The following is a 72089-nucleotide window of genomic DNA, read 5'->3' as shown; positions in this document are numbered from 1 at the left end:
CTCTAACCTGGCTCTGATACCAGTTGTTGGGGTTGATTAGGACCTGCACAACACAGCCAATACAGTGCACAAGAATAGCAACAAAGAAGAACAAGTAATAGACAATTAAACAAACCCAAAAGTAATCAAAAGTAAAACACAAAAGAAAGAACACCAAGAATACTTGGTTCAGATACAACCAGTTTGGTTGATCCTACATCCAAGGCTAGGCAGCAATGCCTAAGTCAAATTCACTATATCTGAAACTAGATTACACCCTCCAAGCTCTCAAGATTACAACAACACTCATCCAACTTCTCTTGAAACACTCTCTCACTAGAGTATTACAACTCAGTTCTTGCTCTCAGCCAAAACTCTCAGAAATTGAATACACTTAGGTTGATCAGGCCTAAAACTATATATAGGGTCGAGATACAAGGACTAAAGAGACAAACAGAAACTAACTCTAACTAACAACAATTAGTTAGTCTGTTACAACTTACTGGTGTCCGCGCAGATGCAACTAGAGAAAACGTAGATACAACTGGAAACACCAGAAAACTATGAGCTTTCATTTTGCTAATCATTTGATTGGTTGAGGAAAGAAGTCACAATCTTCACACTTTCGTTATGTGGGATTTTCTTAAAAGAGTATAATAAACATGACTTTCTTGTTTTTGGATAGGTTTTAATCCTAACGGGGACCGGAAGCACATCTTTGACACTAACATGGATGATCTCTCTACTGTTGAACCACCCAAGTGTGCTGAAGACTGCCCAAGAAGAGTTAGACAACCATGTAGGAAAAGAGAGATGGGTGCAAGAATCAGATATTCACAACCTCAAGTTCCTCAAAGCCATTGTTAAGGAAACTCTTCGTTTGTACTCGTCAGGCTCAATTATCCCACGCGAGGCCACACAAGATTGTTACCTCGGCGGCCACCATGTTCGGGCTGGCACTCGTTTGATCATCAACATATGGAAGTTGCATAGGGACCCGCGCATGTGGAAGGACCCTTTGGAGTTTCGACCCGAAAGGATCATGACCATGAATGCTTGTATGAGCTTCCGAGATCAATATTTCGAGTACATTCCTTTCAGCTCGGGTCGAAGATCGTGCCCTGGCATGGAACTGGGTTTGCTGGTGGTGCAGCTGGTGCTGGCTCGGTTGGTTCAAGGGTTTGACATGAAAACCAAAGATGATTTGCCAGTGGATATGGAGGAAGAATTGGGCATTGCCTTATCTAAGCTTAATCCACTCAATCTCATCCTAACTCCTAGGCTTTCATCGCAGCTTTATGAGTGTCTTTGAAGCAGTGCTTTTAGTGAATAAAGCTCTAAGTTGATGCTATAAAATTATGATTAATTTAATGTTGTTGAACTCACTATATTAAAGTGGTATTCAACACCATATATCCCTATAATGATTCTCTTTAATTATGAATAATTTAATGTTGTTCCATAGCTGCTTTTTAAAATGCTCAATCATGTATGCATTTTGCTTCTAAAGAGGAAGGAGTACTACCCTACTGCTTTTGTCGTTGTTCTTGAGCACCATCGATTGGGGCATAATGGGCCTTTTATCTTCTTAGGGTCAAGCCCAAAACATTAAATATGTGGTCCCATCATTGTAAGTGCCAGATACACTCCCAAGAAACAACACATTTTTTATTTTAGCATAAATTTCCCCTTGGATGAAACTTTGTTTTATAATGTGTCTAACCAATATAATACTGAGACATCATTTAATTTTGACATCTCAACATACTAGAGGAGTTAATAGTTTTTTAATTAAAGGAAAATTAAGTGATGTGTTAGTATTATAATGGTTAGAACATTATGAAATATGGTAATTTGACAGGTGATCTTGATTCATAACTCATACTTAGAATTAGGCCCACTGAATGATTGAGATTACTCATTAATGAGTTAGAGTATTCATAACTCATATTCAGTATTAGGACGACCAATTTTCTATCTCCGATTATTCCAAACATTAAAAGGTGAAGGGGATTGGATAACACTATGCTTTTAATTAATTATTTTATTTTTTGACATGTGGTCTGGTAAAGTGTTGCTACTTGTATCTTAATTGACACTTAATTTGTTTACATGACATTTAACAACTAAAATGAGTAATTTGCAACAAACATGGAAGGGGTTTTGCTACCAATTTTTTTTATTGAGAGTTTATCGCAACTTTTGTAAAAGAATATGGGGTTTTGTCACCAAAATTTTTGATTTGGGGTTTGTCGCAACTTTTATAAAAGAATAGGGAGTTTTGCCGCAAATATCCATTTTTTTATTTATTTTACATATTTCTTTATATAATTTTGTAGCATATTAATAACTTTTTTTAAAAAAATTAATTTTATTTTGGACAATATTTATTACTTTGGGCTATTAACATAGTGTAATATATATTAATTTTTGTAATTTGCCTTTTTTTTAGTTTACTTTTTAATAAATAGGTACCTATAGGAATTCTCCACCCAGCTCCCAACAGAGAATATGCGGGGATGAGACCGGGATGGGATTAAAATAGTTAATGAGTATCAGAGCGGGGGGAGCACCCCCGCCAACTACCCACCCCGTTTCCATCCTTAAGTATTGTTATAATTGACACTTATGACGTGGCATCTAACATGTTAATAAATTTATGCATTTTAGTATGTTGTGGAATCCACACTATTAAATTGAATTATTTCCCTAAACAATACACGCACTCACTATTATTTCTGCTTTTTATGTCTCACGCTATTGTCTCTCTGGTCATACCAGTGAAGGTGATATCTTCATTATACCCATTTCTTTCATTTTTGATATCTAGATTTTGTACATATATTTTATTGGGAGATTTTAACGAGGGTGTGTCACTTTTGCCCCTTAGGACATTCATGTTTTTGGCATGTGGCGAAATTATAGCTTAAATTTTTTATATGACGATGTATATTGTAGCTATAGTAGTCATCCTACAAATTTTCAAAAAATTCTAAATAATTTGTGGTGCCGAAATTAGGGTTCAAAAAGTCTGTTTTACACACGTATAAAAAAAAAAAACATGCGTGCAATTGATTGTTTGAACCTTGATTTCGATAACGTAAATTATTTATTTATATATTTTTTAAATTTGTGGGATGACTGTGATAAATACAATGTACTCTCCACGTGCCGAAAAATAAACGTCCCTATCAGTAAGGGCAAAAGTGATGCCCTTATATAAGAATTTCTCATATTTTATATATTGCACATTCTTTCTTCACATGTCTGGGCTTGTTGCAAAAGGAAACAATCCTATATATTATGTTGTTGTTTCTTTTGAGTTGGATACTTTTAGTAGCTTCACTTTTAGTTTTCCATTTCTTATCGTTGTTCTTAGAGGCACTGACCCAGTGAGCATTTCAGTCTTATCTTACTTCAACCTTTCCTCCTCTTGCACACAATGAGAAATTAGCCTATTTAGAGTGAATTTCCTTTAGACAGTTGTGACTAACCTTGAATTAGTTAAACTGTGTAGGAAGAGATACCAAAACCATAAGCCACTACTACAAAAATGGTCATTTGTGATAATTCCTAACTGTCACAATTAATGTTTTGCATCATTTTTGAAACTGGCGCGGAATCCCATGACACAAACCAGCCTGACATTTGCGTTAGTACTCAATTGTCACAAACATGGCATTTGTGGCCGTTTTCCACCACATTTGAGACAGTTGGACACTGACGTAAATGCTATATTAAAAAAAAAAAGCTATGAACCTCGACCCCGTCTACCCAGGCCCCAGCCACCGTATGTGATCCTAGCCCCTGTGTACCTAGTCCCAGCCACCCCCACGACCCCAAAAACCACCACCAAGAGGCTCCTAGAAAATGAAACCCAATTAGTTTTTTTAAAAAAAAGAAACGAACCCCCGACCCTACAACTCACAACCCAAGAGGGGAGGGTTTTGGGTTTTCAAACAATAATCTTCAAAATAAAAAATCTATACAAAAAAAAAAAAAAAAAACTATGTATGAGGTTCATAAACACATTGTATTCATCAATTTAACCCTGAAACTGAAAAAAAATGAAAAAAAAAACTCACCAAAATTGGTCAAGAAAGTTGGAGGCACAACTAGCGTGGAGGGTTTTCGCACAAAGAAAGTTTTTAAGGCAAATGGAAATCGGGGGCGAAGCTGTATATGTAATGTGGTCTAACGGCGTTAACGTCAGTGCCTAACTGACGCTAACAGAAGGTTTGCGTCAGTGGGGCACTGACGCTAACGTCCCCATTAACATCGTCATATTACCACTGATGCATATTTTCCTTATTAACGCCGTCAGTGTTGAAACTGACGCAAATACCCTTGCATTTGTGACAATACTCAACTTCCACAAATGTTAATTCTCGGTCAACGATGTCAGTCAACGCAGACTGACACAAAAGGAATATTTTGATGTAGTGAGCACTAGCAATTCCTTAAAAAGCTCAAGTGTCTTAAGTCCTGAAGTAATATGAAAAATCTCCATAATGAGTATTCCCTTACATTTTCTCGACGCTTATACTTCATAGACATAAAAAAAATCAGAAATGTAGTCATCTCTACCCTATTATTTTAGCTAAATGTATCTCATTTATATGGAAGAAATCATTGGCCTTAGTAATCCCATCGGATTCTACACCCCTAAAGGCTTCCAGAATGTCGTGTTTCATAACCATTAGATTTATGCAATTTCAACAATCCCACCTTTCAAAATCTAATTATGTTTCCAGGGTGCTATCCATATATAGTGAGAGGTGGAGGTTGTTCTTCATGTCTTACAAGATTTGACTCCATGTAGCCGAGAACAATAAGTAAGTTATCTTTCCAATTCTTGAAATTTGTCCCACTAAGCATAGTCATAGAGTTAATATTAGCAAATATTATGGCTACAAAAGATGAGTTAGCTAAATATATAGAGCACACTCACAGAGTTGATATTAGCAAATATTATAGCAGTAAAAATTGAGTTAGTTGAATATATAGCAAAACAAAAACAAAAACAACACTACTACAAAAAATGTTTTTTAGGGTTCGCGGGGTGTGAGCCCTCTATTTGAGAGCCTTAAATTTGCGAGTCCTAAATGAATGTTTTTAGGGCTCCCAATGCGTGCCTTTAAAAGTTATATTTTCAATTTTAAAAAAATTATTTATTTATATTTTAAATTAAAAATTATGATTTAAATGAAACATTTATATAAAAATCTGAAAACTTATAGATTAAAATAGCATAACTTAAACATTGAATTTACAAATCTAATAAAACAAATTTTGGAACAAATATAACACTACTACTTAACCTTAAAAAAATATAACTACATTTACAAAGTAAATAATTAACCATGCAAAACACTAAAACACTAAATTTCTTGTGAAACAATATATATTTATTCTTCTTGTCCTTGTACTCACCCTCGTCACCAATAGTCTTTCCAAAGTAAGGATTGACTGCTATGAATTTCTTTCTAAAATCATCTCTCAAACATGAAAAATTATAACTAAATTTTTATTGTAGTATAAATAAATAAGTTTACTGTAATTACTTTGAAAAAATTGACAGAATTTGATTGATTAAAGATCCATCAATTTTCTCTAAATTCCGACAGCATAACAGCTGTAAATCGAACATCCCCAAAATTTAAAGACCTACATACACAACATATCAAACAATCCTAGGTAGCCAAATAAATATTAGAACAATTCTAATCATTAAAACAGTCCATTACGCATAATTAGATACAAATCGCACAATAATTTTTCATAACTCAAATTAATTAAATTAGGGGTTAAAAATTTATACCCAAGCGCTCGAGATTGTTATATGAGTTGAATGGCGATCGTTGGAGCTCGAAATGAGTCTCCGCTCATTCTTAATGGGGGTGGCCGAGACTCCACGACAGAACTCCAGCGACGGCCCACCACTCAATGATGGTGGTTGAGGAAACAAACTACTGGGCTTCAAAGCCCAAGTCACAAGGAACGTCGTGGTGGTAGTATTTTAGCTCGGAATGGTCAGAAAATGCCCGGAAAGCTTCAAAATCTCCATGGATTCCGGCAAGCACCCACGGTTGTTTTTGGTCCCGATCCTCAAGTGGGTTTTGCTCCCCATGGTGTGCTGAGTACGATGGTGGTGGTGGCTCGGCTTGGAGAGGCTTGAGGTGACCAGATTTAAAAATAACATTTAAATATAAATAATTATTAATAAAAAAAATATCTTTCATAAAAAAAACTTGCAATACTTTTTATTTATTTATTTATTTTTCAAAATAAATAAATATTATATTATCAAATAAATTCCTTTAAATTTGAATTTTAAACACATGTCCCAATACTTTTTAGGGCCCACTTTGAGAGCCTTTAATACTCTTTCAGGACACCCAAAGTGTGACCTTAAAAGTCTTCACTAACTCAAATTTTTGCATAGTCTTTTACAACACGCATCCGTTTTAAGGGCTCGTTCCACGAGTCCTAAAAGAAATTCTTTAAGGACTCGCAACGCGAGCCCTAAAAAGTCCAGGAGCTGTTTTTAAGACTTGCATCTAGGTGATTGCCCTAAAAAAGTATCCTAAAAGAATATTTTTGTAGTAGTGCAAGATCATAATTAATTAATAAAATTAAAATAATGATAATCCCATATCAAAGTTCCTAAGACAACATTAATACCAAGACTTTGAACGATAATGTTAACTGTAAATTATACTCTTGTTGCGTGCAAAAAATCAAACACATCAATACTCACATAAATACTGTAGGAATTTGACAGTTATATCCCTACACCAATAAAGTATTCAATCAGTTATATCAAGGTCATTAGAGACCTTTTTCTTTCCTGCTTTTGTCTTTAAGTCAAACCAACAAAACGACACAGTTTTGTTCCTTTTCAGATATAAAACAAAAACCACAACTCTGATATCAAATTGATTTCTCACAACTCTCAAGCCCTAGAAGACAAAAAACCCCAAAAGAAACCCAAACGATCCCCAAATCACAATCTCATCCCCAAACCCAGAAATGAGATCAAATAGATCACCTAACCCAGAAAAACAAACTGCAAAATTAGGTTTAGCAAAACAGTAAACAGACAAACAAAACCAAGAGAAGGAAACACCCAGAGTTTTATCGAGGTTCGCCCAAATTTTTTTGGGTTACATCCTCGTTGAGCTGCTCCTCAGATGGTGAGCTCCGATCTTCATTAAAAATGGTGGAGTTTCAAAGTTTCAACAAGAGGTTCCAAGTCACAGAAGACCGACAAGGTAACCTTCTTCTTAAACTCTCTCTCAGTTTAGAATTTTTCTCACTTTTTCTTTACAAGGAACTCTCTCTAACTATCTTTTTTTTTTCTCTGTTTCTCTCTCTCTCTCAACTTTCTTTGAGCTCTCGGATCTGCTTCAAGATTATGGGGGTTCGACTAGAGCTAGCTACATGTATATATATAGGGTAGCTTCTTCTCTTCTTGTTTTTATTTGAAGCTGATTGAGTCTGTTAGAAATTCGGTTAGGAAGAGCTGGTTTGTAACTGAATGCTGTTGTGTTCTGAGTTGTTGTTGAGTTTAGTCTTGTAACTGATTTGTAAGAAAAGCATTTGAGATTTCCTGTAACCGATTTGTAAAGCCTTTGGGCAGAAGAGTCTATTTTGTAACTGTATTTAATGGTAACAACTTAAGTGGGGATTTACACAACAAAAACATACACACAAACACATTTATCATTCTTCATGAAAATTCTACGAAGAGTATCTTGTTTCAATCAACCGGCCATTTAAAATGAAAGTCAAATTTTAGTATCTTAATGTGCCATTATTTGAACAAAGTTATGTTCCAAATCTTAAATATGAAATGTTGAAAAAATTGCAATATAAAAGAATGCTGCCAAAGCAACAGAGAAACAAGGCCCAATACATATAATATATTTTGAAAATTACAAAACAATTTTATATGATCCATTATATATATACATGTATATTAAGTACTAGAATAAGGATATTTATAACTTTAGATTATAAAGATTAATCCTTGATACTTGAAGTATAATAAAACAAACACCCAATTCACACGAATTAATGAGAATTCATCAGTTTTCCAAATTGTTTTCACCCAATACATGGGATCAATAGATGAATAAAGTCTCACTCTTAGAAAATACGAATGAACTCTCTCAAGTCTCAATCAGACTTCGATTTTATACTTTTATAATAATAAAAATAATTAAATATGAGTTGTAGCAAAATTACAAAATTGCCATTATATAGTTTCGGCTCCAAACACAATCACTAACGTGTGCAACTAATTGTATGAAATTTGATTTTGATAACGTAAATTATTTTATTTTATTTTTTGAAAATTTATAGGATGGCTACGATAAATACAATGTACTCTATCATATAAAAAAATTTGGGTATAATTTCTCCTCGTGTCGAAAACACAAACGTCTCTATCAGTAAGGGCAAAAGTGATGCCCCTCTATAAGAATTTCTTATATTTTATATATTGTGCATTCTTTCTTTACATGTTCGGATTTGTTGCAAAAGAAACAATCCTCTATATTCTGTTGTTGTTCCTTTTGAACTAGATACTTTTAGCAGTTTCACTTTTAGTTTTCCATTTCTTACCGTTATTCTTAGAGGCACTGACCTAGTTAGCATTTTCAGTATTATTTTGCTTCAACATTTCCTCATCTTGCACACAATGAGAAATTAGCCTACTTAGAGTGAATTTCCTTTAGACAATTGTGACTAACCTTGAATTGGTTAAACTATGTAGGAAGAGATACCAAAATCATAAGCCACTACTACAAAAATGGTCATTTGTGACAATTCCTAACTGCCACAATTAATTTTTTGCATTAGTTTTGAAACTGACGCTGAATCCCATGATACAAACTAGCCTGACATTTGCGTCAGTGCCCAACTGTCACAAACGTGGCATTTGTGGCAGTTTTCCACTAACGCAAAGCGTTCGTCGGTGGAAAACTGCCACAAATGCCACGTTTGTGACAATTGGGCACTCATGCAAATGCAATATTAAAAAACTTTTAAAAAGCTATGAACCCCGACCTCGTGTACCCAGCCCCCAGCTACCGTATGCGATCCCAGCCCTCGTGTACCCAGTCCCCAGCCACCCTCTCAACCCCCGCGACCCCAGCCACCCCCACGACCCCTACGACCCCAGCCACCCCCGCGACCCCAGCCACCTCCACGACCCCTATGACCCCAGCCACCCCCACGACCCCAGCGACCACCACCAAGAGGCTCCTGCAAAACGAAACCCAATCAGATTAAAAAATAAAATGAAATGAAGCCTCGACCCTACGGCTCACAACCCAAGAGAGGAGGGTTTTTGAGTTTTGGTTTTTCAAACAATAATCTTCAAAATAAAAAATCTATACAAAAAAAAAACTATGTATAAGGTTCATAAACATATTATATTCATCAATTTAACCTTAAAAATGAAAAAAAAAACTCATCAAAATGGGTCAAGAAAGTCGGAGGCGCAACTGGCGTGGAGGGTTTTTAGAGAATTTTTTTTGGGGAAAATGACAATCGAGTACGAAGCTGTATATGTAATGTGGTCCAACGACGTTAGCGTCAGTGCCTAACTGACGCTAACAGAAGGTTTGCGTCAGTGGGGCACTGGCGCTAACGTCTACATTAACAGCGTCATATTACCACTAACGCAAATTTTCCTTATTAACGCCGTCAGTATTGAAATTGATGCAAATACCCTTGCATTTGTGGCAATACTCAACTGCCACAAATGTTAATTCCTGGTCAACGACGTCAGTTAACTGTGTTGAGTGACGCGTTTGACTAATACAAAAAGGGTATTTTGGTGAATTGAGCACTAGCACTTCCTTAAAAAGCTCACGTGTCGTAAGTCTTGAAGTAATATGAAAAATCTCTATAATGTGTATTCCCTTATATTTCCTTGATGCTTATACTTCATAGACATAAAAAAAAGTCATAAGTGTAGTCATCTTTACCTTATTATTTTAGCTAAATGTATCTCATTTATATCGAAGAAATCTTTGGCCTAAGTACATATCACGTTTTGCGCCGGCAAAAGCCTTATGGTCTTTATTGACGCGCTTTGCATCGGCAAAAAGTGACGACGAACACCCGTCGATAATGTGACTTTTGTCGACGCAAAACGCACTGTGCTAGCAATTGTATATTTTGGCAACGAAAAAATGCGTTGGGAAAAATAAGGATGTGCCAACGAAATTTTTTGTTGCAGGATTGTGGAAAACACTTTTAGTGGCGCAAAATTGCGCCAGCAAAAGATGATTCTTTTAGCGGCGCAAAATTGCGCCAGCAAAAGATGATTCTTTTAGCGGCGCAAAATTGCGCCGGCAAAAGATGTGTCTTTTAGTGGCGCGTTTTAGCGCCGGCAAAGGTGGATATCTGTAGAGGCGCATTTTTGCGCCAGTAAATGTTGAGACTTTTGTCGATGTAATTTTGCGTCGGTAAAAGTATTTTTTAAATAAATTTTTTGATAATATTACTAATTTTATTTTCAATATATTAATATTAATTAATAAATTTTAATTTTAATATATTAATAATTATTTAAATTTTTAGTAATATTATTTAATTAGAAATAAAATTAAAATTTTATAAATAAATAAAAAAAGTTAGAACTATTAATGTTTATTGTCTTCACCAAACATGAAAATATAAAAGTAGTTTAGTAAATTAAATCTCTAATCAATTAAACTTTAAATAAATAAATAAAGTTATACAAATGTGTACTGCCCTCCTCATCATCCCCGCCCCCGTGAGCATCATCGTCCTCATCCGGATCCTGTTATGGTAAATCGACAGTAAAACTAGGAGCCAATACACCAACCTGCTTCAACAAAGCACTGAGTAGTACATCTTGACGTCGTTGATGACTCTCAAGTTTAGTCGTATACTTTTTTAGGTTATGTCCTGAGTTTGCTGCAAAATGGTGTCCACTTCAGGTGGCAATTGCCCGGACATTTGAGAAGTTGACGAAGATGTTTCCCTCTTTGTGCCAATTTCCTTCAACCTAGTCAACCCCCAAACCCTTTCTTATAACGCGAGCGGGGTCCAAGGACATCCGTGACAATATCCATATCAGGTGGGAACTGACCGTCGACATTATCGCCGACACAAGAAGCACTAGATGATACATGGGCCGTATTCTACGATGCTCGACGCTCGGTCATCTCAGTCTGCAAAATAAAAAACACGTATCTCGGATTCCAATATAACATTATTTGAAAACCAAACTTATAAATTTTTAATATAACTACATATAAAATATAGCTTTATTATCTATCTGCCAACATCCTATCATTAATGACTGCAGACTAGTGATTGAAAAAGAATGTAATTAGTTTTGTTCCTGTATCAGGGAGCAAGTGGGCTAGGCTAAAGTTAATTTGGTCATGAAAATCCATATCTAAATCACAATCATGAAGATATTGTTGATATATACAGTAAGAGCAATTAATTTCATTAATGAGGAATTTACGTCTCTAAACATATACATCAACTATATTTGCATGTTTGTGATTTAGATATGAATTTTCATGAACAAACTAACTTAGCCCACAAGCTCCCTGATATGGGGACAACATTAGTTACATTTTTTTTTAATCTTAGTCCACAATCATTAATCATAAAAATATTGGCACATAGATTATAAAGATTTAATTGTTAAAAATTTAATTAATAATTGTACGCCCTAGATTCCCCACGGGCTGTTAGCAGGCTTAAGTATGGCATAATTGTGTGTCAGTCACGAGGATGATGTGTGCCCCGGAGCTGCTGCCCCCAGGTCCCACCTATTTAGCTCGAGGTAGCCACAGGTTCACTGGAGTTGCTAAGGAGTCGGGTCAGGAGTATGGACACCGCGGACTAAGAAGACGTCCAGCTCGAGGTACGGGCTTGAGTTGGAGTCTATGACCCCTTGTAAAGTCAACCACGCAATGTAAATGTGTATATACTAGGCATCACGTGTCTGATATGTCCCTGAATTCTCTGATACGCAGCCTAAACGTGCGTGTTCAGGCACCCACGGCTGGGTTAGGCCGTGCGGCCCATTATCCCCCTTACCTATTGATTAGACCTCACTTCATTTGTCAGGTTTTAGGAATTAATCATGAATGTCACATAGATGACATGATGGGCAAGAAGGTCACGGGATGACCCCCTTTGCCAACCCCCAGGTGCCCTCTCCTATAAATATGGAGTGGCTGGGAGTTGTAAAGGGTTGGATTCTATTATGTAAAAGAAATACTCTGTAAAGAATACCAAAAACTACCAATAATATTGGCTGGTGGAGTAGAAAGATTTTAACCTTTGAACCACCTAAAAAAAGTGTTTGCATTACCATTTTATATTAAGATCACTCATCCATTTCGGTTCATTACTTAACACTAATCCCACTCTCTTATTTTCTTAATTACCTGTTGGCGAAGAACCGCGTCAACAGTTTGGCACTTTCATTGAGAGCCTGTCAGATTGGTGCTATCCCATATTCCCAACCATGGTGGTCACTCGCTCGTGACATGGTAACGAGGCGGACCAAGGTGATGGGCAGAAGGCTCATCATACTGCCATTTCGGATGACCAAAACCCTGAGGTTTAACAGTGGCCGGGCAAGCAGCCAATAGGCCAAGATGATACTGGAAGTTCGGCTCCCCTGCCGCCTAATCCGAACCCAGATTTTTACACGGCGGTGGAAATGGAGAATGCTCAGCTGAGGAGTCAGCTGGCAAAAGCTAACCAGCAGATTAAGGAGGTGTTGGCCCGGCTACCCCCTCTAACAACCGACGTTAACTTCGAAAAGAGGCAAGGCGAGACTCATAAGTCCCGACGGGGTAATTGGCCCAGGCCTTGCCGGTCAGCCAGACCCCCGACATCCAACTCTACTCCCTAATTGCACTGCCGAGAGGCAACCTTTGAAGAACTACCTAGGGTCGAGCAGCAGTATAGTCAATCGGTTCGAACTTCAACTCCCAGCTCACTACCACCCTCGAGTGCACCAAGGAGGGCTCGAGAGAATTCTAGAAGGAGATCTGGGGGGGGGGGGGGGGGGGGGCTCACAGTGACAGCCCGTCCCGACCAGCCATCCTGCGGCCCGCTCAGACCGCCAAGCGCAAAACCGGCAGGTTGGTAGAGCCGAGAGGCCCCTACCTAACCTCATCCGCCTTGACGAGACTCGGATTGCATCCCCGGTCAGGCATCCTCCTTCACCGATAAGGTATCCGTCTCCTCCTCGACCCGTCCGAGATGTTCCAGCTTATGGGAGTAGCAAGAGAAACCCACCTTCCGCAGGACCTTCCCATCGTGGCCGAACGCCCAGGGAAATCTCGGATCCTCATCCCCAGAGGTGGGCTCCAAGCTTCTCAGACGGGAGCTATTGGACCGGAAGCCGCCGTAGTGACCTTTCGCGCGGAGACCTACGCCAATGCTTAAGCTCGGTGCAAATTCCTCAAGCCACCCTGAGGGGCGATCTCCGAGATCATCTTACCTCTTAAAGGGGAGGCCTATCAGGAAATGGCGGCCGTGCTCGCCCAAGGGAAGACCTGTCCGAGGTCCGCGACAGCGGGAATGTCCCATAAAACCTATCATAAGATAGGACGGACGATAACCCGCCAAACGCGTACAACAGATCCGGAGCTGTTGAACAGCCCCGGAATAACCAAGGAAGTCAGGACAAAACCCTTGAGCGCCTGGCTCAGATGGAGGAGCTAATGAGGAAGCTCTTGTCAGAGAAAGAAATAGACGAATATGATTCAGGGGACGAACTTGAGCTTTTCGCCCCCAGCATAGCAGCTACGGCATATCCACCCGATTTCCGTATGCCGCACTTGTCCAAGTTCAACAGAGACGGAGATCCATCAGACCATCTGGGCATGTTCAACACCTTGATGATGACCCACAACATTGGTCCCGAGCTAAGATGTTTGATATTTCCATCCACATTGACTAGGCCGGCTAGGCAGTGGTTCAAGCAGAGTAAAAAACAGTCAATAAGCTCGTGGAAAACTTTCTCTACTAACTTCAAAAGAGCATTCCAAGCTTCCCAAGCTGCCCGCGTCAAAGCCGACTCCCTGGCGAACGTAAGGCAATAACCCGACGAGCCTCTGAAGGCTTACCTGAGTAGATTTACGAACGTCGCTGCTCGGGCCAGAGACGCGGATGACAGCTCTAATCTCATGGCTTTGAGGACTGGAATCCTCGTCGGAGGGGGGCTCTGGAATGAGATACAAAGAAAGGGAGTCAGCTCCGTAAACGAATTCCTGAATAGGGCCCAGGGGTGGATCAACTTGGAGGAAGCCCAAGCCTCAGCTGCGGGAACCAGCCAGGTCCCCAAGCAGCCCGTTGGAGTGGGAACGGAGGTCGTGACAGCGACCTAGAACGTTACACAGAATAACCAGTTTGGAGGCAAGAGAAAGGGGAACGGTCTACGCGACTTATACGGAGCTCACCCACTCTAGGGAGAGCATCTTCCTAGCAAACTCTGCTCGCCTCCCCTGGAAGAAGCCGGAGTCGTTAAAGCACCAAAAGGGAAAGCGAGACCCTTCCAAATTTTGTCGTTTCCACAACGACGTTGGCCACAATACCGATGACTGTAGACTCCTAAAGGATGAGATCGAGACCCTCATCCGAGCCGGCCCCTTGGCTCAGTACGCGCGGAACAGCGTTCCCGCAGTCCCTCCAGCTCCGGAAGTCCCGGTCAATCAGACCGGGTCTCGGATAGATCAGGACGTCCCTCATCCCGTGACAGGAGGAGAGATCTCCACAATCTCTGGAGGTCCTCATTTGGCTGGCATTAACCGAGGTGCCCAAAAGAGGTACGTCAACGAACTTAAGGCTCATAATGGAGTGGAGTTCGTCCTCGAATGGCATCTGCCAAAGCAACAGCGATTGGAAAGGCAACCAATCATTTTTACCGAAGAAGATGCCGGCCACGTTCAGTTCCCCTATAACGACCCTCTGGTCGTAGCAGTGCAGCTCTCCAATCGGAGGGTTAGGAGAGTGCTGGTCGATAATGGGAGCTCGGTAAACCTTCTATTCTGATCCACGCTGGAGAAGATGGGACTGTCTGTCGCTGAGCTGAAAGCAACCTCCATGATGCTTTATGGTTTTTCTGGAGAAGGATCGGCGGCAATAGGGATGATCGAGCTGGTGATCACCTTAGGAGAGGGACCTCGGACAGTCTCAAAACTCCTTGAATTTGTGGTCATCAACTGTCCCGCCGCATACAATGCCATTTTGGCTCGACCTACACTTGTGGCTTTTGAAGCCATCACCTCAATCCGCCACCTCGCGCTGAAATTCCCTTATTCCACAGGGATATGCATGGTCCATGGTGATCAACTTGCTGCCAGGGAATGCTATAGCATTTCCATGAAGGGAAAATTAAAACCCGGGCAGTTAACAATGGCCATCCAAGGTGGAGAAGAGGAATCTCATGAACCTTTGCCTAATCCTAAGATTGAAAAACCTTAGAGCGCTGAAGGGGAAAGTATCGTCCTAGGCGAGGATATTGACCCCCGAATAGGCGAGGATAAGTCCGAACTCCAAGCTATTGAAGAGCTTGAGGAAGTAAATATCGATCGACAAAATCCCTCACGGATGGTTAAGCTCGGGAAAAACCTCTGTGGCATGAGGAAGGCGGAGCTGATCAAATTTCTGCAGGAGAACTTGGATGTGTTCGCATGGTCACACGAGGACATGGTGGGAATCAGTCCAAATGTCATCATGCACACCCTTCATTTGGATAAGAGCGTTCCTGCAAAGTCCCAGAAACAGAGGCGCCTGGGAACAACTCTGGCTGAAGCCCTAGAAGAAGAAGTAGCCTGGCTTAAGAAATGCGACTTTATCCGTGAAGCCAAGTTCTCGGTCTGGGTCGCCAATCCCGTGTTGGTCCCGAAGCCCAATGGGAAATGGCCGACCTGCATCGAATTTTCTGATCTGAACAAAGCCTGCCCCAAGGACTGTTTTCCCTTGCCGAGGATCGACCAAATGGTAGACGCCACGGCGGGGCACGAGCTCATGTCCTTTATGGACGCGTACTCGGGCTATAATCAGATCGCCATGAATCCAGCTGACCAGAAGCACACTAGCTTCATGACCCCAACTAACATCTATTGCTACAAGGTCATGCCGTTTGGACTGAAGAACGCCGGTGCTACATACCAGAGATTGGTGAACAGGATGTTTGCCAACCAGATCGGGAAAAACATGGAAGTGTACGTTGACGACATGCTGGTCAAGTCGAAGACTGCCAGTAACCATGTTTCCGACCTGGATGAATGCTTCAGGATCCTAAGAGAATACGGCATGAGGCTTAACCTGCAGAAACGCACTTTCGGGGTCGCATCTAGAAAATTCCTGGGTTTCATTGTCAACACTAGAGGAATCGAGGCAAACCCCGATAAGATCAGGTCATTGCTCGAGCTCCCCTCACCTAGGTCGTGAAAGGACGTCCAAGGCCTAACAGGAAGGGTGGCAGCCCTAAATCGGTTTATTTCCAAATCCACCGACAAGTGCCAGCCATTCTACAACCTGCTCTGGGGGAATAAGAAGTTCGAATGGACAGAAGAGTGCAAGCGTGCGTTCCTCGACCTGAAAGCACATTTGGCCGAACCGCCCGTATTGTCCAAGCCAACGGAAGGGGAGCCTCTCTTCCTTTACTTGACTGTCACAGAAGATGCGGCTAGTGCCGTATTGGTTTGAGAAGAAGACCGGGTTCAAAAACCAGTCTATTACATCAGTAAGAGACTTCTTGGAGCTGAGTCCCGATACCCGTTGATGGAGAAGATGGCATTCAGTCTTATCACGGCCTCCCGAAAGCTTAGGCCGTATTTCCAATCCCACTCAGTACACGTCATGACCGATCAACCCTTAAGGCAGGTTTTGCAGAAACCTGAAGCATCAGGACGTCTGTTAAAGTGGGCTATCGAGCTCACCTAGTTCGAGATTTTGTACACTCCGCGAACTGCAATAAAAAGCCAGGCCCTGGCTGATTTTGTGGCAGAATGAACGGGATTCCAAAGGGACCTTGTGGAAGATTCACCCCAGGTCACCTCGACCCAGCCGCCATGGAAGATCTTCGTGGATGGCTCATCCAATGAGAACGGCTCCGGGGCTGCAATCATTCTGATATCCCCAGAAGGGCATAGATTCCACTCGGCGCTAAGGTTAGGATTCAAGGAATCCAACAACGAGGACGAATACGAAGCTTTGCTGGCCGGGCTAAGGGTGGCCCAGGAGTTGAAGGCCAGCTCCGTTCAGTGCTACAGCGATTCCCAGCTCGTAGTAAACCAGGTGCTAGGTAAATATCAAGCACGGGGAACCAAGATGGCTGCTTACCTGGCCAAGGTAAAAGTTGAGCTGTCCACATTCGAACGGGGCTCAATCGAGCAGATACCTCAAGAACAGAATGCTAACGCAGACGTCCTCGCCAAGCTCGCTACCTCTGGGGAGACAGAGGCTTTGGTGTTAGTGCCAGTAGAGTTCTTGGAGAAACCAAGTATAGAGAAGGTCAGGGCTGAGGTCGAGATGATCGACGCCAGGCCGACCTGGATGACCCCTATCCTCGAATATCTCACCGAGGGAAAGTAACCTGAAGGGCGTAATGACGCACGACAGATACTGTACCAGGCTCCAAGATATACGATGGTAGGCGAGGTGCTGTACCGGTGTGGGCACTCCCTACCCCTCCTACGATGTGTTCTACCAGTCGAGGCAATGACCATTTTGCAAGAAGTGCACGAGGGTTTTTGAGGGGACCACACTAGGGGGCAGAGCTTGGCCCTGAAGATTTTAAGGCAAGGATATTACTGGCCCACTCTGTCGAAGGATTCAGTCTCGTACGTCAAGAAATGTGACAAAAGTCAGCGATTCGCCACAATTGCCCGAGCTCCCCTGGTCAAGCTGAAGATAATCTCGTCCCCATGGCCATTCGCGGTCTGGGGAATCGACTTAGTTGGTGCCCTCCCCACTGGAAAGGGAGAGGTCCGTTACGCGGTGGTGGCTATCGCTACTTCACCAAGTGGGCTGAGGCCGAGCCTTTGGCAACAATCACTTCCAAGAGAGTCCTCGACTTCGTGGTCAAAAGCATTATTTGCCGGTTCGGATTGCCAAAGAAAATCGTATCCGATAATGGGACTCAGTTCGACAGTGACCTCTTCACCGAATTTTGTGAAAGGTACAGCATCATGAAAAACTTCTCCTCCGTGGCCTATCCCCAGGCAAACGGCCAGGTCGAGACTGTCAATAAGACACTAAAGGCGAGCCTTAAGAAGAGGCTGGACGAAGCCAAAGGGGTCTGGCCAGAACAGCTCCCTCAGGTACTGTGGGCGTACCGGACCTCGCATCGGACCCCTACGGGGCATACTCCTTTCTCCCTGGATTTTGGGAGTGAGGCAGTCCTTCTTGTCGAGATAAAGGTATATTCGCATAGAGTCCAGGCATATGACCAGGACCGCAATCATGAACCATTTTGCGCATCCCTCGACCTGATTGATGAAAGACGAGAAGAGTCACAACTCCAGCTCGCACATTACCAACAAAAAATTACTCGTTATTTCAACTCAAAGGTCCGAAAACGCGCCTTTAGCATTGGCGACCTGGTCCTCAAGAGAGTCTTCTTAGCCGGCAAGGATCCCAAAGATGGAGTATTGGGACCGAACTGGGAAGGGCCTTATCAAATAGCCGAGTTCATAAAGGAAGGAACCTACAAGTTAGCTTGGCTTAATGGATAAGCGTTCCACGAGCTTGGAACGCCATCCATTTAAAGAAATATTATCAGTAACACTCTTGTAAGGCTTACTCAAAAAGGCCATTTTTTGTGTATTAAGCAAATGAGAATTAAATCTTCTTTTATTATTATGTATGTTTGCGAATATAATCTCAAGTAACCACGAAAGTCCCTTTCCTAATTACTTGGAGGGGCATATGGTACCTGGAGGATATAACTAGGTTGCCTTAAAGGCTTAGAAGTTGATTCAACTTGATTGATCGGTGTTTTTCTTAAAAAGCACAAGATATTAGTCAAGGATTAACGCGAACTAAGTCCTATCCTGGATATAACCAGGTCATCCTAAAACTTAGAAGTCGATTCAAATTGATTGATCAGTGTTTTTCTTAAAAAGCACAAGATATTAGTCAAGGATTAACGCGAACTAAGTCCTATCCTGGATATAACCAGGTCGGCTTAAAACTTAGAAGTTGATTCAAATTGATTGATCGGTGTTTTTCTTAAAAAGCACAAGATATTAGTCAAGAATTAACACAAACTAAGTTTTCAAATTAACGCCCTAGATGAAACCAGGTCCTAAAACTTAGAAGTTGATTCAAATTGATTGATCGGTGTTTTTCTTAAAAAGCACAAGATATTAGTCAAGAATCAACACGAACTAAGTTTTCAAATTAACGCCCTAGATGAAACCAGGTCCTAAAACTTAGAAGTTGGTTCAAATTGATTGATCGTTGTTTTTTCTTAAAAAACACGAGATATTTTTAAAAAATTAACGCGAACTAAGTTTTTAAAGAAATGTCAGGGATTCAACCAGGACTTGTCTTAGAAGTTGGATCAAGATTGGTTAACATGTTTTTCCTAGAAAGCATAAAAGTATCAATCATAGCACCAACAAAAAGAAAAACAAACTAAGACTATTACCAACGTGCATAGAAACAAAAATTGATAAAGCCAATTGTCTCGAGGTGAAAAAACCTCATACAAAGTTACAAAAAAAAAAATATATATAAATAAAAAGAAGGCCCTAGGCTCCACCGGGCTGCTCTGATGAGGTCACCACCTCGCCCTCCTGTTCGGTAGCTGTGGAGGTCTCCCTAGTCTCAAAGGGTGCCTCTTGCTGAAGGTGAGCTTTGAACCCCTCCCGGAAGGCCTCCCAAACGTCCGCTCCTAAAAAGGAGAAGTCGCCATCCGGGTTGAAGACCCAGCAGTGGTAGAGCATATCCTCCATGGCAGAGCTGGAAGCTGCCTTCTCCGTTGCTAGGGCGGCCTTAGCCTCCTCGGCTTCGATTTTCGCAGAGTCCAGCGCGGCCCGGGCAGCCCTAGCCTCCTCGAGTTTGGCCGTTGCGGCAGCTAAGGCGGCCTTGGTAGCCTCGGCCTCTTGCAGCTTAGGGCTGGACATATCCAGCTCAGCCCGCGCGGCCGCCAAGGCATCCTTGGCCTCCTGTTCCTGTTTTTGGGCAGTCTTCAGGGCGGCCAAGGTAGTCTGCTGGGTGGACAAAACAGCCTGATGCTCGCCCCTCATGTCCTCGAGCTGAGCCTTGGACCTGGATATGCTCCGGTGAAGAGCCAAGGCGCCTTACAAAACAAAGAGGCAACTGCCTTAGAAAAAAAAAGAGAGAGAAGAGAGAAAGTGCGATGCATGGTAACGAAAGAGTATAAAAGGGCAAAGCCATCTTACCGTTAGAGCCATTCCCAGTGAAGACTCCATCACGCTCTCCGGGCTCCTCGTTTTGATCGCCCGCAGGTCCTTCTCGGTGGCGTTCTAGTAGTGGTCGACGGTGAAGGTCGCCGTCTCGTACACCGTCCCCCGAAAGACATCAGGAATCTTCTCCAAGGCCTGGGGGTCCACTGGAACGCGCACCTCGGGGGCTGTGGTTACCAAAGTCCCGGGATCCACCTCCATATCCCGAACAGAGGTTGGGGCACGTGGAGGGGGCGGGGGCATCTTCTCCACTGCCGGAGGAGGCGGAGGTACCTTGGCCTAGGCAGCCGGGTTCTGGTCTTTCCCCATTGCAGGGGACTTGGATGTTGTCCCGGCGGCCTTCTTCGCCACCCGGAGCTTCTTCACCATGGGCCCGGAAGCCCCAGCAGAAGAGTTCCCTCCGGTGAACATAGCTTGCAAATCTTTGTTCTCGGGCTGAGACATCTCCTCTGGCAAAACAAAAACAACATTAGTAAACAAGTTAGCATTTATGCAAGAAAAAAAAAATAAGGAGAAAATGAAACTCAAGAAAATATATCAAAAGGGATCCTACCCCACGAGCTAGAAGAGGAATCTATGGTCACAACCATTGGCCCCGGAGCTTCTGCGGGGGAATCTAAGACAATGACTTCGCGAGCTGGCACAGGTTCTGGGTCCAAATCTGGCTCGGGACTAGACTCTTCTACGTACTGCCTAAGACCCGGAGCTACGGTACCCTCCTGAAGAGAGGGCCATGACCGAAGGTTGGTCCCATACTCCTCAAAAAAGGCCGACCTAAAGGCTAGGGTGTTGTCTACGACTACAATACCCCTAGGGCGGCTACTTTCGTAATCTAGCATAAGTCGGTCGACACAATGGAGCAGGGTTATGTCAAGGTCTGGGTCACTTTGATGGCGTTGGACGAGCTGGTTGGGATTAAACCTAGCTAGCCGGGGGTCTGCGGTGGCCCTATCTAAGCCCCTAAATAGATAAGGGTTACCTTGGCCGGAGGGGCCGGCTGCTGCCCCGGACTGGGCCCTCTCCACGTTAACTGCTTGGGCGACCTCCAGCGCCCGCTTCCGCCTCACGAGGGGCACCTTGTCCTCCTCATCCTCTTCTCCTCCCTCGGCCTCCTCCTCGGGAATGGGCCTCATCTCGCGAGCTGGGGGAAGTCCCCGCGGTCTCCTCAGGACCAAAGTCTGGCCTGGAGAGATCAGTTTGCATGCCAACATCGTCTCGTCTGATACGAGCTGGCGATAGTCCTTTTCGCTGGCGGGTAGCCCCGCCAATGTCTCGTATTGACTCCCAAGGATCACAGACTTGTCTGTCCTCGCGAAAATGGCTGCAGGAGTGTTCTAAGTCAGAAACCGATAAAGGGGAGCTAATCAATACTTAACTTACGAGCTAAGGGTGAAGAGTACTTACGAGGGAGGTTGAAGTAATGAAGTTCGTAGTTGCGAAACCCCGTGGACATTAAGAAATGATCTTTGAAATCATTGGGGTGGCTGAGCAGCTCGATGACCGCAACCGTGTTTGGAAAACGGGTCAAGTAGTAGAACACGTCGCCTCGCCCCCGCTGCTCCGGGCTGGCCTTGAGGCAGAAAAAATATAAGATGTCCGCCGGGGTGGGGACCTCCCATTCCTGCTTCAGGAATAGATATCTCAACCCCGCTAACAAATGGTACGAGTTAGGGGGGAGATGGAAAGGGGCCAACTTCACGTAGTTGAGGAAGTCGGCAAAGTATTGGTCTAGCAGGAGGAAGGCCCCGGCCTTGAGGTGCTCGTCACTCCAGGCCGCGTATTCCTCTTCGAGCGGCGCGCAGTTCCGCTCACCTTCCAGGGGAGGTCGGGCGAGTAGGGCGCCCCTCCCGAGCTCGATATTGTGGGAAAGGAATATTTTATTCACTTTCCCCTGGTCAGTAATCTTCGAGACGATCCTCTCGGCCTCGAAGAATGCATCGGGCGCCACCTCAAGCTTCTGCTCCACGGCCGGCCCAAAAATGGGGATTGGGGAGTCCGTCATCACCTCCTTTCCTTTGGATTGTTGAGAAGACGAGCTGCCGGCGGCTTTCTTAGGGGCATTCTTCTTGGGTCCCATCAGGTCGCCTAACGAACAAAAGCATAAAATTTAAAAAAGGAGACCTAAGCATAAGAAAGAATCTGAAGCGAAGTGTTTCCTTTGCACGGGCTGAGGTAATCTCAGCCCGTGAAGAGTGAGACCACGCAGTTCTATGAACACGCGCCTGTGCTCCCAACGGATCCCCGATTACTCAGAATTCGTGTGTCAGGAGGGTCAAGATAAAAGTTTGCCTTGGAAGGAAAGTTTCAGTAGGCAAACAGTGCGAAAACCGCCTGTGAAACGTGTCCCTTAAGCTACCCGGTTTTGCACTCAAAAGGCTGGATATTTCAAACAAGCATACCAAAAATCCTACCCAGAAAATTTCCCAAGAAAACGTACCCTATGAACCATGCTCCTAAATGTTTTTTTTTCTACGGTCGATGCCCTAAAATAAAAACCTACGCCTATCATACCCACAAAAAACCAACAGGATGTTGCATGCGGCTACAAGAACAATTTACCTAAGCTACAGTAAAAAGAAAATTTAAAGCATGCATAAAGAGGAAAACTTACAAGGTGTTTTGCTGTGGGAAGGATGAAGGGGTCGTATGGTTTGGAGCCTCGCCGAAATATCTGGTGCCAAAACCTCGAAGGAGCCCTCGCACTTGCACTCCCGGAGCACTGGGAACAGTAACCGGAAGAAAAAGAGTGTTTTTTGAGACTGAGAAGGAAGAAGAAGATGGGAAATTAGAAAATTTTCAAATAAACGGGTGGCCCATGCGTAAGGTGGCCACCCCTTTTATATACGTAGGAGGCCAAGTGAGGGGGGCCGTTGGATTGCCTTGATGTGAGATTCGAGGCTCTCTACTCGAAAGGCGAAACGACGGCTGAGTATAGGCTAGGCCATTTAATGCGGTTCTCGGAAGACGTACCGTCACCAACCACAATGCTCCACGTGCTCGACGCCTGCGCAATGGGCGGAATGTGAAAGTCCACAAAGAAGCCTAAAAGCCCCCACTATGGCCCCAGATGACGTCAGGTGCCACGAGCAGGGGCTTGGGGGGCAAATGTACGCCCTAGATTCCCCACGGGCTGTTAGCAGGCTTAAGTATGGCATAATTGTGTGTCAGTCACGAGGATGATGTGTACCCCAGAGCTGCTGCCCCCAGGTCCCACCTATTTAGCTCAAGGTAGCCACAGGTTCACTGGAGTTGCTAAGGAGTCGGGTCAGGAGTATGGACACCGCGGACTAAGAAGACGTCCAGCTCGAGGTACGAGCTTGAGTTGGAGTCTATGACCCCTTGTAAATTCAACCACGCAATGTAAACATGTATATATCAGGCATCACGTGTCTGATATGTCCCTGAATTCTCGGATACGCAGCCTAAACGTGCGTGTTCAGGCACCCACGGCTAGGTTGGGCCGTGCGGCCCATTATCCCCCTTACCTATTGATGAGACCTCACTTCATTTGTCAAGTTTTAGGAATTAATTATGAATGTCACAGAGATGACATGATGGGTAAGAAGGTCACGGAATGATCCCCTTTGCCAACCCCCAGGTGCCCTCTCCTATAAATATGAAGAGGCTGAGAGTTGCAAAGGGTTGGATTATATTATGTAAACATAATCAGCAACCCAGAAATTCAGTTTTACCTCATTTCATGAAATTGAAAATAGCTCTCTGATCCTAGTCACTCCCAATCTCTTGTGTACAGCAACCCATTCAGATTCAACCAAATCAATCAAGAAAATATAAAGAAAATAGAAAATATGTTAAGCAAGCTAGTCACAACCTTCATTAAACTTAAAGAAACTACTCAGCAACATAATCAGCAACCCAGAAGTTCAGTTTTACCTCACTTCATGAAATTGACAATAGCTCTCTTATCCTACTCACTGCCAATCTCTTGTTTGCAGCAACCTGAATATTTATAACAACCCATTCAGATTCAACCAAATCAATCAAGAAAATATAAAAAAAAATAGAGAATATGTTAAGCAAGCTAGTCAGCAACCTTCATTAAACTTAAAGAAACTACTCAGCAACCTAGAAGTTTAGTTTTTTCTCATTTCATGAAATTGATATTAGCTCTCTTATCCTACTCACTGCCAATCTCTTGTTTGCAGCAACCTGAATATTTACAGCAACCCATTCAGATTCAACCAAATCAATCAAGAAAATAAAAAAAAAACAGACCAACCCATAAGCAACTTATTCAATATTCAGAGCAATCTTTGAAACACCAAACAACAAAAAACAGAGCAACAAAAGTAATAAGAACTTACCTGAAAGTTGCAAAGATTTGAGTGGTTGAGTTTGTTTTTGAAGTCACAATTCAATAGGATTTCAACCTGATTGCCGATTTTGATGAGATTTTTTTGGTATTTCAATTTTTTGTTGAGGATTTGAGTGTTTTAGATTTGACGGGAGGAGATTTCTGGTTGGTTTCTTGAAGCTATTCAGTTCAGCAATGGCTGGTAGAGAAGAAAGATGAGATCATGAAGATGGGAGAGATGAAGATTGTGTAGAAGGAAGCGTGAGATACCCACTTTGCAAACCGTAATATTGAATACATTTAAAAATATATATATATATATTAATGAAACAAACATATAAAAGCCGTATTTTTGCAAAAAAAGTTCCTGATATATCTATTTAAAAAAAAAGCCCTAATAAATTTTATAAATAAAATTAATAAAAGGTGACTTGCACGCTAAAATCTAGTATAAATATAAATATTTATTAAATCTATATAAAACAAAGTAAGAAAGATAAGAAACAAATTTAACTAAACACTTGAAATATTAAACAAGAAAAATATGAGAGAGAAGCAATAATTTATCATATCCTAACCAAAAGGACTTTTCTTTCGTTAGAACTAGATTTCTTGAGTTAAAATTAATTCAAAGTTTATGAAATACCATGTTAAATCTGCATTTACACTGTTTAGTCTAATTTTTTCACAGAATATATTCTCTTCTCATATATCTTATATTAGTCATGCTAATAATAACCTCCGCTCTGAAAAACACATGTCAGAATATTTTTTTTATGGTAGTGTTTATCGTAGTTACGGAATCTTTTTTACAAATTTTTAAAAAGTTCTAAATAATTTACAGTACCGAAAACAAAGTTTTTGATACTTTATTTTACTACGCATGTTCGAAAAAATATAAATTTTGTTTTAGACACTCTAAACTATTTAAAAAATTTTGAAAATAAAAAATATATCGTAACAGAGGTTGAGTAAAAGATTGAAATAAGATATAAGAGATAATCTTCCAAATAAAAGTATATATTAAAAAAAAAAATCTTATATGTATACATCCTTTAGAAAATGCTAATTAAATATCATGATAAATGATAAACTATTGATATAAGCCTGAAATGATATATACCAATAAATAAATAATATAATATAATAATGGGTGGACGTGAACGATGAGTAAATTATTTTCATATATATTAATTGTCAGTTCACTTAATTTCCAATTATTATTGATGTAATCCGTATCATTATCACTAACCAACCAAACTTAACTTTACACCCTTGTCTTGTGCGTTGTCAAATGAAAACACTCTATATAAGTAACATTATTCATGCAGCCCCGTAGTCCCAAAACCACCATGGATTTCTCTTCTGTTTTCCAAGCTTTAGTCTTCGTGTCTCTCTTAGGTTTTTTAGTTGACCATCTTTCCAAAAAGTTCAACACTAACAGTGTCCCTAAACCATCAGGGGCACTGCCAATCATAGGTCACCTCCATCTTCTCAGTGGCCATGTCCCAGTAGCTCGAATCCTTGCAGCCATGGCGGACAAGCACGGTCCAATATTCTCACTCCGGATCGGCCAACACCAAGTCATGGTGCTGAGTAGTTGGGAACTTGTTAAGGACTGCTTCACCACCAACGACAGAGCTTTCGCTAACAGACCAAGCAGCTTAGCAGTAGGGAAGCACATAGGCTACGACAATGCTTCTTTTGCGCTTTCCCCTTACGGCCAATACTGGCGTGAAATTCGAAAGTTCGTAGATCTTCACCTTCTCTCGTCCCATAAGGTAACATCGCTACAACACGTCCGAGTCTCTGAGGTTGACTCGTTTATCAAGAGTTTGTTCTGTTTTCCAACTCAAGATCATGGTCATCCGGTGCCTCTCAGTGAGTATTTCGAGCACTTTTCTTTGAATCTAACCATTAAGCTGATAGCCGGAAAGCACTTTTCTGCTAGTGCTTACTTGGAGAAGAACAGCGAAGCGTGTCGTCTTAAGAATGCCATAAGAGAAGCTTCGCATTTGAGCGGTCTGTTCGTGTGGTCGGATGCGATTCCATGGCTCAAATGTTTGGACATTGGTGGCCACTTGAGCTCCATGAAGAGGACTTTTCAAGAGATTGATTCGGTGCTAGCGAACTGGCTTCAGGAACATAATCATAACAACACTACTGATCAGGAGAGAGACCTCATGGACATTATGTTGTCCACCCACCTTGCCGAGAAAGATGCAATGATCAAATCTGGTTACAACCGTGATACTATCATCAAAGCCACGGCACTGGTAATTTATATAAATTTTTTGGTACAATCTTTCATTATGTGGGATTTTCTTAAAAGAGTATAATATACATGACTTTCTTGTTTTTGGATAGATTTTAATCCTAACGGGGACCGAAAGCACATCTTTGACACTGACATGGATGATCTCTCTACTGTTGAACCACCCAAGTGTGCTGAAGACTGCCCAAGAAGAGTTAGACAACCATGTAGGAAAAGAGAGATGGGTGCAAGAATCAGATATTCACAACCTCAAGTTCCTCCAAGCCATTGTCAAGGAAACTCTTCGTTTGTACCCGTCAGGCTCCATTATCCCACGCGAGGCCACCCAAGATTGTTACCTCGGCGGCCACCATGTTCGGGCTGGCACTCGTTTGATCATCAACATATGGAAGTTGCATAGGGACCCGCGCACGTGGCACGACCCTTTGGAGTTTCGACCCGAAAGGTTCTTGACCACGAATGCTGATATGAGCTTCCGAGATCAATATTTCGAGTACATTCCTTTCAGCTCGGGTCGAAGATCGTGCCCCGGCATGGGACTGGGTTTGCTGGTGGTGCAGCTGGTGCTGGCTCGGTTGGTTCAAGGGTTTGACATGAAAACCAAAGATGATTTGCCAGTGGATATGGAGGAAGAATTGGGCATTGCCTTACCTAAGCTTAATCCACTTAATCTCGTCCTAACTCCTCGGCTTTCATCGCAGCTTTATGAGTGTCTTTGAAGCAGTGTTTTTAGTGAATAAAGTTCTAAGTTGATGCTATAAAATTATGAATAATTTAATGTTGTTGAACTCACTATATTAAAGTGGTATTCAACACCATATATCCCTATAATGATTCTCTTTAATATAATTATAAGACATATAGCTAGTCTGGTTCCATAGCTGCTTTTTAAAATACTCACACAGTGATATCATGCATGCATTTTTCTTCTAAAGTGGAAGGAGTACTACCCTACTGCTTTTGTTGTTGTTCTTGATCACCATCGATTGGGGGCATAATGGCCTTTTACCTTCTTGGGGTCTTGCCCAATACATTAAATATGTGGTCCCATCATTGTAAGTGCCAGATAGATTCCCAAGAAAACAACACATTTTTTATTTTAGCATAAATGTCCCCATAACTCATAGTCAGAATTAGGCAGATTTCTCATTAATGCGGTAGAGTATTCATTGCTGATATTCAGTATTAGGACAAGGGATGCACATTTGTTCCCGGGCGAGGAATGGGACGGAAAATCTGCGTCTAAATGGGAACGAGACTGGGATGGAGATAATTTTCAATCTCTGAATGTTAAATAGGGCAGGGACGGAGATAGCATTCCCTGCCTCGACGGGGCCTGTTTAAATTTTTATATATTTTTGTAATACTTTATATGTATTTTATATATTTTTTATGTGTTTTTGTAGTATAATAGTAAATTTTTTAAATTTTATTTAGGATAGTGTTTAATATTTTAAATAATAAATATTGTGCAATATTTTAATTTACATATAATTTACGATTTGTATTTTAACATTTTAATTAAAATTTTATTTTCTAAATAAATGGGTTTCCCGTGGGGATTCCCCGCCCTAATAGGGGATTCCTCACCTCGTCCTTGACGGAGAATAAGCGGGGATGGGGCAGGGACGGGTATTAATATAAATAGGGACGGGGACGGGGGGAGCACTCTCCGCCAATTCCCCGCCCCGTGTGCATCACTAATTAGGACAACCAATTTTCTATCTCTGATTATTCCAAACATTAAAAGTTGGCGGGGATTGGACAACATTCTACGCTTTTAATTAATTATTTTATTTTTTGACATGTGGTCCGGTAAAGTGTTACTACGTGTATCTTAATTGACACTTAATTTGTTTAGATGACATTTAACAACTAAAATGAGTAATTTGCAACAAACCATTAATGGAGGGGGTTTTTCCACCAAATTTTTTTATTGGGGGTTTGTCGCAACTTTTGTAAGAGAATAGGGGGTTTTGTCACCAAAATTTTTGATTGGGGTTTGTCGCAACTTTTATAAAAGAATAGGGAGTTTTGCCGCAAATATCTATTTTTTATTTATTTTACATATTTTTTTTATATAATTTTGTAGCATATTAATAACTTATTAAAAAAAATGAATTTTATTTTGGACAATATTTATTACTTTGAACTATTAATATAGTGTAATATATATATATATATATTAATATTTGCAATCTGCCTTTTTTTTAGTTTACTTTTTAATAAATGGGTACCCATAGGAAATCTCCACTCGGCCCCTAATGGAGAATATGCGGGGATGAGATCGGGGTGGGATTAAAATAGTTAACGAGTATCAGAGGGGGAGAGATCCCCCCCCCCCCCCCAAATATTGTTATAATCGACACTTATGATCCGTCATCTAACATGTTAATAAATTTCTGCATTTTAGTCTGTTGTGGAGCCCACACTATTAAATTGAATTCTTTCCCTAAACATTACACACACTCACTATTATTTCTACTTTTTATGTCTCACGCTATTGTCTCTCTGATCATACCAGTGAAGGTGATATCTTCATTATACCCATTTCTTTCATTTTGTACATATATTTTATAGGGAGATTTTAACGAGGGTGTGTCACTTTTGTCCCTTAGGACATTCATGTTTTTGGTATGTGGTGAAATTATAGTTCAAATTTTTTAAATATGACCATGTATATTGTAGCTATAACAGACATCCTACAAATTTTCGAAAAATTCTGAATAATTTATGGTACCGAAATTAGGGTTCAAAAAGTGTGTTTTACACACGTATAAAAAAAATAAACAAACACGCGTACAACTAATTGTTTGAACCTTGATTTCGATAACTTAAATTATTATTATTTTTTTTTTAAAATTTAAGAGATGACTTGATAAATACAATGTACTCTCCACGTGCCGAAAAATAAATGTCCCTATCAGTAAGGGCAAAAGTGATGCCCCTATATAAGAATTTCTCATATTTTATATATTGCACATTCTGTTGTTGTTTCTTTTTTTAGCTAGATACTTTTAGTAGCTTCACTTTTAGTTTTCCATTTCTTACCTTTGTTCTTAGAGGCACTGACCCAGTGAGAATTTTCAGTCTTATCTTGCTTCAACCTTTCCTCATCTTGCACACAATGAGAAATTAGCCTATTTAGTGTGAATTTCCTTTAGACAGTTGTGACTAACCTTGAATTGGTTAAACTATGTAGGAAGAGATACCAAAACCATAAGCCACTACTACACAAATGGTCATTTGTGACAGTCCCAAACTGCCACAATTAATTTTTTGCGTCAGTTTTGAAACTGACGCGGAATCCCATGATACAAACCAACCTGACACTTGTATTAGTACCAAATTATCACAAACGTGGCATTTGTGGCAGTTTTCCACCACGTTTGAGACAGTTGGAAACTAACACAAATGCTATATTAAAAAAAACTTTGAACCCCGACCCCGTTTACCCAGCCCCCAGTCCTTCACCTGAGTCCGCGGTCCTCTTCCCAGATCCCCGACTCACTAGCGGTTCCCGTTCCAGTTCGATTACCGGAGGGTGAGCAGGGGGGCGGAACAATTTCAGCGCGAACCATCGTGATAGGAACCGCGGCTGGGGCTTGCCCGACAGAGTTCGGCTCCGGCACCAAACCCCCAGGGATCGCGTCCATCGCCTTCGGTTTGGGCGCGCCTTTAGCAGTTTTCTTTGCCGAAGCCCTGGCTTTGGCAGCCCGGGCCTCAAGGGCTTGCTTCATCTTCTCCACTGGGTTGGACATGTCGGAGTCTTCTGAAATGGATAAATAGAAAGCGAATTAGCAAAATAAACGAGTCAAGATATGTGAGTAAAAAAAAAGTTAAAAGTACTCCGGGACGAACCCGTGCCTAGAACTCGGACTCGACTCAATTCTCCTAAGGCGAAGGAATGGACTCGGTCTCCCATGTCATCCAGGTCTAGGAAGTTCCTATATTGAAGGAACCTGGACGAGCACATGAGAGTTTCTGGATCTACAACGATGGGAGATGAAGGTCTCGTTTCTCCATCAGCCCCGAACAGAAGGCCTCGATAAACTAGTCTATCCCTAACTAAGTCCCCAACACGGGGAGGATAAGTCAAAAGCAAAGGTGACTTAAAAAACATAGATAATTTATATGGAAATCACAAAAAAACATAATCACAAAAATTAATAATTTTTTAAAATAAAACTAAGTAAACATACATTGTCCGTTGCTTACATCTAGTATATATAATATAATGCGTGTTTGTGATTTGTGATATAAATGCATATATAATAATATAATATTATACATATTGATATTATATTATTATAGATGTTTAATTATTATTCTTTTATGATTTATTATTTAGTTGTTTTGTTATTTAGGCATTTGTTAAATTTTACAATATATGTGTTATTTTTTAGATTTTGTTTTGTTATCCCCGTTTCTTCCCAAATGTACGGATCCACGCTCCAAGTTTATGGGCTACCTACCAGGGAATTAAAGCCCAGATCGGGCCCTGTAGCCGAAGAGAAAGCGACTATTAACAGTCCAAGTCTCGGAAAGGCCCATAAGGGCATCCGGGAGAATAAGCCAGGACCATCCCCGGGGAATGTTGCATAAACCCGGGACCACGTGTCGGGATGTCTCTCGAGATGCAGTAAAGAAGTCGCGGCTCCCAAGTCCGAGATTGGGCCGGGATTGCTGTGGATGAACCCAGGTCCTGGTAAATGAACTGGGACCCTGGTAAACGAAGATGGATGTTGGTAAACGGACTTGGATCGGTTAGCCGAGTTTGGCGTGCTAAAGTACCCCCAATACTGATATCATCCCAAGAAGCATGAAGCTGTGTCCCAACAAGTAACCTGCAGAGGAGGTTACCTCGGAAATGTACACCGTTGATTCAAAACTGTGTTGCCACTCCACTGGCAGATCTTGTCCCCTGAATCTTCCTCGTAGCCTATAACGCCCAGACTGAAGCACCTGTTTGTCGTGAGTCTTATAATGTGATCATGTTTGGGCTGGCCTAATGGGCCTTGGTTAGAATATGTTTTATATTTCAATCCTTTGTATTGAGCCTCCATCAGAGAACAAATAATATTTACACCCTTATTGGGCCCGGATTAGCCCAGCACAAGCACAGTGCACTCACTTGCCTATAAATATGAATAGTGGTGCATTGGAGAGGGGATCCAGACTTTCTCTTGTAAGCAATGACTCTGTTAAACTTATAGAGAACACCATTGTCAAAAGCTCTCTAAGCTCTAATACAACTAAGTTGTGGACTAAGGCTCATTAACGCCCCAACTACATAAAAACTTTGCTTGCAACTTCTAAATCCCGTCTTCTTAAGCTCTTTTATCTTTCATAATTCTAGTTTCCGAAAAACTCGGTAAACATTTATGTATCATAATTTTTTTTTATTAAAATATTTAGAATGAATATTATTATTTTATATTTTAAAATTAATTTATATTTTATTTTATAATTTTGAACTAATTTAAAATATAGTATAATTATAATTTTTATTTAATTTTAGAGTATAGTCATACTTGTTTTTTTTCTTAAAAAAACATAGATAATTTATATGGAAATCACAAAAAAAAACATAATGACAAAAATTAATAATTTTCTAAAATAAAACTAAGTAATTATACATTATGCGTTGCTTACACCTAGTATATATAATATAACATGTGTTTGTGATTTGTGATATAAATACATATAAAATAATATAATATTATACATATTGATATTATATTATTATAGATGTTTAATTATTATTATTTTATGATTTATTGTTTAGTTATTTTGTTATTTAGGCATTTGTTAAATTTTACAATATATGTGTTATTTTTTATATTTTGTTTTGTTATTACAATATTTATATTGAATTTTTTTTTTATTATTTTTATATTTTTGAATTAATTTATACTTAAGATTATTTTATAAATTTGGGTTAAATTAAAATAAAGTATAATTATTATTTTTTAATTGTAAAGTATAATTATATTTGACAATATATAGATAAATATTAAAAAAATTTAAATGTATAGAGATAATTGTAAGTGCCTTATTTATTATAACATTATATAAATCCATTTTATTTTTTAAATGCTTTTATTTTTAATTTATTAAATTATTCTTGTATTAGTTTTAGAAGAAAAAAAATATTATTGATGAATTTTCACATAAAAATCTTTTTTTATTAAATATATAATTTAAATTTTAATATAAGTTTTATTATAAATACAAATGTTAATAATATGAAAAGTTTAGAAACAAAAAAAATCTAGTTTTAAAGGTAATTCATAAATACATAATTTTTATAAATATATATGAACATAATTTAGTTTATTTTTAAAATTATATTATTTATTAATTATATTTTTAGATTTTTTTATTTGAATTTCGATGACATTTTATAACTGTTGGTATTGTGCTTTTAATAACTGTCGGCGTTGAGGTCAATAGCGACACATCTTAACTGTCGACATTGGTCTCGAATTAACTGTCGGCGTTGGGGTCAATAGCAACACATTTTAACTGTCAGCATTGGTCTCGGATTAACTCTCGGCGTTGGGGTCAATAGCGACACTCAAAAGCAATGATGACAGTTATTAGCTGTCGGCGTTGGTCTCTATGCCTACAGTTTTTAACTGTCGGCGTGGTTAGGTGTCGGGAAAACCCAGTTTTATAGTAGTGAACTAATTCACAATAGTTATTTTCCATATCCAATCGAACAAACCATTTCTACATATCAAATAAGAAGATATAAAGACAATAAGTGGACAATCATACCATAATCAAAATCTCTGACAACCACACCATTATTTAGCTACTTTATTATTGTTGTATGATAAACTGTTTATATGACAATCAGACCACATCAAAAAATTCCTGCATCCAAATTTTTTTAGTCAACATATGTAATATGTTTTTGATTCTATTTTAAAAATCTCACACCTTGAATGCAATAAAGAGCAAAACTTCAATAAATGGTCCCAAGTACTCTTGCCTTTTTCCAAGTAATTCATTTGAATTCTGAAATTGCTGAGCCAAACAACTACAAAGAAGCTATCACAGGTTTAGACAAGACAGAATGGATTCTCTTAAGAAGAATCACACTTGGGAGTTAGGTTCAGACAAGACAAAATGGATTCTCTTAAGAAGAATCACACTTGGGAGTTAGTAAGCAGACCAACTAACAAAAAGCTCACTGAATATAGATGGATTTATAAGGTAAAAGAAGGTATCAGTGAAGGAGAGCCAGTGAGATTCAAGGCCAGATTGGTTGCAAAGGGCTTCACTCAGGTGGAAGGAATAGACTACACTGAGATCTTCTCACCAGTTGTCAAATACAAGACAATTAGATTGATGTTATCTTTGGCTGCACAACTTGAATTTGAGATTGAACAACTTGATGTAAAAAAGACTTTTCTAAATGGTTTCTTGGATGAAGAAATTTATATGAGGCAACCACCTGGTTTTCAGGTGGAACAAGGAGGAAAAGAACAAGTATGCAAACTGAAAAGATCTCTATATGTACTTAAGCAATCACCTAGACAATGGAATAGAAGATTCAACAACTTTATGCAACAAATTGGGTTCAACAGATCTGTTTTTAACCATTGCTTATATTTTAAAATTTTAGAGTTGTCCACAGAAGTATTCTTTACTGCTGTATGTGGATGACATGCTCATCATGGGCAAAGACAAGGCTGTGATCATAAGCATTAAAGACAGACTCAAGAAAAAATTTGAAATGAAAGAGCTTGGATCTGTTAAGAGGATTCTAGGCATTGAGGTTACAAGAAACAAGAAAGAAGGAAAACTAAGCTTGAAACAGTCAAGCTACATCAAGAAGATAATTCAGAAGTTCAATATGGAAGAAGCCAAGAGCACTTTAGTACCACTGGGAGGACAATTCACGCTTTCGAAAGATAAATGTCCCAACACTACTGAAGAACGGGAAGAAATGAAGTCAATTCATTATGCTACAACACTGGGTTGCTTAATGTATGTCATGGTAAGTACAAGACCCAACTTAGCACATGCATTAAGTATTCTTAGTAGATTCATGTCTAATCCTGGAATGGAGCATTTGAAAGCTCTCAAGTGGTTGTTAAGATATCTTAAAGGAACCTGGGATCACGGTTTGATCTATGAGAAAACAGAAGGAAATTTGGAGCTAAAAGGATATGTAGATGCTGATTATGCATATAATAAAGACACAAGGAAGTCCATTACTACCTATACGTTCATGACAAATCACAAGTGCATACGTTGGAAAAGCTCAACTTCAATCTGTGGTAGCTTTGTCACTACCGAAGCTGAATTTATGGCCACTACTAAAGCTTTTAAAGAAGTCATTATTTGGCTACAAGGAATCTTACAGGAGCTGAAATAGTTGAAAAGAAAAGCAAGGATTTATTCTGATAGCCAATCTTCTATCCATTTATGCAAGAACCATGTTTACCATGTGAAGAGTAAACACATTGATATAAGGTTATATTGGATAAGAAAGAAGATTGAAGAAGGCGTTGTAGAATTAGAAAAGGATAGATCCGAAGACAATCCTGCTGATGTTGGGACAAAAGTTTTGACAATTAGTAAGTTTAGGCATTGCCTAAGCTTACTCAGTCTCAGAAACTCATCATCTGAGATCACTTGGACACTATCTTTTCTAGCTGTGCATTTTTTTTTATGGCTTATGATAGCTTACGATTTAAATGAACTAGGTGGAATTTTTTGTATTAGTTCCTATAAATCCTGACCGCCAATATTGTTAGGACTTGTTAGTTATTTAACATACTTAACTAACTTTCTCACCAAGTAGGATCACAAGTCAGCTGCCTATATATAGCCTACATTCTTTTATTTACACAATATAGTTTTGGAAGGAGAGCAATTATAGAGAGTACAGAGAAAAGTGAAGGGATTATTTTTTGGGTTTTGGGTGTGAGAGTTAGAGATTGATACACTTGAGAGAAATCAAGAGAGATTGTTCTTACTTGATTGTAATGTACCAAGATTATTGCTCAATTAATAACAAGAAGAGATAGTGTTCCAGAACTGGAGTAGAGCCATAGATCACACTGATCTATTGGTCTTGAACCACAATTATTTACTACAAAAACAAACACCCAATTCACACGAATTAATAACGAGACTTCAGTTTTCCAAATTGTTTTCACGCAATACATGGGATCAATAGATGAATAAAGAAGAAAGGAGACGACTTTTCTTTTTCTGTCAAAGTCTGACTCTTAGAAAATACGAATGAACTCTCTCCATCAGACTTCGATTTTATATTTTTATAATAATAAAAATAATTAAATAAGAGTTGTAACAGAATTACAAAACTGCCATTGTATAGTTTCGGCCCCTACCACAATGACTAACGTGTGACACTTGTCTAATGTCATATATATATATATATATATATCCTGATAGATTAATATGAAGGTGGACATATGAACAATCTTATATACATGTAGGCGGAATTAATATATAGAATGAACATATACAAAAAGAATCGAATATTGTATACCTCCAGCCATTGTTATTGATAACCTCGATTTAGCTTTAGATCTACAAAAGAAAAAAGAACAGAAGTTAGAACGAGTACACGGGCTTCCAAGCTCTCACTAACTCTTTTAGATGGAGTTACTGAAAGTCAGAATGAGCAGCGAGCTTGGGGACCGGTACTCTATATTTATAGAGTGAGACTTACCATCAGAGTCTCTGCCACAGATTGAGATATTTCCTCAATCAGTTGGGATATGAAAAATCGGGTAACAACAAAATCATGTAACAAACAATGTTGACCATTAATTAGAATATTTTGTCAATAAATTAAATATTGACTTTAATATATTAAATCAATTAGTTGATTTTATATACCAAATAAATAATATTCTAACATTCTCCCACTTGGTCAACATTTAAATTAATGTATTACTTAAGCCCGACGATCATCCCTGTTAGATAATAAACACATGAATCATGGCGATAGGTCCTCTTTTTATGACGAGTATTATCTTCCATGTATTACAATATATTTATTACATAACAATGTAATTTATGTGGCTATGTACTTAAACGAATAAACCTTATGTTTATTCAGGTCCTATGAAGATAAAATTTTCTCAAATAAAATTAAGATGCGCATAAACATGAGAAAACATCAAAATAAGAGTTTCATTGATAATAACTTCAGTTTGTACAATAAATTTACATAAGGGAACCAAGTCCCATGTTCACTACATGATCCTTGAATTTATGAGGTGGCAAGCCTTTCGTCATAGGATCAGCAATCATCAATTCAGTGCTAATGTGTTGAATGACCACTTTATTTTCTTTAACACATTCTCTCACGGCTAAGTACTTGATGTCGATGTGCTTGCTTCGACTACCACTCTTGTTGTTCTTAGCCATGAATACAGCAGCTGAATTGTCGCAAAACATTCTCAATGGCCTAGATATAGAATCTACAACTCTAAGGCCTGAAATGAAACTCTTTAGCCATACACCATGCGATGTAGCCTCAAAACACGAAACGAACTCGGCTTCCATAGTAGAAGTAGCAGTCAAGGTCTGTTTGTTACTCCTCCATGATATAGCTCCACCGGCAAACATAAACACGTAACCAGAAGTTGATTTACGTGAATCAGTACAACCAGCAAAGTTTGAATCTGAGTAGCCAACTACTTCCAGGTTGTCGGTTCGTCTGAACATGAGTTTGTAATCCTTAGTACCCTGAAGATACCTCATAACTTTCTTTGCAGCTTTCCAGTGGTCTAATCCCGGGTTACTCTGAAATCTTCCTAGCATTCCGACAGCAAAGGCAATGTCGGGTCGTGTGCACACCTGAGCATACATCAAGCTTCCAACAGCAGAAGCATATGGGATGTTCTTCATTTCTTCCTTTTCAAAATCATTCTTTGGACACTGGCTCAAATTTAATTTATCACCCTTAACGATAGGAGCAACACTTGGTGAACAATCTTTCATCCGAAATCTCTCTAAAACTTTGTTAATGTAGGTTTCTTGAGATAGACCTAAGATACCTTTGAATCTATCTCGATGGATCTTAATGCCAATGACATAAGACGCATCACCCATATCCTTCATCTCAAAGTTCTTTGAGAGAAATTGCTTCACCTCATGTAGCATGCCCTTATCATTGGTCGCAAGACGAATATCGTCCACATATAAAACAAGAAAACAAATCTTACTCCCACTGACCTTCTGGTATATACATTGATCCATGACATTCTCTTCAAATCCAAAAGAAGAGATGACATCATGGGATTTTAAATACCATTGGCGGGACGCTTGTTTTAAACCATAGATGGACTTCTTAAGCTTGCACACCAAATGCTCACCATTACTAGAGGAGAATCCTTCTGGTTGTTTCATGTATACCTCCTCTTCTAGGTCACCATTTAGGAAGGCAGTTTTCACATCCATCTGCTGTAGCTCTAAATCGAAATGAGCAACTAATGTCAGGATAACTCTGAGGGAATCTTTCTTAGATACCGGAGAAAAGGTCTCTGTGTAGTCAATTCCTTCTTTTTGAGTGAATCCCTTAGCAACGAGTCTCGCTTTGTGTCTCTCAATGTTGCCTAATGAGTCTTTCTTTGTTTTGAAGACCCATTTACACCCAATAGCCCTCGCCCCATTAGGCAACTCAACAAGATCCCAGACTCCGTTGCTTTTCATAGAATTCATTTCTTCATTCATGGCATTGTACCACAGTTCCGATTCTTTTCTATTCATAGCTTGTGAAAACGTTTCTGGATCATTTTCGGCTCCAATATTGTAGTCAGATTCTTGCAAATACACAATGTAGTCACTAGGTATCGCCGATTTTATTGTCCTAGTGGATCTTCTTAAGGCTACACCAGCAGGCTCTTGAGGAGCGGGTGGTTCAGCTTGTTGTTCAACAATTATAGGAAACTCTTGAACAACTTGATCCATTTGAACTTCATCATTGACTTGTGGATCTTCAACAATTGGCTGTGGTGGTTCAACATCCATTTGGACTTCAGGGGTGTTATCGACCACAATCAATCTTGCTCTTGAGGTGGAGGATTCTGAAGGATCTTTCTCAGAACCTAAGTCCTTGGATTGATCACTCCCACTAATCAAGGCATTTTCAAGAAATTTTGCATTCCTTGATTCCACAATCCTAGTGCTATGAGATGGACAATAAAACTTGTAACCTTTAGACCTTTCAGTGTAACCAATAAAGTATCCACTTATGGTCCTTGGGTCCAGTTTCTTTTCTTGTGGATTGTATACCCTAACTTCAGATGGGCATCCCCAAATGCGTACATGTTGCAAACTCGGTTTCCAACCTTTCCATAATTCAAAAGGAGTTTTGGAGACTGCCTTGGTTGGAACTCGATTTAATATGTACACGGATGTCTTTAGAGCTTCAGTCCACAAGGATTTAGGAAGTTTAGGGTTGCTGCTAAGCATACTTCGCACCATGTCCATCAATGTTCGGTTTCTCCTTTCTGCAACACCATTTTGCTCGGGTGTACCGGGCATGGTATATTGGGCAACAATCCCATTTTCTTGAAGAAACTTTGCAAAAGGACCAGGTGGTTGTCCATCTTCAGTGTATCTACCATAATATTCTCCACCTCTATCTGATCTCACTATCTTAATTTGCTTATTGCATTGTTTCTCTACTTCAGCTTTAAATATCTTAAAGACATCTAACGCTTCGCTTTTGTTATGAAGTAAGTAGATATACATGTAGCGTGAGTAATCATCTATGAAAGAGATGAAGTATTTCTGACCATATGAGTCCATGTCTGGACTACATATATCAGTATGTATGATTTCTAATAGGTCAGAACTCCTATGGACACCACTTTTCTTAGACTTGGAGGTATGCTTTCCCTTAATGCAATCCACACAAGTATCAAAATCAGTAAAATCTAAGGTATTGAGTACCCCATCATTTACTAACCTTCTAATTCTATCAATAGAGATATGTCCCAATCTCCGGTGCCATAATGTAGAGGAATTCTCATTCATAACACATCTTTTATTGCCAGCGTGAACGTGCATAGTATTATAAGCGGTATTGTTTTGTAAATTAAGGCAGTAAAGACCATCAGACAAAATACCATTTCCAACACATTCAGATTTATTATATAAATTAAAAGATTTGTCTGAAAATGTCTTTTCTAACTTTAAAACAAAACTGCTACTTAAAACTAAATGGCACGTTCCTATAGCCTCCACATGTGAGCCCATCTTGTTTCCGGATAAGATGCTTTGCTCACTTCCCACTGGCTTCCTTAGGTTTTGTAAACCCTGCAAGGAATTTGAAATGTGAATTGTCGATCCAGAATCAATCCACCATGTGTTAATATTAACATTAGCCATATTAGATTCATAACATACGAATGAAATTGGATTACCTTTGTCGTCCATCCATTTCTTGAACTTGGCGCATTCCTTTTTCGCATGTCCCTTCTTTTTGCAGAAGAAACATTTGATGGAATCCTTCTTTATATCGCCTTGGGGAGGCACTTTATTTTTCCCCTTGTCCTTCTTGGATGGTTTGCGTTTCTTGCCTTGGGTGGCCATGTGAGCACTTTCACCTTGTTCCTGCAGGAGCCTTGCTTCTTCTTGAGCACACATGGTTATCAGTTCATTGATACTCCATTTGTCCTTATGTGTGTTGTAGGAAATTTTGAAAGGCCCATATTGAGGTGGAAGATGGTTAAGGATGTAGTGGACCAAGAAGGTTTCAGGAATGACTACATCGAGTTTCTTCAGTTGAGCAGAAATGTCCCGCATCTTTGAAATATGTTCTCTAACTCCTTTGACACCAGTGAGTTTTGTGGATGAGAACTGGTGGATGAGGTTGTTGTAAAGTGGTTTGTCCAAAGTGTCGAACTGCTCATCGATCAGTTTGATCAAGTCTTTGACTTTCTCAGGTTGCTCCACCGATCCACGCATTCCCAGAGGGATCTTGGACATGATGAACATGATGCTGAGGCGATTGGACCGCTCCCATTTCTCATATAGTGCGATCTGTGCAGCAGTGCTAGTCGCAGTGATTGCAGCAGGTTCGTCCTTCCTTATTGCGTAGTCCATGTCGGCGCAGCCTAAATGAAGAAGAACTCGTTCCTTCCAGATTTTGAAATTATCACCCCTAAGCTCAGGAATTTCGGTAAGGATTTCAGCGAAACTAGAGGATGATGAAGAAGCTGCATGAATAGGATTACAAACTTAGATTTAGAAGATTGAGGCTTAATGAAGTCATGTTTTACCAATGTATAACATGCTGAAGATTGAAATTTTATTAAACAAAAATTGCCTGTGGGCTAAATTTTTAATTTAATAAAATTGGATGTAAAGGATGATAGATTATTCAAACGAATTATTTGGGATAAAGTAAGGTTTGATACTTCTATCTTTATTAAACTTTATGATAAAACTATTAAATTAATTATCATAACTCCTGTGGGTAAATTAAGAAAATTAATTTAATATATTATCCTAATTGATTATATAAATATAATAAAATCCCTGTGGGGTAAAATTGTTATATTTATATAATCAATCACAATTTTGTCCATTATGTGATCCTTTCAAATTAATATATAATTTTATATAATTAAAGATGCTGTGGCTACTCCCTAATTATGTAAAATTATATGGTTCACTAGACATTATGTTTTAGGCTCTAGGAAGACCTAAGAACAATTTCGTTATAACATAATAGGCAATCACAGAGAGTAGTGCTCCTAGTGTGGTCGTCCGAAGATCATTAAAAACCGTTCTAGATTTGAGCATTTGTCTCAGTTTCATGCGTTCTTATGTCAACCACAAAATTGTTTATGAATTATTCATAATTTTATTCACCCTAAATGTTTTATGAATATTTTATGAATAAATTATGAAGATTAATGTGCTAAATATTATTCAACCTATCTTAATGTTTTGAATATAATCTAAATATACCTAGCACAATAATGGAATATATATAATGTATTTAAAATTATAAAGGCATACATATAAAATTAAAGATAATTATACTCAAAATAAATTTTGCATGAATAAGAACAAAATAATCATACAAATTAGTATAATTAATTATATGTACGAAAATACAATAATTCCATATATATACTTAATGGCAGAAAAAATCATGCTTAATAAGACAATAACATCATTTACTGATTTCGTGAATTAATAAAATAATTGCACAAACTTAATTGTAAAAATTTATTACATTCTTAAAATAGCACAATTATTTAATATTGCATGAATAAAAGAAATATATCATACACCAAAATCAAGTAAGTGCACATTTTAATTAATTTCCAAATATATAATTTACCAAAATTATATGTTTTAATTAAATTGGCAAGATAAAATTTATTGTCCAAATTGGTTCGAAATTCATGTCTAAAGAGATTCATGACGTTAGATTGATTAAACAACAACAAAAAATCGAACTTTAATATCAAAATTGTTTTTGGCCATGACAGGGTACATGAAGGTTGCAAAACTGATTTTGGATTCTCAAAACTTGATTTGGAAACATAGATCATTAGAAAAAATAATCTGAAGGATTTCTAATGGTACTTATGTGGAAAATTAGTTTTGAAACAAAAAATAAAAAAATATGAGACATTAAAACTCTCTATCAAAAAAAAAAAAAAAAAAAATTATGATTATGGCCCTCAAACAATATATAAAACTATATACACGAATATATAATATATGTGTATAGATGAAGACATAGGCACATCTATAAATCATAAAAAAATATATGTGTATAATTTGTTTATATTGCCAAAATATGTTAGATATAACATATATGTAAACACAAAACAATACAAAAACAATAAAATTACCAAAAGAAATTTTGTTAAATGTAGGCCAACAAAAAAAAACGTAGATATATGTATATATATATATGAATATGAATATGAATATGAAGACATATAAATCGAATAAATATATATGCAGATAAAATTAGCAAGGCAGAGATGTAGACTGGCGACTGATACCAAATGTTAGATTAATATGAAGGTGGACATATGAACAATCCTATATACATGTAGGCGGAATTAATATATAGAATGAACATATACAAAAAGAATTGAATATTGTATACCTCCAGCCATTGCTATTGATAACCTCGATCTAGCTTTAGATCTACAAAAGAAAAAAGAACAGAAGTTAGAACGAGTACACGGGCTTCCAAGCTCTCACTAACTCTTTTAGATGGAGTTATGATAGCAGAGCCCAACAGATGAGCCCAATTACTTTAGACCCACAACAGGCCCACGCCAGTGCAAAGAAGTGGATGGACCATTCAGCTCATGAAGCCGAAGACTTGGGGGCTCGGGAGAACATTCAGAACATCCAGGAAGAAGAAGGAGAAACCAGTCTCGGGAAAGAGAAAGAAACGGTGCGTCCCAGCCGAGTGCGTGCGAAGCCAAGATGGCTGAAGGATTTCGTGGGACTCTTGGAGTGTTGAGAGAGAGAAATAATGTAACCCAATTCTGTTATTCCTTTCTGTTTTGGTTGGAAGTATTTAGACCCAAAAAGAGGATGTAATATTTTTTTATGCAATGAGAAATTAGTATTGGCTGGGAGTTGGGCACTGACTTTAAGAGTGCGAATTACCATAACAAGTTACTGAAAGTCAGAATGAGCAGCGAGCTTGGGGACCGGTACTCTATATTTATAGAGTGAGACTTACCATCAGAGTCTCTGCCACAGATTGAGATATTTCCTCAATCAGTTGGGATATGAAAAATCGGGTAACAACAAAATCAGGTAACAAACAATGTTGACTATTAATTAGAATATTTTGTCAATAAATTAAATATTGACTTTAATATATTAAATCAATTAGTTGATTTTATATACCAAATAAATAATATTCTAACGTGTCCATCGTTTTATTATGTCAAAAAATCAAATTTTAAAAAAAAAATATATATATATATATATATATAACAAGTTTAGTAACCAATTTTCTTGAATAGACAGATCATTACCGCATTGAATAGACAGAAAAGAAAGTGTTAATGATTCTAAACTTAACACTCATTCGAATTTGAGTATACGTTTTAATATCGTAATTGCTAAGGGTCAACCCTACAACCACGAGTGACATACTGTTATTTATTTAAATTTTATAAATAACATTAATAAAACGTGCATATATATTTATTAATTTTTTAAACATTTTTTTCTAAATAATATTAAAAATTCACTTAAATATATATACATGTAGAGAGTACGTACCGTGGTGATTCTCAATATCCATACTTGGCTTTTGAAAACAAAACACCATGGATTTCTCTTCTCTTTTCCAAGCTTTCGTCGTCGTGTCTCTCTTAAGTTTTCTAGCTAATCATATTTCTAAGAGAAAGAACAGTAAAAATGGTGCTAATATTGGTGTCCCTGAACCATCAGGGGCACTGCCAATCATAGGTCACCTCCATCTTCTGAGGGGTCAAGTCCCAGTAGCTCGAATCCTTGGAGCCATGGCAGACAAACACGGTCCGATATACTCACTCCGGATCGGCCAACACCAAGTCATGGCGCTGAGTAGTTGGGAACTGGTCAAGGACTGCTTCACCACAAACGACAGAGCTTTGGCAAACCGACCAAGCTTAGCAGCGGGGAGGTACTTAGCGTACGACAGTGCTTCTTTTGCTCTTTCACCTTACGGCCAATACTGGCGTGAAATTCGAAAGTTCGTAGACCTTCACCTTCTCTCGACCCATAAGATAACATCGCTACAACACGTGCTAGTCTCGGAGGTTGACTCGTTTATCAACAGTTTGTTCTATTTTCCAACTCACGATCATGGTGACCAGGTGCCTCTCAGCGAGTGTTTCGAGCAGTTTGCCTTGAATCTCACCGTTAGGGTGATAGCCACAAAGCGCTTTTCCGCGAGCGCTTACGGCGAAGAAACCAGCGAAGCGTGTCGTTTTAGGAATGCGTTGAAAGATGCTTCGTATTTGAGTGGCGTTTTCGTGTGGTCTGATGCTATTCCATGGCTCAAACGTTTGGACATTGGTGGCCACTTGAGCTCCATGAAACGGACTTTTAAGGAGTTTGATGTGGTGTTAACGAACTGGCTCGAGGAACATGGTCGAGCTACCACTGGCGAGAGAGACCTCATGGACATGATGTTGTCGTCGACGCTCCTTGCCGAGGACGGTGCCATGACCATGCCTGGTTATAGTCGTGATACTATCATCAAAGCCACGGCCTTGGTATGTTTCGCACTTTATATTACTAATAATAATAATTATACTATACCGCGCATTGAACATTCTTCTTTTTTTGGATAGATTTTAATCCTAACTGGGACAGAAGGCATAGCACTTACACTAACATGGATCATCTCCTTACTATTGAACAACCCAAGTGTGCTGAAGACTGCCCAAGAAGAGTTAGACAGCCATGTAGGAAAAGAGAGATGGGTACAAGAATCAGACATCAACAACCTCAAATTCCTCCAAGCCATTGTCAAAGAAACTCTTCGTTTGTACCCACCAGGCCCAGTTACACCACGTGAGGCCACCGAAGATTGTTACGTCGGAGGCCACCATGTTCCGGCGGGAACCCGTTTGATCATCAACATATGGAAGTTGCAGCGGGACCCGCGCATGTGGAGCGACCCTTTGGAGTTTCGACCCGAAAGGTTCATGACGACGAATGCATATATGAGTTACCGAGATCAATATTTCGAGTTCATTCCTTTCAGCTCGGGTCGAAGATCGTGCCCTGGCATGGGACTGGGTTTGGTGGTGGTGCAGCTGGTGCTGGCTCGGTTGGTTCAGGGGTTTGACATGAAAACCAAGGACGACTTGCCAGTGGATATGCGTGAAGGATTGGGCATTGGCTTGCCTAAGCTTACTTCACTCAATCTACTCCTTACTCCTCGGCTTCCATCACATCTTTATGAGTGTCTTTAAAGCAGTTCTTTTATTGAATAAAACTAATGTATAATAAATTATGAATATTTTGGGTGATCCACCTGCCAATGTTATGGAACTCACTGTCTTTGAATAATATTATAATAAAATATTATATGGTACCCAATATTCTCCTATGTTAGCGATACAATAATATTTATTAAATTTGGACAACCATTCTCAATATTATAATGATTATAATTTAATTACAATCGAGTTTTGTACAATTAAATTATTTAAAATTAAACACCTCCTTTGTTCTCCAGCATGGCTATGGCCACTTTTATGTTCACAAGTTCAGCCAAATAATTTAACATTAACTAATTAACTAAATTTATATCACAAATAATATATATAAATTTATAAAATATTAATATAAAAATTAAAAAGAAAGAAAGAAAATGGGGTATGTCGTTGCTCTAGTGTCTTAACATTATTGGTGAGACATTATAGCTCATCTCCAAAATACTGAAGAATTTTTCGTTTAGTTGGGTGTCGTGCATTGTTAGGATTGGTTAAAATACAATGTTCAAGTGTTCTTACGTAAGTTAGGTGTAAAACACTAAATGGTTTCACATACTGAAGATGTAAAATTTGAGTTTCTATTGTAGGCATTTAAAAAATCATATTTTTAGCTCTAAAGTGATACATTGAGGTATCTAAGGATACTCAAAAGCTTTGGAAGCATTTGGAGGTGTTTAAGGTCACTTTTGATAACTTTAACCTGCCTAGGTGGCGTTACATTGCCTAAAATCCTAGGGTCTTGGCGATGCCCAACATTGCCTGCTAGCAGGCGACTCATCGCCCGATATGTCTATACAAACACATGTTTTAAGCTCTAAATTATGATGTGTTTAAAAGCTCTAATCCTATTAGTTGAACTTAATGACAGTGTCTACACTATAAAATGGTCCTCTTACAATTTTTGATAGACTTGATTACTCTCTCAAATCTCTCTCTAACCTCCTTCTCTCTCTAGCTCTCAAGATCATAAGCTTCTCCAAGAAATTCATAAAGAAAGTGCTTGATTTTGTGAATTTAAAGACTTGTTCTCAATTCTCATTTCCTTCTAAACAAAGCCTCAAACATCCATTAAATGTTAGGAAATAGAGAATTTGGACAGCAATACTCTTCGTGCGAAAGCCTTGGTTTTGATTCCCATCAAAGAAGAAGAAATTTCAAGTGGTGTTCTAACAAGGGTTTGAAGATTGCAAGAGAAAATCCAAGCGTTTTGGTATAAAACTAGGATTTGCATTCTCTATCTCAATTTTTTATTGGTCTTTTTCAAGAATAATTGTGTGTAGATTCTTATTATTGTGGTCATGTAATCTCACTCTCTCCCAACTTGCATATGGTGTAGAAAATAGCACCAAATTCTTGTAGTTCTACCATTCGGTTGGATACACTATTAGAATTACGCCTATAAGGCTAAAAATTTTGAGGTTATTACATTTGATTCGTTTTTTTTTTTCCAAATAAAACTTATCATTTTTTTAGTTGTACAGTCCTTATTTCAATTTTACAAATTTTCTTTCAATTTTATGGCCTCGATTGCCCATTGTTGTTGAGACCCTCAGCCACCTCGTTGATAACTCTACAAAATAGAGTTATTTTACCATATTTTATATGCTAATTGTGGCTTAGTTCTTGAGTTTTTAATTAACTTATTAAGTTTTTATGTAAGTTTTAATTTATTAGTCTTATTGTAGTTCTCTAGATTTTTATATGTTTTTATAGATATTTTATTATAATATGTTGTAATTTAATTATTTGAAATTTGTATTGTTAAGATAGAAGTTAAAAGTGTAATTCTTGTGAACTTAAATGCTATATTAAATTAAGTTATAATCAATATTTTCAAATAATTAATATGATTTATTTATATTTGAAAATATTTGATTGTTATTTAATTTATTTTTATCTTGTAGGAATTATATTGTAGTTTTGGGAAAAAGTAAGAAAGAAGAGTGGCATTTGTGAAAAAGAAATAGGAAAAAGTGGCACAAGACCCATCTCCTTTAGCCCCATGGATTGGGCCTCACAACCAGGCCCACGCCTGGCCCAACTCAGCTGCCTCCAAGCAGCTCCCAGCCAGCACTTCTCATTACCAGCCTGCTGCCTTCATCATTTGGCTGCTGCCAAATCTTGCCCAACATTTGCCTCCAACCGTGCAGCCAACGCCTGGCTTGTCACCAACCTGCCAGCTTCATACCCAGCAGCATTCCACCATTCAGCTGCCACCAAAGCCTCTTCCAAGCCCAGCCGTACACCACCTCCTTGAGCCCATAAAATTGCCCAAATGTACCATGTGTCCCCTATGACAAAATTGCCAACTTTTTACCCTTTTGTCTACATATTTTCACCACAACACCATCATTACACCCTATAATTTACCTCTACATACCATATTTATTTTATTTAATTAATCTAATCAATTTAATTAATTTAAATTGATTATTTTAATAATCCCACTTTGGCTATAAATATGGACTTTCAAGACCATTTTGGGGTGCTTAATGTTTTTGGTTACCATCTTTTTCTCTCATTTTCTCTCTACCATTCTCTCTTCCATTTGGGTTTTTCAAGAGCATTTTGCAAGTATGTATGTCATTTATTTTGTAACTTCTACTCTAGTTATGTGCTTCTAATCTTTTTCATAAGATTATTAAGATCATGATGAAGCAACTTGTAACTAGGTAATATTTATGTTGTATGTTGATTTCCCTTGTAATGCAACAAAGTCTATGGATTTTTCTTCTTCATATATTTCTTTCATCTTAAATATCTTGTATTTTAGATTGTTAGAACATATTTACACTTTGTTCTTCATTAATGCATAAACATAATATTCTTTGTGTAAGATGTGTCATTAAATTGTACACATCCATGCTTAGAACAAAAATATTATGTTTTGCCTTATAAATAATGTTCATTGATTTATTTGTTATTTCATTAGATTGATTTACACTAAATGCTTTGAAATTATAATTTTGAAAAGTGAAGAAAAATACTATCTTTTTATAAGAAATTTGTGTTTAAAATTATAAATATTTTTGGAAAAGGATAGTTTAAATTATTTTAACTATCACTAAAACTTGGGAATCAATATACTAATAAATATTATTAAACTTACATTTTGTGGATTCTAGTATCTTAATAATCTTTTCTTTTAACACTTATTTTCAACTCATTATTGGTTTATTTTCATTATCTTAAATAGCTTTATTTTTCAATCTTTTATTTTATGTTCATAATATTAAAACTTATCAATCTTTGGAACTAGGTTAGAATTTATTACTTTTCATTTAAAATAGTTTCATTTTCGATTTTAGACAACTCATTTGGGTTCGACATCCTTGCTTACGATCACTATTCTATATGGACGATTCGTGCGCTTGCGATATATAAATTTTTAAACATACCCGTTTTGGGTCCATCAAGTTTTTGGCGCCGTTGCCGGGGAGTTGCAAGAGAAAAGAAACGAAAATTATCTCAAGGTTAGTAAATTCTTCTACTAGTTATTTTAATTTTTGCACTTAAAAAAAAAACTAAAAAAATATATATCTATAAAATCTAAAAAAAAAAAGATAAAAAGAAAATTTGGGACGGTTCTACCACCCTTAAAAAAAATATATATATATACTTATATATTTATATTTATTGTCTTTTTTTAGTTGACGGCACTTGTGCCTCCTATCTATCCTTTTAATTTTTATAGTCGATGGCACTTGTGCCTCCTAATTTTGTTATAATTTTGTTGTAATTTTATTTCTTTTATATCTTTGTTAGTTGACGACACTTGTGCCTCCTAACATTTGGTGTAATTTTCTTTATTTATTTTGTTGTATTTTTATTTTATTTAAATTCCGCAAATTACTAGTTGATGGCAATTTTGCCTCCTAGCTAGTTGATGGCAATTTTTGCCTCCTAGTCCTCTATCTTATGTTTAAGTTGATGGCACTTGTGCCTCCTCGTTTTTACCTTAATTTTGTTATGGTTGATGGCATGCTATGCCTCCCTACTCTTGCCTAAATTTTAGTCTTATTTAATTTTTGCCTTATTTTTCTTTGTCTTCTTTAATATTTTAGTGTAATATTGTGAAAAATACTTGAAAAAAATAAAGAGAAACCTAAATCTTGTCCTTTCACCATAAGCAATTTTTGCTTAAAGGAAATTTGAACAAAATTCTCATCCGCCTCTACTAATTAACCTCGGGGAGTTGTTAGTAGTGCGCGAGTAAGTGGAATCAAATAGGCCTGGGGACAAGTAAACCATAAGAATTATATTGTTGTGAAATCTCTAAAAATTCTAAGTATGCTCTGTGGTTGCGGTTTTAACTGATCTTCCACATCAGAAAATTGTTTGTTTGAGATTATCCTTGTTGCCTTGTTTGTGAAAATTGTATGCATCATTGGGAACGTAACTCTAAAAAACGATTAGTAAAAAGACGTTTATCTTTGTTTGAAATTGAAAGTGTTAGTAAAAATTTGAGCATCATGGAACCTATTGCTAATCCTGTTGATGAAAATGTTGTGCCTGAAAAAACTTTGCTTGAATATTTTGCACCTATTTCATCTAATGCTCCTTCATGCATTGTTTTACCTACAACTTCTGCTACTCATTTTGAGCTTAAACCAGCAATCATTCAATTGTTGCCATCTTTTTATGGGTTAGATAGAGAGGATCCTTACATGCATGTCAAAGATTTCTTAGAAATTTGCTCAACATTTAAATTTCAAAATTTTTCTGATGAGTCGGTCAAACTAAGATTGTTTCCTTTTTCATTAAAAGACAAATCAAAAGCTTGGTTAAATTCCCTTCCCACTGGGTCTATAACTACTTGGGATCAACTTTATAATAAATTCTTGTTGAAATTTTTTCCAATGTCTAAAACTGATAGTCTAAGGAGAGAAATCTCCGAGTTTTTTCAAAAAGATAATGAAGAGTTTTATGAATGTTGGGAGAGATTTAAAGATTTATTATTAAAATGTCCTCATCATGGTTTTGAAAAATGGAGACTTGTAAAATATTTTTATGATGGTTTGACTCCCTCTAATCGTCAAATGATTCACTCTATGCATACTGGAAATTTTTTAAAATTTCAAGGGCAAGAGGCGTGGGACGCCCTTGAAGATTTATCTGTCAATTCACAACAATGGAATTATTTTGATCCTAGGTCTAGGTCAACTAATTCACCAAAAAGAGGAGGAAGGTATGAAGTAAAAGAAGAAGTAGACTTAAGAACATCTTTAGATAAATTAGCGAGAAAAGTAGAAGCTTTAGCCATAAGCCAAACTATAAACTCTCCAATACAACCAAGAAAAGATGTCTGTTCTATATGTTCTAGTCCGTGCCATAATGCCCAATCCTGTCCTTCCTACCAAGAAGCCTTTTCTGAGGAGGTCAATGCTCTTCATTCTTATGAGAAACCAAATGATAGCCCATTTTCGTCCACCTACAATCCAAATTGGAGAAACCATCCGAACTTTTCATGGAGACAAAACCAACCCCAAATGAATCAAGGGCACCAATACAACACACAAAACCAAGCTCATGCCCCACAAAATCAACCATATCCGCAACAAAGAAAACCTTCCTTAGAAGATACTTTACAACAATTTATGCAATCCACCCAACAAATCCTACAAAATCAATCTCAATCTATTACCAAACTCGAGACACAAGTAGGACAACTCGCCACTGCTTTAGCTGATAGAGAGAAAGGAACATTCCCTAGTCAACCTATCCCTAATCCAAAAGGTCAATATGAGAAAGGAAAGTCTAGTCATAATGGAGAAGTCAAATCAATTTCAACTCTTAGGTCTGGAAAGAAAATTGTCAAACCCGATTACATACCCGAGGTTGAAAACGAAAAAGAAAAAGAAAAGAGTCAGCCTTCTAGTTCTAATCTCAATGACTCATCAAACAAAGAAATTCCAATCCATCCTTTCATTCCAAAAGCCCCATTCCCACAAAGATTGCTTCCAATTAAAAAAGGCGGCCAATATAATGACATCTTAGAAGTTTTTAAACAAGTTAGTATCAACATCCCTTTCTTAGATGCCATTAAACAAATTCCTGCCTACTCCAAGTTTTTAAAGGATCTTTGTACTGTTAAAAGAAACACTAATGTTCCTAAAAAGGCGTTTTTAACTGAACAAGCTAGTTCCATTATTCAATATAAGAGTCTTGTTAAATATAAAGATCCTGGGTGTCCCACAATTTCATGCATTATTGGTGATCATTTTATTAACAAAGCTTTACTTGATTTGGGTGCTAGTGTGAATTTATTGCCTTATTCTGTTTATAAGCAACTTGGTCTTGGTGAGCTAAAACCTACCTCTATAACTCTTCAATTAGCCGACCGTTCTGTGAAAATTCCTAGAGGCATTATAGAGGATGTTTTGATAAAAGTTGATAAATTTTATTTTCCTGTTGACTTCATTGTTCTTGATACTCAACCTGTGGAAAATATGCATGCTCAAATTCCTATCATTTTAGGCAGACCATTCTTAGCTACATCTAATGCAATCATAAATTGTCGTAATGGTGTTTTGAAATTATCTTTTGGAAATATGACTGTTGAATTGAATGTTTTTAATGTTGCTAAATCTGTTGAGTGTGAGGAAATACATGAAGTTAACATGATAGATAGCATATGTGAAGATGATGGAAATGACTTACTTGATTTTTGTGAAAAATACTTTGGTATGAACTTGCATGTTGATGACTCTAATGATGATGTGAATTCTTTGGTAGAGCCTATACCCTTAAATGAAACCAAAGTTGAACCTTTTTCACCATTAGATCATGTTCAATCAATTTCTGAGTCTCCAAAGTTAGACCTTAAACCTTTACCAGAAAATTTAAAATATGCTTTTCTAGGAGAATCTGAAACTTTACCTGTTATCATAGCATCCGCTTTAGATAAAGAACAAGAAGATAAGTTGTTAGATGTCCTTAGAAAACATAAAGAAGCCATAGGTTGGACCATTGGAGATATTAAAGGAATTAGCCCATCCATATGTATGCATAGAATCCATCTAGAAGAGAATGCTAAAACCTCTCGGGAATATCAAAGAAGATTAAATCCAAATATGAAAGAAGTAGTTAGAGAAGTGGTCATAAAATTGTTAGACGTAGGTATCATTTACCCTATTTCTGATAGTCAATGGGTTAGTCCAGTTCAAGTTGTGCCTAAGAAGTCTGGGATCACGGTTGTTGAAAATGAAAAAAATGAATTAATCCCTACTAGAGTACAAACGGGGTGGAGAGTGTGCATAGATTATAGAAAGTTGAATAATGTTACTAGAAAAGATCATTTTCCATTGCCTTTTATTGATCAAATGCTTGAACGATTAGCTGGCCATGCATATTATTGCTTTCTTGATGGGTATTCGGGATATAACCAAATCCCCATTGCCCCAGAAGATCAAGAAAAGACTACATTTACATGCCCTTTTGGGACTTTTGCCTATCGTCGCATGCCTTTTGGATTATGCAACGCACCTGCGACTTTTCAAAGGTGTATGATTTCGATTTTTTCTGAAATGGTTGAAAGATTTCTTGAAGTATTTATGGATGATTTTTCTGTGTTTGGTTCCTCTTTTGATGAATGTTTGCACCATCTTTCACTTGTTTTAATTCGTTGCAAAGAGAAAAACCTTGTGCTTAACTGGGAAAAATGTCATTTTATGGTTAAAAAATGAATTGTTTTAGGTCATGTAATCTCATCTGATGGAATAGAAGTTGATAAAGCTAAAGTTGACCTTATTTCAAAACCTCCCCCACCTAAAACTGTGAAAGAAATTAGATCATTCTTAGGCCATGCCGGTTTTTATAGAAGATTTATAAAAGACTTTAGCAAAATTTCTCGGCCTTTATGCCATTTACTTGGAAAAGAAAATGCTTTTGTCTTTGATAATAATTGCCATGTTGCCTTTGAAAAATTAAAAAATTTGTTGACTACTGCACCCATTATTCGACCTCCTGATTGGAAAATACCTTTTGAAATAATGTGTGATGCTTCTGATTATGCTATAGGTGCTGTCTTAGGACAAAGACTTGAAAAAATACCTCATGTAATTTACTATGCTAGCAAAGCTTTAAATGATGCTTAATTAAATTACTCCACAACCGAAAAAGAATTGCTTGCTGTTGTTTTTGCATTGGAGAAATTTAGATCTTATTTGTTAGGATCTAAAATTATTGTTTATTCTGATCATGCTGCATTAAAATATCTCTTGTCGAAAAAAGATGCTAAGTCTCGTTTGATCCGTTGGATCTTGCTTTTACAAGAATTCGACTTAGAAATACGTGATAAAAAAGGATCTGAAAATGTTGTTGCTGATCATTTATCTAGACTAGTTGTTGAAACTATACATGATTCCACTCCTATCACTGAAACTTTTCCTGATGAACAATTAATGCATATTTCTTCATTGCCTTGGTATGCTGATCTTGTTAATTATTTGGTCACTAAAGAAATACCATCTCATTGGTCTAAGCATGATAAATCTAAATTTTATTCTGAGGTGAAAAACTTTATTTGGGATGATCCTTACTTGTTTAAATACTGTCCTGATCAAATAATTAGAAGATGCATTCCAAACTGTGATCAATCTAAAATCATATCTTTTTGTCATGATCATGCATGTGGAGGACATTTTAGTGGTAAGAAAACAGCTGCTAAAGTTTTACAATGTGGTTTTTATTGGCCGACTATCTTTCATGATACATATGTTTATTGTAAAGCTTGTGAACGTTGCCAAAAGTTAGGAAGTTTAACTAAAAGAAATATGATGCCTTTAAATCCTATTCTTATTATTGACATATTTGATGTTTGGGGCATTGATTTTATGGGACCATTTCCTAACTCTTTTGGTAATCTTTATATTCTTGTTGGAGTCGATTATGTATCTAAATGGGTTGAAGCTATTGCATGCCACACTAATGATCACAAAGTTGTGCTTCGTTTTTTGAAAGAAAATATATTTTCCCGTTTTGGTTCACCACGTGCTATAATTAGTGATAATGGTACACACTTTTGTAATAGGCCATTTGAACATTTGATGAAACAATATGGCATTACGCATAAAGTCTCAACACCATATCACCCACAAACTAGTGGTCAAGTTGAAGTGTCTAATAGGGAAGTTAAGCACATTTTAGAAAAAACTGTGAATCCAACTAGGAAAGATTGGTCCTTAAGACTCACTGATGCATTATGGGCGTATCGTACCGCGTACAAAACACCCATTGGCATGTCACCCTACAGACTTGTGTATGGGAAGGCGTGCCATTTACCTGTTGAGTTAGAACATAGAGCCTTTTGGGCAATTAAGCAGTTAAACTTTTCTTTAGACAAGGCAGGTGAGAAACGAAAACTTCAACTAAATGAACTAGACGAAATTAGGAATGATGCATATGACTATTCAAAAAAGTATAAGGATCGCATGAAATTTTACCATGATAAAAATATTTTGAAAAAAGATTTTTATCCAGGTTAGGAAAGTCCTTTTATACAACTCTCGTTTGCATTTATTCCCGGGAAAGTTACGCTCTAGGTGGTCCGGTCCTTACATTGTTCGTATTGTTTTTCCACATGGAGCTATTGAAATTGAAAATCCTAAAAATGGTGATATATTTAAAGTTAATGGACAAAAATTAAAACCATTTTTAGAATTAAAAACTGATGAAGTGGATGAGATACTCCTTGATGACCCTGTTTACCATGCTCTTTGATTCCTATTTGATCTTGACAACTTGTGTTTTATTTGTTTTGTTTGTTTTATGTGTGATTTAATTTTTGTTTGTTGTATCTTCTACTCTCTTAGCGGTGCACTATATCGAGGTACGACCATTCTAAACTCTAAACTCTAAACTCTTGTCAATTTTAATTTATATTTATATTTTGACACATTGAGGACAATGCTTAAATTAAGTTTGGGGGTATCAAGTTTATATGGTTATTATCATTAAGGAGTATGATTTATTGTGTTTTTGCTTTGTGTGTGTGTTTTTTTTTTTTTTTTTTTTATTTATGTTATTTATGTTTGTTTGAAAAAAAAAAAAAATTTGTTGTTGTTTTGTTATTTTTTTTTAATTTGTTCATTTTCATAAAAATTCAAAAAAAAAAAATGTTTTAAAAAAATTGGTGATATTTTTCATTTTCAATGATAAAAATCTTGATTGAGTTTGAATTTAATTCTCTTAAAAATATGAATAATTTTTAAGCTTTGTTTTTAATTATAGGGTCAATTTTGCTTGTAACAAAAATTACATTTTTCATAACAAAAAAAAAAAAATTCTTATTTCCTACAAGTTTAAGTGAAAAATAATTTTAATGAAAACCTATTTTCTAAAAGCAAAATTGACAATTTAATTAATTACATAAGCTTAACTTTTATTCATAATAATTTCTGAGATTTATTTTCATTGTGCAATTTTTGAGAAAATCATTTTTATATCACCAATTAAAAAAAAAAAAAAAGTGTGTGTTTTAATTTTTCTTTTGCTTGAGGACTAGCAAAACTTTAAGTTTGGGGGTGTGATAACTCTACAAAATAGAGTTATTTTACCATATTTTATATGCTAATTGTGGCTTAGTTCTTGAGTTTTTAATTAACTTATTAAGTTTTTATGTAAGTTTTAATTTATTAGTCTTATTGTAGTTCTCTAGATTTTTATATGTTTTTATAGATATTTTATTATAATATGTTGTAATTTAATTATTTGAAATTTGTATTGTTAAGTTAGAAGTTAAAAGTGTAATTCTTGTGAACTTAAATGCTATATTAAATTAAGTTATAATCAATATTTTCAAATAATTAATATGATTTATTTATATTTGAAAATATTTGATTGTTATTTAATTTATTTTTATCTTGTAGGAATTATATTGTAGTTTTGGGAAAAAGTAAGAAAGAAGAGTGGCATTTGTGAAAAAGAAATAGGAAAAAGTGGCACAAGACCCATCTCCTTTAGCCCCATGGATTGGGCCTCACAACCAGGCCCACGCCTGGCCCAACTCAGCTGCCTCCAAGCAGCTCCCAGCCAGCACTTCTCATTACCAGCCTGCTGCCTTCATCATTTGGCTGCTGCCAAATCTTGCCCAACATTTGCCTCCAACCGTGCAGCCAACGCCTGGCTAGTCACCAACCTGCCAGCTTCATACCCAGCAGCATTCCACCATTCAGCTGCCACCAAAGCCTCTTCCAAGCCCAGCCGTACACCACCTCCTTGAGCCCATAAAATTGCCCAAATGTACCATGTGTCCCCTATGACAAAATTGCTAACTTTTTACCCTTTTGTCTACATATTTTCACCACAACACCATCATTACACCCTGTAATTTACCTCTACATACCATATTTATTTTATTTAATTAATCTAATCAATTTAATTAATTTAAATTGATTATTTTAATAATCCCACTTTGGCTATAAATATGGACTTTCAAGACCATTTTGGGGTGCTTAATGTTTTTGGTTACCATCTTTTTCTCTCATTTTCTCTCTACCATTCTCTCTTCCATTTGGGTTTTCAAGAGCATTTTGCAAGTATGTATGTCATTTATTTTGTAATTTCTACTCTAGTTATGTGCTTCTAATCTTTTTCATAAGATTATTAAGATCATGATGAAGCAACTTGTAACTAGGTAATATTTATGTTGTATGTTGATTTCCCTTGTAATGCAACAAAGTCTATGGATTTTTCTTCTTCATATATTTCTTTCATCTTAAATATCTTGTATTTTAGATTGTTAGAACATATTTACACTTTGTTCTTCATTAATGCATAAACATAATATTCTTTGTGTAAGATGTGTCATTAAATTGTACACATCCATGCTTAGAACAAAAATATTATGTTTTGCCTTATAAATAATGTTCATTGATTTATTTGTTATTTCATTAGATTGATTTACACTAAATGCTTTGAAATTATAATTTTGAAAAGTGAAGAAAAATCCTATCTTTTTATAAGAAATTTGTGTTTAAAATTATAAATATTTTTGGAAAAGGATAGTTTAAATTAATTTAACTATCACTAAAACTTGGGAATCAATATACTAATAAATATTATTAAACTTACATTTTGTGGATTCTAGTATCTTAATAATCTTTTCTTTTAACACTTATTTTCAACTCATTATTGGTTTATTTTCATTATCTTAAATAGCTTTATTTTTCAATCTTTTATTTTATGTTCATAATATTAAAACTTATCAATCTTTGGAACTAGGTTAGAATTTATTACTTTTGATTTAAAATAGTTTCATTTTCGATTTTAGACAACTCCTTTGGGTTCGACATCCTTGCTTACGATCACTATTCTATATGGACGATTCGTGCGCTTGCGATATATAAATTTTTAAACATACCCGTTTTGGGTCCATCACTCGTTCGTAGACCAAAACTATTCTATTGCATTCAGGCACACAAGCGACAATCAGCCATATTCCGGTCGATCCTCCACTAACACCACCCAACCAAGCATCCGTCCACTAGAACGAGTGTGAGCATCCAATCCACATAAAAAAAATTATTAAAAAATGTACATGTTTTATTATATTAATAATTTGATTTTATATATATATATGTCCCACCTAATTTATTTGTCTCATCTAATTTTTACCTTTAGCTTCACCCTTACACCCTCTAGAGGTATAAATGTGGGCCGGCCCGGTCCATATTTTCGTGCCTCCGATAAATTCGGACCGGGCCTGGCCCATATTCAATTCGTGCCGGGCTAGGCCGGCCTATTTTTGAAAGAATAGGCCCAACTCGGCTCACTTTCTATATTCGGGCCCAAAGTTGGGCCCACTTTATTATTGCAAAAAATGTGAGGATGGAGAATTGAACCATCCACCTCCTCTTTAACCATCAATGGACTTACCACCAAACCAAATACATTTCTTTGTTTAAATTATAATTTTAGATATTTTTATATACTTTTTAACAATATTTTACACAAAATTATATCAAAATAATTATTAGAATTTTAATACCTACTAATAAATGCTAAAAAATTTAACTCACAAATCTTAAATGATAGATGATGCCCTAATATAGCCCAATTCCTTTGTGTGTGCTGATGAGAAATGATGCCCTAATATAGCCCAATTTGAAAATGATAGAAATTTTTGTCATTTTTTACGTAAAAGTTTTTAGGACACACTTTGGAAGCCCTTAATACTCTTTTAGGACACCCAAAGTGAGCCCTTAAAAGTCACCACTCATTTTACACATAAATTTTCTATTCAGATTTTTTAGGACTCTTATGTTTTTAGGACACTCATTGCGAATCCTGATATGTGTTTTTAAGGACTCTCAATGAGTGTCTTAAAAAGTCTAAGAACATTTGTTAAAAAAATTCAAACTTTTAGGACATACATCAATTTGTAGGGCTCGCACTGCGTGTCCTAAAAGAAATTCTTTAAAGACTCTCAATGAGTGTCCTAAAAAGTACATGAATTGTTTTTAGGACTCCCATCTAAGTGAGTGCCCTAAAAAGTGTCCTAAAAGACTATTTTTATAGCAGAGATATCAAAGTAGCAATGATGGAGACTTTAACTATTTCTAGCCACTGAAAGAATCAAAATTATTTCAAATTTAGAGACAACTCATTAAAAAAATAACAATAATAATAAAACCAACAGATATCAATTTTTTCTTTCAATTTCTTCTTAATCTTTCTTTTTTCACATTTATTATATTATTTTCATTATTTTATATATTATTATATCTAATCATTTCATATTTTTCTAAAAAAATATTATGTATATACATACTTTTTTTCTCTTAAAAATTAGAAGAGGAAACAAAGAGAGTTAACATAGTAAGAAAACACTAAATCATATTATTTTTAATGTAATGAGAAATAAGTTAGTGTTTTATAAGATGGTCACTATATAATATGCCTCTTTGCTCTTTTCACTTCACTATTTTCTTTTTTATAAATTTAAGTAATTAGGCAATTTAGAACATCTGTTGATCGATACATCAACCTATAAAGTAAAAACCACACAAGTGAATAACTAAACAATAAAGATTATTCAAAAAAATATAAATGGTAGACTGACTTGAATCGTGTGTTCTTTTTCATTGTTTTTCCGTCGCTCATTATCTCACCACCAAAAAAGTACTATTTTTGTTTGTTTGTTTGTAATTATTAAAGAAATAAACTATTAGAGCATGCTAAAATATAAATGTTATTTCTTGACAAGTTATTAATATTTGTAGCTTTCTTTAAAAGAGTTTTTTCAAAAAGTAAAGTAAAGAGTAAAAATTTAGCCAAACAAAACACTACAATAAATTTTATATACAATGACTCCCTACAATTTCTTACACCATTGGTGTAAGACATTAAAATTTATCAGGGGTTTTAAATGTCTAATGGTGTAAGACATTACAAGTTTTTATTAATAACTACAATTGGAAGACATTAAAAATAGTGGAAGACGTTGGAAATAGGTTGAGAAGTGGTCAGGGGGACATCTAATGTCTCCCACTGGGAGACGTGGAACATGTGGCACGTCTCCCACTGGGAGACATTGAATGTATAGAGGGGTACATTCAACGTCTCCCACTGGGAGACGTGGGACACGTGGCACGACTCCCAATGGGAGACGTTGGATGTAACCCTCTATACATTCAATGTCTCCCAGTGGGAGACGTGCCACGTGTCCCACGTCTCCCAGTGGAAGACGTTGGATGTCCCCCTGGCCATTTAATGAATTTTGGGTCTTCTTCTTCCTCATAACACCAAACAGAGAGAGCACACCAAACAGAGAGCACGAAAGGGGGCTGCGATTTTAGGGTTTTCAAGGCTAGTTTTTTTTAATTTTTATGAATTTTAGTTAATTATTTTGATAAGAAAATCATAGGTTTAGCATTAGGATGAGTAATATACATGATTTTGTGTTAGTTTTACATTTTTATGCATTTTTTTCTATACATTGTTAGATTTATTTGTTTTTCCATGGAGGTTTTTTATAGATTTAAGATTTCATAGTTTTTTTTTAATTTAACCTATCACATTGTATATATTTCATTATAATATATATGTTCATGATTTTTTTTTTAATTTTTATCATTATTTATTTCGAAATTTAGATATATTTTTGTATGTATATTTAAACTTCTTTTTTTTTAATTCTAACTATTTTGTTATATATATAGATATATAGTTATTATGTTAAAATAAATTTATTAAATAATTTTAAAAATATAAATATATGAAAAAATTTATGTTTTTGTTGATTATTGAGATTTTAGGTTATGAAATTTTTTATTGATTTTTTGTTGAGGTTATAATTAGCGGCACATTGGGATTTTTTTTATTTGTTTACCAATATCATTTACTATTATTAGATATTTAGTGATATTTGTTTAGTAATGTTTAACATATTAATTAATTTAAATTCATAGGTTGTGATTTTTGTGGTGAGATTTTAGAGAGTATTTTGCATCAAAATTCCTATATCAATCACACATTTGAGGTAATTAAGTTTCTAAAATTACAATAATACGTTATATATTGCTAGATATTTAGTGATGTTTTATTTATTATTTATTAATTTAATTTTATTGGTTTGTGGATTTAATAGCGAATTTGATTACTAAGTGAAGTAATTTTGCTAGCTTTTGGATTAAAGATTGGAAGAGGTACATACATATTCTCTTACTTCTACTTTTAATATTATTAAACAAATGTTAGAGGAGTTTGAATATCTTAAATATTCATCCATAGTGAAGTAGGTTCTGAGATTAAAATTGTGTGCTGCGGTGATAATGGAAGGTTGAGAACTTGTGTGTATTAGTGAAGTAGGTTCTGAGAAATTTGACTGTGTGTTGTGGAGCTATAAGGAAGAAACTTATTGTATGTTGTTTGAATTGTTTATTTTGTTATTCACATGCAGATGGTTAGGTCACTATTATAGGGGAAATACTGCCCGATTTTATCTAGGATAATAAACAATTAGTTTTATATAGACATTCTATAAGGAAGAAACTTATTGTATGTTGTTTGAATTGTTTGTTTTGATATTCACATGCAGATGGTTAGGCCACTATTATAGGGGAAATGCTGCCCGATTTTATCTAGGATAATAAAAAATTAGTTTTATATGGACATACAAATTTATCACGTGCTTATTTAATTAAAATTTACAAATTATTTTTGAAACTATAAATGTAATCAAATAATTAATTAATATATTTTACTTTATATTTCTTGCAGCTAACAAGCACATCATATACAGAGGCACAAATTGATGAGTTTCGACAAGAATGAGCGACATATATGTTGCCGATAATCCAAAGTTACCGACCTCGTTGATAGGTTTTTTTTTTTTTAATTTGTTAACTCTTTCTTCATACACAATGCAATATTTGTTTATTTTGAATATTTCTAACAAATATTGTATTTCTTGTATATATCTAACAAATATTTTTTTTTCTTTCAATTTAATTGATTATTAAATTAATATTATTTCAATTTAATTGATTATTAAATTAATTTAAATTTAGATTAAAATAATTTCAATTTAAATTAATATTATTTCAATTTAATTAATTATTAAATCAAATTAAAATAATATTAATTATAAATTTATTTAATTTAAATGTGGGAGACTTTCAATGTCTCCCATTGGGAGACGTGGGAAGTGACTCACCTCTCCCAATGGGAGACGTGGGATGTCTCCTAGGGACTTCTCACGTCTCCCATTGGGAGAGGTGAGTCACTTCCCACGTCTCCCAATGGGAGAGGTGGAAAGTCAACGTTTGACTTTCCACCTCTCCCAGTGGGAGACGTGGGAAGTGAGGCACGTCTCCCAATGGGAGACGTGGGATATATACCTACAATGACCCTAGCAACAACGTCTCACTAAGTGGGAGACATTGTAGACTTCCAATGTCTCCCAATTAAAGTCATAAAACCTCTATTTTGTTGTAGTGAAACTATAATGTTCTACAAATACTTGATAGGTATTTTCACCACTAAGTTCATTACTCAATATTAAATTTATATTAAAAGAACAATTAGAGAAGGTTAATAAAATGGATTTTATATAATCTGTAGAAATCTTTCTTCTGAAACATGCATATTTGGAGGTAAATTTATAATTTTAGTTAGAATTTTTTTATAGGGTAGGTAATCATTTAGTACCCTGTGCTTTTGCAAAGTATCATTTTGGTACTATCTGTTTTCAATAATACTTATATGGTACCCTGTATTTTAAAATTGTACATATTTGGTACCTTAAACTCATATTTAATTAATAAAATTTTACCAATTTAATCAAACTGTTGTCAATTATGTAAGTTCCAAATTTAAATTTAATTACTTAATTACATATAACTGATGACAGTTTGATCATATTGACAAAATTTTATCTATCAAATCAAATATGTATAATTTTAAAATACAGGATACTATATGAGCAATATTGAAAACAGAAGGTACCAAAATGATACTTTGCAAAAACATAGGGTACCAAATGAGGAAATTCCCTTTTCAATATAATTTATTTAAAACTATATATTTTTAAAAATCTCATAATCCCATTCAAATGCAAAGATAAACTTTTTAAAAAAAAATGAAGGTGTATGTTTAATTATTTAGTAATTTAAGTATTAATTAAATATATTTGGACCATTTGTTTTGTCTCATTACTTTTGGATCTTGTGTTTTGAAAAATTATTTTTTGGACCATGTATTTTGTCAAATGGTTCAAATAGATTCCTAAATTGGATTTTCGTGAAAATTATTTTTTGAAATAAAATCACAAATAATTCACCAAACTCACAATTCATAACAAAAACATTATCATTCTGTCCAATAACTTCGTTGTTATTTTCTATTTTTTCTTCATCAAAATTGAGTTTAAGAATATTTATTTGAATAATTTTACAAAATAAAAATCTAAAAAGTAATTTATAAAAAAACAGAATCAAACAAAATATAAACCTATTTTTTATTCTAAACAAGAGATGTAAAATTATATCTCCTCATCTCCTACCTACAAACTTACCAAAAACAAAATAAATGATTTCGACTCTCTTCTCTATCCTATTTAAGTAATTTATTCTCCCCTTGAACATTTCTGGTTCATAATTAATTTAATAAAAAATTTAATTTCATAATTATTCAAATATTTGTAACCATTTTTTTTAACAAACTAATTAAAAATAAGTAAAATTTAAAATAATATAATTAGAAAATTATATAGAATTATTATTTGTGCCTTAGTCTACATGATCCTAGCTTCGTTTTGTCTAGAAGATCAGTTCTGATTTCTGAATATCAATAATTTAATATCAACTCCAGTTGTAACATCGCCAACGCGTATTGATGATAAATATTTATAATTTTTGTTCTGATTTTAAATATAATGAAAATGAACGTGCTTTTAGTTTTTGATATGGCTACAAATTCAATAAAAATCACAATAATTGTACTCAAATTTTGACCCATTAAATAAGAAACTGTCTGCTATTAATTATTCATCTTGTTAGAAACGTTGTAAGAGAAGAATAGGAGAGCAAGGAAAAATTAACTCATATTTGACATTTATATTTTGGTAAATAATCATTTATTACCCATTATTTTTATCGAAATACAGATTTGATACTCTATGTTTTTAATAATGCTCATCTGGTATCTTGTAATTTGAAATTGTACATATTTAATACCCTAAACTCAAATTTGATCAATATGACTAAACTGCACTTAATTATATATATTTCAAATTCAAATATAACTACTTATTACATATATCTTATAGTAGTTTGGTCATGTTGATAAAATTTTATTAATCAAATTTGAGTCTAGGGTATCAAATATGTACAATTTTAATTTATAGGGTCCAGATGAATATTATTGAAACATAAAATACTAAGTCTGTATTTCGATAAAACACAGAATATCAAATATTTATTTACCCTTCTATCGATCATACCATGCAGCCACAACAATCATTCATTTATCCAAAATATTTACTTTTTATTAAATACAAAAAATGAAATAAAAATTTAGACTTTTTATTATGAAGAATACTCACTTGGTACCTTATTATTATAAAATTGTTGTAAAATGGTATTTTGGGCAAAAATTTAGTTAAAAATATGTCCATATGACTAAGTTACCTCAGTTATAAATAATTAAGTCATTAAAACATAAAAAATTATGTTTTGGCCCCTTTGTTTTGCCAGATTACCCATTTGAACTCTCTATTATGAAAAAAATTACTTTTAGATCCTGTATCTTTCAAAATGGATCAAAATAGTCCTATCTAATTATCTCACTATTTTGTAGTAGTTTGCGCGAATGCACAATGGATTGTACCTGATTTTAGTCAAAATAATTTCAAATATGACAAAAATACCATAATCATTGTAAATTATTTAATTAAACAAAAATAAATTCCTCGATGTTAAAAATAGACTCTAATATACTCACTAAATTCCCATTTATACCCCTAGGCTCCCCCTGAGCCGGGTATAAATCCCCGCCATGACTTTCTCGCTACATTGCTCACTAGGATCGTCTCGAGTCACAGATCACAGATATATCTACATAATAATGTGGTCTCGACAATTATCACATATATCAAAGCAGTTATGCCCATAATGGCCAAAATTACGATTATGCCCTTCTAACCTAGTCAGGGCCTACATGCATACTAATACACATAGTCATGCATCTCAAATATTCAAGTAGTCATATAACATGCTTTAAATCATAATCATGCATCTTACTCATTAAAATCACACATAATTCCCATTATGCCCTCCAGGCACACTAATCAGGGCCCTTAAGCCTTGATGTCCTGGTCGTGGCGTAGGGTTCGAGCATATCGTTCCCTCGCTTTTCCATTATCTCCTGCAAGATATGGGCCTCCGCAGATGGTGAGTAGGGTACCTGCCACGGGAGCTGGCTGTAAAGGTGGCGAGCGCTGGCGTGCAGGCGCCGACTCGTTGCCACCTTGAGCCTCTCGCTGAGAACCTCCCGTAGCTCGTACATATCTTCTTAAGTGTCCTTGTCTTATCTGGAACTCAATCTCGTCCTTCAGCTGGTTACACTCATTGGTGTCGTGCCCGTAGTCGTTATGGTAACGACAGAACTTTGTTGAATCTCTCTTGGAGATATCTTTTCTTATGGGTGCGGGTCGTCTGTACGGCACGCTCGAGCTGGTCGCTTGGAAAATCTCCCCTCGGCTGTCAACAAGGGCGGTGTAATTGGTGAATTTCGGTTCATACCGATTATTTTTGGGGCGTTTACTCTCGAAGGTTGAGGGTTCGCCACTCGCCCTCTTTCCACCATTTTTCCCGTTGCCATTGGGCTTAGACCCGTTGGCGGTTTTGGCGGGTTCTTCTTTGGGCCCCTTGTCCTTTGCTGGCGATTTTCCTTCGTTGGCAATCGCGTCCTCGAGCTTGATGTACCGATCAGCTCGATCTAAAATCTCCTGGGTAGTGTTAACCACATGCTTCCTGAGGCTACTCTAGAGGGGAGAATGGCGCCTAATCTCAGCGATTAGGGCCATCATCTTGCCTTCATCGCCCACAGTCTTGGCTCCTGCTGCGACTCGCAAGAAGCGCTGAACGTACTCCAAAGACTCCCTTTCTTTCTGGCATATCTCGACCAGTTGGTTTGCCTCGGTGGGGTGTACACGACCCGCATAGAACTGTCCGTAAAACTCATTCACGAACATTTCCCAGGATACTATACTTGTAGGAAGGAACTTAAAGAACCACTCCTGAGCGGCATCAAAAAGGGTCGCTGGGAAGATCCTGCAGAGAGCATCTTTAGAGACTTTCTGAATGTCCATCTGTATCTCAAATTTGTTTACATGAGATATCGAGTCTCCATACTCGTCAAAGTTTGGCAGAGTTGGCATCTTGAACTTGCTGGGGGTTTCTGCCACAACAATCCTTTGTACGAAAGGGGTGCCTCTCCTCTGATCGTACTCGATATGCGATGTCTGCCCCCCAACCAGCTGCTGCACAGCCTGGTTCAGGGCATTGATTTGAGCCTGAACAGCTTCAGGAATTGCTGGGGCCTCTGGCGCTAGGGGGATGTACTCATCGTGTCTTTCTCGGCAGTCGTTGAGTATATCTCTCAAGTCATCGTCTCTTCGCTAAAGACGTTATTTTGTCTGGGCTGCCCCCCAGCATTATGACCTGCTTGTCGGTCTTCTCTAGGTGGGGGGCTTCTGCCTCCGCCTCTCTCCTCGTTCCTCCGACCAGCATTCTCTCTGCCTGAGTCGGCCTCATTGTAGCCGTGGCCATCTCTGAACCTTGACTGGCTATGGTGGGACCGACTGTTTCCTCTTTTGCCTCCTTGGGCTGGAACTTCCCGAGCGTTAAAGGAAGGCTTGCGTTGATCGGTGGGTCCCCGTGCATTATCATGCCGTGGAGGGTCCCTAACCGCAGAGCCTGTCTCTGAGTTCCTTCTGTTGGCAGAAGGACGCTGCCCCTGCTCGGTGGGTGCGACTCTTCACCCCTTGGGAGTCTAGGGCTGCGGGGCTGTTGCCGCAAAAACTTGTTGTGAAAATTAATATACGCAAGTATACGCAGTCACACAAGTAATAAAGTGATAAGTAAGATCGTCTCCACAGGGATTGCAAGTAAAATTTAATGCAAAATCAATTATTTAACAATTTGGATTTTAAGAAAATAAATTGATTGGATGTTGTGAACTAGAATAAAATTGATTGAACTGGAATTAAGATTGAAATACTGCTACAAACGCTGGAAAATTAACTGCAAGAAAAAGTATTTATGGAATGATAGACTTGAATAGCTAAATCCCCCTATGTTTTATCTGCCCAGTTGTTACAGCATTACTTCAGCAAAACGCACAGAGTTAACTAGAATTCCTTACAAGCCCATGAGATTTTTCCAAAACTCATGAAATAAGTTCTATCATCTAACCCAATATATTCCTATATTAAATCAGATTCAAGAACATAATTTAAGCATCAATTCTCAAAGTTATGCAAGGTAGTAAAATATTCATATTCTACTTACTAAGAACAACCTAGAAAATGGGTGTTCTCTTGCATCATTCAAGTACCAACTACTAGATTTAACCTTTCCAGTATTAAATCTAGCTTAATAACCTGCCATTAATTTCCAAACAACAACAGTAAATAAACATGAAGCTCACTTGAATGAACAATGACAATTTAGCTTAAGTAATGCATTCAAATTTAAAATACATGACAAAAGGGGTTTTTAACCATTCAAGTCTCAAAAGTTTAGCTCATAACTAAAGTAGAAAACATAAAACCAAAACAGAAAATTACTATCCATGAGTGCTAGAATAGCTATGCAAAATAAGAAAATACAAAATAGAGAAGAAAGGAAGAAATGAGAACAAAGCCTAGATTGATGGTGTTGTAGGTTGGATCTTCTTGTCCTTATCTTCCTCATTCAATTCCTTGTGTTTCCTTCTTTTTCTTCTTCTTCTTCATGCTCTTTTTTTCTGCAACTTTTCTCTAACAATGGCAGCCCCCTTTTTTGTGTATTCAATGTGATGGTGGCTGATACTTCTTTTTCTCTATTCCCCCCTTTATGTATTACGGCTGGGTCCTTTTCTTTAGGGTCCTTTCTTTACCCTACTTAGAAAGCCCATTTCCTTCTTTGGTCCCTCTTTTGCCACCTCAGCCAGCTGACTTATTTCAGTAAAATGGATGCCACATAGGCGCTGAGGTCATTACTTAAGTGCAGCTGGCTTTTGTCCACGCCATCCTTCTTTTTCCAGAATTGCTACGAGTCTGGCTTACAGCATCCGAGCAGCAATGCTAACTTTCTGTCCCCTTTTTCTTTTGATTCCCTTGGCGAGTTTAAGGTTCCTTTCCTAGATAACAAAACACACATATTTACATAAATATTTACAATTACTACCAACAAATCACAAGACTCTTGAATTGACACACTAATTAGAAAATAAAGGTAAAAACTAAACAAACTCACAATTAACAACACCCTCATTACTCTTTTCAACCAAAAACAAGTTCAAAGTTCATAAAAATAACTCTAAATCATAGAGTTATCACACCCCAAACTTAGCGTATTGCTCGTCCTCGAGTAATGAAAAACAGAACTAACAAAGACAGTAAAAACAAACAAGACAGCAACAACACAACACTTGCAACAGAGAGGATACTACTCATTCAGACTTAGTTTAGCGAGGAAAATGCTCTCAGAATTATATGGAATGGAAATTGCAATGATGGTAGTGAATATGCCTTGAACCTATGTGTTTCAATCAAGTTTTGCATGCTATTTATGTCCATAATACTTACCAAGAGTAACTCAATCACTAGAGTGTGCAAATGCTCCGGCCGTTGAGGGCTTGTTGGCTGGAGCGGAAGGCTAGGATTGGGTCATCTTTAAGGTGGCCCACTTGGGGGTTGATCAGGCTACGAGGCAGGTGCAGCCTGATTCCTAGCCAACTGGAAGGTTGCTTCAAGGGCTGCCATGGCATCCCTCTGACGACGGTCCATCTCCGCCTGTCTCTCGCTCAGCTCTTGGCGCTGGCACTCTATCTCCCTCTGCTGTGATGCCATTATCTCGGCGGTACTCTCCTGATTGGCCCTCAGAGCAGCCAACTCATCTTGCAACACCCCAGTGTTGTCTTCAGGGCCTCAGAGTCCACTTCCTCCTCATCGAACTCCAAATGAGGTTTGTCTTCAGCCATATTTGGGGGAGGAGGCTGGGATGGTGCAGCAGCAGCCTGTCTAGTTTTCTTGGTAGTCTTCGCCATTAGATTTTCTCGGATTCAAGTCTCTCAATGAAAGCACCAGAATGTTTACCCTGATTTTGGTCAACGACACGGAGTCTAGAAAACGACAAGGAAGTAACAAAGAGCTTGAAAAAAATGATCTAATGGAAAGATAAAGAACATAGAGATTTATAGTGGTTCGGCCCCAGTGATTGGTAATGGCCTACGTCCACTTGATACTATTAATAATATTGAGCTCCCAATGTGTGATCAAAGAACTAGGGTTCCTGAGTTTCACGGACCTTAGAAGAAGAGAGAAATACAATGATGGATAATAGTAATATAATTCTTGAAGAAAAAGATCGATCCCCTTCCTTGAGCTATTTCTTGTGTATTTATAGGCTCAGGAAGGGTTACATGAATTAGGAAATAATATCTATCATTAATGATCGGATTTGCAGGTCATAATGAAGAGATATTCTCGGATATCATCACAACTGTACAGATCTTTACATAAATGAACGAAATATATGACCAAGTTGGTCGTATATAAAACTTGATCTTTTTGTGTGGAAATAATGCTGGTCAATAGGCGAGTCGTATCTCTGCTACGTGTCTGCCACGTGTCGGAAATCTTTGCCACGCCATCAACAACTAATTTATGGATAAACATATATATATATAACAATTTTTCTATAGGAATTTTACTTTAAGCTCTACCGGTGGGGCTCTCAGTGTTCTCGACCTTTGAACAGTTTTCGGTGTGATTTTTTTTGTTACTGTGTATATTGTAGTTATTTAGAGCATCGACATGATTTTTAGAAAATTCTAAATAGTTTATAGTACCGAAAATTAGGTTCCAACATGTTGTTACACGCGTGACTAATTTTTTTTATGCGCGTGGAAAACAATATGTTTGAACCTAGTTTTCGGTACTGTAAACTATTCAGAAGTTTATGAAAATATGTAGAATGTTCTAAATAACTATAACATACACAATCATAAAAAAAATCGCTTCGAAAACTATTCATATCGAGAAACTTTGAAAGTTCCACAATAAGACTTATAAGACCGTGTAAAAGAATTTCGCGCATATATATTTTAAATGCAATGAGCCCGTGATTGAAGAGAGTGGCAGATCACTACCACATTGAATAGACAGAGAAGAAAGTGTTAATAATTCTAAACTTAACACTCATAATAAGGGTCAACCCTGCAACCACGTGTGACATACTGTTATTTATTTAAAATTTATAAATTAATAAATTTTATAAATAAAATTATTAAAACGTGTATATATATTTATTAATTTTGAAACATTTTTTTCTAAATAATATTAAAAATTCATTTAAATATATATACATGTACAGAGTACGCACCGTGGTGATTCTCAATATCCATACTTGGCCTTTGAAATCAAACCACCATGGATTTCTCTTCTCTTTTCCAAGCTTTCGTCTTCGTGTCTCTCTTAAGTTTTCTAGTTAATCATATTTCTAAGAGAAAGAACAGTAAAAATGGTGCTAATATTGGTGTCCCTGGACCATCAGGGGCACTGCCAATCATAGGTCACCTCCATCTTCTGAGGGGTCAAGCCCCAGTAGCTCGAATACTTGGAGCCATGGCAGACAAACACGGTCCGATATACTCACTCCGGATCGGCCAACACCAAGTCATGGCGCTGAGTAGTTGGGAACTGGTCAAGGACTGCTTCACCACAAACGACCGAGCTTTGGCAAACCGACCAAGCTTAGCAATGGGGAAGTACTTAGCGTACGACAGTGCTTCTTTTGCTCTTTCACCTTACGGCCAATACTGGCGTGAAATTCGAAAGTTCGTAGACCTTCACCTTCTCTCGACCCATAAGCTAACATCGCTACAATACGTGCTAGTCTCGGAGGTTGACTCGTTTATCAACAGCTTGTTCTATTTTCCAACTCACGATCATGGTGACCAGGTGCCTCTCAGCGAGTGTTTCGAGCAGTTTGCCTTAAATCTCACCGTTAGGCTGATAGCTACAAAGCGCTTTTCCGCGAGCGCTTACGGCGAAGAAACCAGCGAAGCGTGTCGTTTTAGGAATGCGTTGAAAGATGCTTCGTATTTGAGTGGTGTTTTCGTGTGGTCTGATGCTATTTCATGGCTCAAATGTTTGGACATTGGTGGCCACTTGAGCTCCATGAAACGGACTTTTAAGGAATTTGATGTGGTGTTAACGAACTGGCTCGAGGAACATGGTCGAGCTAGATCAGATGACAGCAGTTCCACTGGCGAGAGAGACATCATGGACATGATGTTGTCGTCGACCCTCCTTGCCGAGGACGGTGCCATGACCATGCCTGGTTATAGTCGTGATA

The 72089-nt window shown here is 37.2% G+C and overlaps 4 protein-coding genes and 1 non-coding gene across 5 annotated transcripts in view; 4 read left to right on the top strand and 1 right to left on the bottom strand.

Annotated features, from left to right (window-relative positions):
- Positions 1–712: 712 nt before the first annotated feature.
- On the top strand, positions 713–1291 carry LOC133812984 (dimethylnonatriene synthase-like). Its single transcript, XM_062246837.1, has one exon. It carries the CDS (start codon positions 713–715, stop codon positions 1289–1291), a length of 579 nt encoding a protein of 192 aa, XP_062102821.1.
- A 24817-nt stretch (positions 1292–26108) lies between these two features.
- On the top strand, positions 26109–28000 carry LOC133812983 (dimethylnonatriene synthase-like). Its single transcript, XM_062246836.1, has 2 exons — positions 26109–27032; positions 27124–28000. Exons 1-2 carry the CDS (start codon positions 26109–26111, stop codon positions 27748–27750), a joined length of 1551 nt encoding a protein of 516 aa, XP_062102820.1. The 3' UTR covers positions 27751–28000.
- Positions 28001–44361: 16361 nt separating this feature from the next.
- On the top strand, positions 44362–46113 carry LOC133812982 (dimethylnonatriene synthase-like). The gene is made up of 2 exons (XM_062246835.1): positions 44362–45294; positions 45373–46113. Exons 1-2 carry the CDS (start codon positions 44362–44364, stop codon positions 45997–45999), a joined length of 1560 nt encoding a protein of 519 aa, XP_062102819.1. The 3' UTR covers positions 46000–46113.
- A 4784-nt stretch (positions 46114–50897) lies between these two features.
- On the bottom strand, positions 50898–51004 carry LOC133813422 (small nucleolar RNA R71). The gene has a single exon (XR_009884434.1). It is a non-coding gene; the product is annotated as a small nucleolar RNA R71 (small nucleolar RNA).
- Positions 51005–71161: 20157 nt separating this feature from the next.
- LOC133812981 (dimethylnonatriene synthase-like) overlaps positions 71162–72089 on the top strand; it is a 1707-nt gene continuing 779 nt past the window's right edge. Inside the window, exon 1 of the mRNA XM_062246834.1 lies at positions 71162–72089. This exon is cut by the window's right edge and continues 23 nt beyond it. Within this exon, the coding sequence (XP_062102818.1) occupies positions 71162–72089 (928 nt within the window).

The sequence above is a fragment of the Humulus lupulus genome, chromosome 1 (assembly GCF_963169125.1).
Source record: "Humulus lupulus chromosome 1, drHumLupu1.1, whole genome shotgun sequence".
In the NCBI taxonomy this organism is placed as follows: Eukaryota; Viridiplantae; Streptophyta; class Magnoliopsida; order Rosales; family Cannabaceae; genus Humulus; species Humulus lupulus.
The sequence above is the reverse complement of the archived record's forward strand: the minus strand, read 5'-3'. Positions and strand labels throughout refer to the sequence as shown.

What these genes read in the sequence shown, in the direction of transcription:
- LOC133812984 (XM_062246837.1), top strand. Translation starts at nt 713, where the DNA reads ATGATCTCTCTACTGTTGAACCACCCAAGTGTGCTGAAGACTGCCCAA.
- LOC133812983 (XM_062246836.1), top strand. Translation starts at nt 26,109, where the DNA reads ATGGATTTCTCTTCTGTTTTCCAAGCTTTAGTCTTCGTGTCTCTCTTA. An exon ending in TCATCAAAGCCACGGCACTG is followed by an intron (nt 27,033 to 27,123) that starts GTAATTTATATA and finishes GTTTTTGGATAG; the next exon opens with ATTTTAATCCTAACGGGGAC.
- LOC133812982 (XM_062246835.1), top strand. Translation starts at nt 44,362, where the DNA reads ATGGATTTCTCTTCTCTTTTCCAAGCTTTCGTCGTCGTGTCTCTCTTA. An exon ending in TCATCAAAGCCACGGCCTTG is followed by an intron (nt 45,295 to 45,372) that starts GTATGTTTCGCA and finishes TTTTTTGGATAG; the next exon opens with ATTTTAATCCTAACTGGGAC.